Source organism: Falco peregrinus, chromosome 6 (assembly GCF_023634155.1).
Source record: "Falco peregrinus isolate bFalPer1 chromosome 6, bFalPer1.pri, whole genome shotgun sequence".
In the NCBI taxonomy this organism is placed as follows: Eukaryota; Metazoa; Chordata; class Aves; order Falconiformes; family Falconidae; genus Falco; species Falco peregrinus.
This window is the reverse complement of record NC_073726.1, coordinates 75,846,703-75,910,735: the sequence shown is the minus strand read 5'-3', so window position 1 is coordinate 75,910,735 and position 64,033 is coordinate 75,846,703. Positions and strand designations below refer to the sequence as shown.

Sequence of the window (64,033 nt, the reverse complement as noted above, 5' to 3'; positions counted from 1 at the left end):
TGTTTAGACCATTTTGTACGTCCACCCAGCATTTAAAATACACTGTACCATCTTACCTGAAAAGATGATTAAAGCCATCTTTTTGGACAACTGCTGTATTAAAAACAAATTTTCAATAGTCATTGGAAACATTTTACCACCTTCTACCCGGCTGTATATGGAAGCCTTTTAATTTCTGGTAAAGGTAGATTCTTTCACCACTTCACTGTTGGCCCTGTAAGCTGCTGATGGTCAATGTCGTCAGTGAGATACTAAACCAATCCAGCTATCTTTGGCTGCAAAGCCGGTGATTTACTTGTTTGCAGATATCTGTCACCACAGAGAAGAGGCGACAGCACTTACTCAGGCGTCGGTGCTGCCCCAGTTACACGCATGCAGAAACATATACTCTGAACAATCCTACTGAGCCGGTCCCACCATACAGAATTAGCAGGGGGATAGGTCTTACAGGGTCAGGGCCTCACGCGTGACCAGCATACAGGTGCCGCTGCTGCCAGGAGGTGCAGTACTGCTGGGGTTAGTGGGGGTGTACCAGGTACAAATCTAGCACCGCGCCTGGCAGTAGGCACACATAATAGTAATTGCATGGCTATTGTACTTGTGTTGGCTTGGGTTTTGAGTTGCAAAACTGGAATTATACATAAAACCATTAATTATCATTCCATGCTGATAAGGATATATTTAACATTATTTATGTAGTTTTGTGGTCTGACTGGAAAGCCCTCTGTAGTCTTCATGTAATTAAAAAGTAGCCACGTGATTCTTGTGTCCAAGCAACTATGTTTTATTTTTTTAACCTTTATCCCTAGTCATGCTCTTCATCTTTTAACACTACTTTCCTCTGATCTTTCTCATGTCACTGTTAATTAATTTTGTTAACTCACACTAACTATAATGTAGCTCTTCCTAGACACAATGAAATGCAGCTGAAGGAACAGGGAAATTAATTTCTATCATGGGGCTATAGGCACTTTCATTAATTGTTTATAATCTATATCACTTCATGAAGGAACATAACTGGAGAAATCAAAATGTCCTTGTTTGTTCGTTTTTAAGCACTAATATGTCTTTCAATAGCAGTGTATGTTGTACGGCAGAACACATTCATGATGAACTTAATCTAAAGACCAATGGTATCTAACAGAATCTTTTCATTAGTTTAATTGCTTTGTTTAAAGCATACTCTGAATATCTCAGGTGCATCTAAGTTATTTTCGAGCATGTTTTACAGTATAATCAGTCAGTGCTCAGTCAAAAAGTAGAAGGCTTATACATCCTTAAGTTCATTAGTGTAATGAAATTCACTACGCCTCTAAATGTCCCAGAGATACAAAAACTGCATTAATCACGCTCCCAGTTGACTGATTTTGTATGCATTCCTGATCTAAGCTCACTAGCTTAAACAATTCTCTACAAATATCACAAAACAGAATAAACATTCTGCCTTATTGGTGAGCTGTTTGTGAAAACCTAATATTTTCAATCTGACAGATAAGTGCTTATGTAAGAGATAGCTGCTACCAAGCTTGTCAGATGTCAGTAACTGTTGGAAATGCGTGGCATTTTAGTTAGGCAATCTGTCGCCTTGACTGAATGAAAAGCCGTTCCCTCTAACACTGCAAATCCAGAAAGCAGAAAAGCGTTGCTGTAGTTAAATCGCCTTGCTACTGACAGCTAGTCCTAGCATTGAAGGCAGAACTAAAATAAGCCCAGAGGCATGAGGCAGAGGTCACTTTGGCCACTGTGGGACCATTTCTGAGAAGAACGGACACAGCATTCACATTAGTCACATCTCAAAAGTTGTGTGCTTTCTGTCACACCAGGCAGGTGCTCAAAGCATGTGAGCGTGCTGAAACACACACAGCTGGATTTGTGCATGATGTCACGCCAGCTCCCTGCCCTTCCCAGGGAACTCAAACACCATAAGCACTTCTAAGAGAACCTGCAACCTGGATCATACTTGTTTATTCTTCTCCTCTGGGACTTGTCCACAAAGAGCAAGCACAGCTGTCTTAATGTAACCCTAGGAAAACCTTTCCACTTTCCATATTGCCTGTGCTGTGCCTCCAACGTTTAGCAATATTTACAATACATATGGACTGACCTCATCTCTCAGCACTACAACGAAGCTGAGTCTGGACGGATGATAAATAGATGTTCACCAGTCTGTGGCTACTAAAACATTTTTAGGCAAGAAAGGAAGTGCCTGATCACTTTCAGATGATGCTAATGCAATTTTCATGGCAGAGAATTTGGGGTGGAATGCTTTTTGTCCATACAACAGTGCATCAAAATACAAGCAATAATGTCGGATTTCTTGACATATTTTTTTTAAGCCAACTTTAACTTAAAATGAATATGCCCTTTAAATGTTATTTTGTTGGGACTTTCAGCCATTACATTCTTTGACTCTGCAAGGAAACTTTGATTAAAAGCACTCTGGGGAAGAATATATATTTATGAACTCACAAAATGCAGTTGTTCTCCACTTAGTAAACTGTGTGAAGGAAAATATTTGCAGTATCTTTGCTTTCACCAATTTCATATGAAAAATATTCATTGTTTTAATTACTTTTAAAAAGGCTAAAAATTAGTGACTCCTTTTAAATCCAATTAAATTTTGCCATAAAAGTCTGAACCTGTCTTCTGAGACTAGTTACTCGTTCAGATAACCAAATCAGCTTAAGAATGAAAGTCCAATTTTAAAACAGGTTTTAGGTGGGCAAGAATACAAATAGGCGCCTAATCCCTTTTATCCTATATGGCTTATAGTAAGAACCACATCATCAAATGTTGAAGTGTTTGAAGAGTAGGTGTCTAATCAAGGTTGGACATCTAGGCTCCCCCGGGATTGACAGTGCGGGTAAACACCTCCAAAGGTTACACAGTCCTGCCTGTTGAAGAACAGGCTGAATCAATTCCTGGAAATGTATTTTCTTGAACAACATGAGAAATTTTTGATGCACAAAGTTCTAAAATAGAAGATTAATCTTGTTTCTAATGTCTTCATGTCAAGATCTACTTCTGAAGAGCATGTTCAGGTACTCTCTGCATCTCTAGAAATTGAAATACTTGTTGTGGTTTAACCCCAGCCAGCAACCAAGCATCATGCAGCTGCTCGCTCACTCCCCCCCAGAGTGCAATGGGGGAGAGAATCAGAAGAGCAAAAGTGAAAAATACTTTTGAAAGCTTTCTGTAAGAACGAAATGTCTAGTTCTCGTTGTGAGGTTCAATTATTCCCCGAGAACATTGAAGTTTGAGGTGCTTCTCAAAGTTATGTCTGTGGGGCAGACGTGTTCTTGGAATTCTTTTAGCATTATTTGTTATGATTAGATCTCTTCTAGAAGTGAAATAAACCATGGACTAACTGGGAAATTGGAAAGAACTAGAGTTACTCCTCTTTGAATGTTGTCACATTGCGCTATGGCATGTAGGTCTGTCTGCAGGGGAAGGTATTACTTCAGGGAATTTTGTCATTCTCTTTAGTCAAGTCACATTAATTTCCTCCTAAACCAGTTTGTTAACAAACTTAGAATCTGAGACAAGATGAAAACAATAGAAGAGACATACCAGAGGAATCAGAAAATAAATGGTCTGCTGTTTATTGTGGGTCTAAATGTCTTTAGAAAAATGACTTAATTTGTCTCTCAAATTCAAATGCCCACTACATAAGACTTTATATTGTTCCACAAGCAGGATGTTTCATCACTGGATCAAGACACTTCTGTGTATTGCAAAAAAAATTTTAAATGATGTAAGCTTACAATAAACAGCATAAGGAAATAGAAAGACCATTTTCTTTTCAGTGTATCTTTTTCAACCCTGCCAAGGCTTCCCCAATGTAACACTTCTGTTTCCCTAAATTTTTTGAGCTCTGGCTTAAAGTTCATGTTAGTTTAGGAGGCGAAAAGAGAAACATAAAGGAAGCAGGAATTAATGTGGGGCACCCATAATGGACCTATCAGCATAGATTATGATTAATATAGATAATTATGTAGAGAAAGGTATGCTTTGCAGTTTGTATAAGGTCCTGAGAGGACTGTCACATTCTCTAGGTTTATTAAGCTTGAGAAATCTCTTCTACCTCAAAGAGACACAGAAAAATTGTCATTTAAACTACTTTCAAGGTGGAATAATATTAGGCTTTCCAACAGTGTAGCTCAAGTAACATTTAAGATTCCCCTAATTATATCTCACTGTCCTTAACACAAAGCTTGCCAAGCCTACAGGAGAAACTGTTGAATGGATGGAGAGACCCTGCCAGGGTCAGAGCAATGAATTCAGTTCCTGTATTCTCCATGCTGCTTCTTTTTTCCTTGTGGCAATACTCCAAGAGAAAAGGGAGACTTTATGTTTTGCCTATCCCTTTCAGCTTCCTCATCCTCATCATATCTTTCATCCTCATCTTCATCTTCACTGTGGTGAGGGCTGGAATGTTGAGAGACAGAAGGTGATGGTGGCACCGATGAAGGCCTGGGGTACCTGAAACCTTCCGTCTGGCAAAGAGAGAAGCAAGTTGTATGTATTATTGCGGTTCTCCTCAATTGGTTGTATACAGCAATGTAAGGCTATCAACACTTCAAAGGAAACCAACAGTGGGATGTAAGCTAGACCTGTTCTGCACTCTAAAATTAAACTCTCCTGAACCCAGATCCCCTCAGTCCTTCTCTGCCAGTAAGTACACACTTATATGGCAGTGATCTTTAGTCTCTGCCATAAACAATATGCTGCCCTTCCAGCACTGCCTTTTGTAAAATATATTTATTGAGCCTTAAAACTGCTGACACAACACAAAATCCTTCTGTATTCTGTACTCAGAATATGCTTATTGAAATACAGAGGTTTTCTAGTTATAACGTCAGTGTCTAAAAACCAGAAGCAAGCAAGGGGGTTTGGTCTGAGCATCCTTATCTCCTCCTTATTTAAAAATAAATAAGTTGCTCTCTGGAGGTGTCTGGAGGTTTGGTTTCAACTAACATTGCTCTTACATTGGATATGAGCAGCCTCCCTTCTCAAATTGGTGCTAATATAAACTATGCAAGAACTGTTTAAAGGTGTGCCTTTCAACTGAACCCTTGCAGTTCCAGCCATAGCCTCATCCTCACATACCATGTTTAGATGAAGGCAATACATTGCCTTGCTTTCCCTAGAACATCCTTTTCTCAGGTCCCATTCGATTTGGTTTGTGCAGAACGTCTCCATGGCATTTATCAGAAGCAGAATTAGAAGCTTCCACTCTTCTAACAGGAATTTCAAGGGCCAGTTCCTCAGCTGGTCTAAAGTGCCATAGTTCCACCCAGGCCACTCTAAGTCACCTGAAGAACTGTTCCTGCATTGCACCCGGTACCCCTGGTGTTTGCATCTAATACCATTACAGCTCCTGAGTGGGGCTAGGGTTTACAAATTGTTGAGCTTGTAACTGTAAGTTCCTACTTCCCTTCAGTTAAAAGAAAACTTGCTGTCTTTTCTCTCTTTCTGAGACAGACAAACAGACATTCTCTCTCTCTCTCCCCCCCTCCCTCTCTCCCCCTCCCTCCTCTTCCACCCCACACGCCCCCACCTCCCCCTCCATACAGTAGCTAAAATGCAGATGAACTCATCTCCAAAATTCGACTGTACCTTTGGTGGAGCACTTGGTTCCATCTCAAATTTATCTGGGAATGTTCTGCTGAGGGCCAAGTGTCTGGCATGCATGTAATACTGCAACATAAAACAGAAGCCTTTACAAGTCAAGTAAGTCTTGGGTAGATTTAAGAAAGAAAAAAAAAAAAGAACATAAAATTAGTATCTTCTAAAAGATGACGCTGAACAAAAGCTAAACATGTTTTCAGTTAAGCATCCAATTGATATCACTGCTTGTAACACACACATTGCAGTGAAGTAGCGCACCATTCATGTTAGATTCATACTGAAGCAGAGTCTGGAACAGAAGCTGAATAAGGTTTCTGTAAGACTAAGATGTATTAAGATGGAAGCCAGCACTTGTCTCAGTCTGTGTTGCTCTTACTAAGAGGCAGGTATTCTTTATCTCTCAAGATAGAATTGGCTCTTTTTTAACGAGGAAAATGTACACCTTTCAGTGTGCATGTGAAATAACACACATAAACTTTGGACTCATCCTTGCATAGGAAGCATGTGTAACAGTTACAGAGAAGTAATATTTATGAGTTTACTGAAGCCTGGTATTTAAGGATTTGGCAAAAATATTTACGGATCCACTATATTCATGAGTCTGCATCACATGCGTGGAAAAAGCAGCTTGTCGTGTCAGGGTCTTTTGCTGTGTTGGGAACTGTATAAACAGAAAGGTTCACACACAGGTATCAGGGCAGGACAAGGTCCAAAATAGCTACAAAACTGATACACGTGCATCCACTTCTTTGCTCCTGTGGACCTGAGAATACTGCCTTGCAATTGGCTTCTTAGTAGACAGTACTGCAGTTTTTTCTATGTCAAATTAAAAATACTGGTTTGCCTTTAAGGCACAGAGGTACTTTAGAAGTGTTGAGGACCCACAAGGCCAGGGAGCATTTTAGGAAGAACAGGTAGGATTTTTGAAAGAGTCCAGATGACTTTGGAGCACAAATTGTACTTAGTGTAGGGTTGCCAGCGTTGTCAGAGACACAAGCTTTTCACATTGTCTTCAGCACCGGGAGCACAAAGACCTCAATGTGACTGGCTTCTGCTCTAACCTATTCAGTTAAATCACGTCTCTCCTTACCACTGGAGAATGGAAGCATTACACTGAAACATAAGGGCAGGCTTTGCCTTTTCAGAACAATGATGTCTCCTTGCATTGTAGCATGATGCCGAAGACTGCTAGAGAGATCTATGTGTCTGTGTCTGGAATTTTTAATACTTCTGTTACATAGTTTCACACACCCTGCCTAAGTATCTCCAGTCCAACAGATCTGAGAGCCTCTCAGTTCGGTTTCTTTGGATGATCCTCTGGCGACGGGACTGCTGACAAAACCCATACAGGAACTGAGTCAGCTGGTTGCATGATTCATCAGGTGAGCGGAACCTTCTGTCAACTATGTAGATGCCTGAAGGACACAAAAAAAGGCAAAGATGAGTAAAACTGAAAATGGTATCTGACCTCTTACATTTCCATCCTACTTTCTGTCACATAGTCTTACAAACATTACATGTATTATATGTTCTTTTTAGTGTTAGAAGACAGTTATATCTGGAATATTCCTCAACATTCTGATGGAATGAAAACCTGCAGAGAAATGTGTATTTTTTATTTTAATTTTCTTTACTTTTCAGGATTAAATTCAGCAAATTATTCAAAATTTGGAATCTTTGTTGTTGTTGTGTAACTATAGAATCATAGAATCATTTAGGTTGGAAAAGACCTTTGAGATTATTAATCCAACCATTAACCCAGGACTGCCAAGTCCATCACTATGTCCAAAAGGATTCAAGAGTTTCTGGATAAAGACATATCATTTTTATCTCCCATGATTACTGACTGCTTAAAAAACCAACTAGTGCTTTCATAGTTTGCAATAGAATTTATAAATGTAGATGGTCAGAATTAGCTTGTAAAGGGGAGGTTGTATTTTCTGTAGAAATATAAGTGTTTCCATAGAGATAGCTATCTTGTATACATTAGTCAATATACAATCCTGGCAGAGAGAGCGCCAAGGTAAAATTTGCCTCTATGTAGTTTGTGGAGACCAATACTTTATTCTTGCACCTTCTTTACACCAGTGTGTTGGGAAGAATAAGGCAGTAGACCTCAGCTATCTTAATGGACAAGACAGACACAAAACTACCTTAACTGAAGTGCTTGTTGTCCCCTAGGAAATGTACAGCAATTTATGTCAACGCTCACATCTATGTTTTGGCAGAGAAGAGCAGGTGAGCTATACTCTTGGTCTGTGACCTTTCTGAAGGTTCTCAATGAGATATCTACCCAGGCAGGTGTAGCTATATTTTGCAACCAGCTCTACCCCTGCCCCTGGGTCAGGGCATAGTGGGTACCAGTCTGGAGCTTCCACTGCCTGATGGTGCAGACAAGCCAAGGTACTTAGAAAGAGGCCTTAGTTTGGGCACATTTTCAATATTGTCTTGAGACACCAGGAGTTGGCTACCTTCCCCCTCATCACATTCCAATCACAAACTATTTCTAAACATTTATGAACAAGTTCTTATTTGTAAGTAGATTCCTTTTATTTTCACAGGTTTATTTTTTAGACTACATGATAATTTATTCTTTGGTGTGGGCAAGTTCACTGGCCTCAAAGTCCCAGTACATCCTTCTCGGACTATTCAAAGAGAAGCAGATTTTCACTGCTTCTTTGGAAGGGCTCAGAGTGTAACCAGAGGCATTAAAGGGAAGTGCTGGGAGACTCTAGACTGGTATGAGGAGTGCTGAGTTTGGAAAGATAAGCCAGACAAAAGGTTAAAGGGAGACAAAAAATGAGAGAACCTGGAGAAAGCTTGAGCAGCTTGTTCAACATAATGAAATATTCAGAACTCTGATTATATTGCCCCAATGAACTACACTGCACTAGTTAAAGCATGAAATTGAGCAGCAACAGCATTGTTGCTGTGCTTTTTGCTTTCCCAACTCAGAGGCGGTATGTTGATAGGGTGTTAAAAATTTTACCATAAGCCGCTGGGTCAGCAACATGTTCCTGCATGAAACAGCCGAATCCAGAAAGGTTTGTGGTTACACTGGGAATGCCCATCACAGTACATTCAGCTGCCAAAAGAAACAGACAAAAAGCCTTTCAGGGCAATATGCTTTGAATAGTTTCACCTTGAGAGAAAAAACGAAAAAGAAACAGGCAGACAGAAGGTCCCATAACACTAGGGCTGCTCTGAAAATGTCAAGTGAAAACTATTACGCTTTGCTGTGGATTTGGAGAAAAAGAAGAAAGAAAGAAAAAGAAGTTTTAAAGAGAAAATTTCACATTGTTTGTAATAACATATATTTGTGACTCCCAGCAGCTAAACTGCAAATTTTCTGGGAGTCCAGTGTTGAAACAGAGAACCCAACAAATGCTCTTTAGAGGGGCACTCCAACTTTCAGATGTGTGTCGAGACTACAGAAGGTATTTTGGAGGACACAAAAACCCCAGGCACCTAGGCTTTGATCTTCATATGTATCCAAGTTCATAGTTTGCACTGATTTCATCAGGTGTTAAATGTGTTTTGTAAATCTGGCCCAAATTTTTTAAGTCAGAAACTATATGCTGTCTGTATTTTTAGAAATTTTCATTCAATTCTGTGAAATTCTCTACCACTGCATGTAGTTGTGGAAAATATCTTTGATATGGTGTTACATAATTCTATCAAACTTAATTGTTATCTGGAATTAAATCCATTGAATTATGTCAACTGGTAGCATCAGGTTTCTTGCCCTACTTTTTTCAATATGCACATTCCTCTAAATCTTCTTTTCAAATCCTTGAATCAAGTTAAGAATGAAGTCTAAAAAATGACTTTTTGTTCTAAAGCCACATAAAATCAAAAGATTACATGTTAGTATGGGAAAGGGTCCAGCGCAGGGACAAATGTGAGTAGTTGTCAGTCAGTAGATGCCATTTTATACCACCTTGCCCCCAAATTTTGCCAGCAGTAAGACCTTTGCACTGCAGAGGAAACAGAGTCAAAAGAGTTTTTTCAGCACTCCAGAAGAAACTGGCTGCAAAGCTATTCTGCATCAACAGAATGGGTATACTTCACCTAGTATTGAAAGATGAATACAGATTGCCTACCTGGAGTGTAACCCCAGGGTTCGTAGTACGATGGAAATACACCAAGGTGGCAGCCTCTAACAAAATCCTCATAGTCCAAGGGCAGCAACGGGCTTGTTGAAGAAAGAAACTCTGGATGTAGGATCACCTGGATATTCAAAACTTATATTAGAGGTGAAAGAAAACCATCTTCAATACATTTTAACTATCAATTAGCTCAAGCAATTTCTTCACTCTGGTCTTTTCCTAAGTATCTGGACAACACCTCCTTTGCCCATCTGTTACTTAATTGACTTCCCACACTGAAACATATCTTCCCTGTGTAGTCTTGTCCTGGAAACAGTACTGATAACGAACCCTTTTTCTGGACAGTTCTTGAGCTTTATCCTTGTTGATCAAGGAAGACAATGAGCACTGAGAATTATGCTTAAGGCCGTGGCATTTAGCAATACTTAATTTGATTCTCTTGGACTGTTGTGCCAAGGTACAGAGTATTGGGATGCCTTGTTCAAGAGGAGGCCTCAGGAGGATACAGCACTTCTGAGCTTCACAGCATCCAACTGAAATACAGGAATGCTTATGGTTCTTTCAAGAAGTGAAAGGATTATTAAACCAGGCATATTATAGCCCCATGGGCCTGAGCGAACCTCATCAAGTTCAACAAGGCCAAGTGCAAAGCTCTGCACCTGGGTCAGAACCTCTCCTAGTATCAATACAGGCTGAGCACAGAATGGATTGAGAACAGCCCTGAGGAGGAGGCTTTGGGATGCTGGTGGAAAAAAAGCTCAACATGGCCTGGCAATGCGCACTTGCAGCCCAGAAAGCCAACCAAATCCTGGGCTGCATCAAAAGAAGCGTGGCCAGCGGGTTGAGGGAGGTGATTCTCCCCCTCTACTCCACTCTGGTGAGATCCCACCTGCAGTGCTGTATTCACCTCTGGGGCCCCTAAGATAAAAAGGACATGGACCTCTTGGAGTGAGTCCAGAAGAGGGCCATGAAGATGATCAGAAGGCTGGAGCAGCTCCCCTATGAAGACAGGCTGAGAGAGTTGGGGTTGTTCAGCCTAGAGAAAAGAAAGCTTCAGGGAGACCTTACAGCAGTCTTCCAGGTTCTAAACAAGGCCTACAGGAAAACTGGAGATGGACTTTTTACAAGGACCTGTAGTGACAGGACAAGGGGTAATGGTTTTAAGCTGGAAGAGTGTAGATTTAGATTAGATATTAAGAAGAAATTCTTTACTGTGAGGGTGGTGAAGCACTATAACACGTTGCCCAGAGAAGCTGTGGATGCCCCATCCCTGGAAGTGTTCAAGGCCAGGCTGGATGGGGCTCCGAGTGACCTGGTCTAGTGGAAGGTGTCCCTGCCCATGGCAGGGGGTTGGAACTAGGTGATCTTTAAGGTCCCTTCCAACCCAAGCCATTCTGATTCTATGATCCTCTGCCTAGGCTAACTAACCTTGCTGGAAGACAAAGCTTATTGGGCTAATGTCCTGCTTTCAGGACCCAGGCTAGTTTATCTGCACGTCTCTGCAGGGCTTGAGGTCACTGACTTACATTCCTCTACTAAGGAGAGAAATGCCTTGTACATGCTGTCCAGTCAGTTTTGGGAGGGAGAAGCATGAGGAAAGGGTTTAACCTTCTCTGGGCTTTTTCCCCACATAAACCTACTGCAGCCATTATTCCATGTCAAGGATATGCTTTTATCCTTTCTTAATAATATAGTCATGCTACTCACTTGAGTAAATCAACACATGAATGCATTCAACCAGTAAGTGGTCTGTAAACTCATTATGCAAGCTTATTTGACTCCAGTGAATCAAATAAGATTTTCCATTGGCATTGCTGAGGCTGTTTTTCACATGCCAACGGTGTCTGAATGGATATAGCATACATCTCTCAAAATTGCTTTCCATTTGAAGTTTACAGAAATTTTGTCCATGACATTCAGCTCATTTAGTATTAAGCCTGTTCATGCAGGAGGTATTTTTCCAGTGGTAATGACAGGTTTGTACAAACTTGACATATACGTAGCCAATCAAGTCTACTGAGAAGCAGGAAGAAGTGTGTGCAGTGTTTATATGCTATCTGCTTTCTCATGAATTCAAGCAGTTAGTTCTGAAGACTTTTTCATTACATTTATATACAGTGCATCCTTCCACCCTACTTTTGTTACATCAAGTTTATTATTACCATATAATGCTCTCAGAGCTCATTGGAGACCCACACTTGGCAGAGAATGCGTTAAGCCAGGAAGAAGCAACTAGGAAGTTGAGGAAAATGTCTACTCAGTTATTGCCATGGGTTTAAAAACCGAAACACTGGGAACAAATGATATGTCATTGTAAGAGATACTATGGATCTGACGTTAAAAATGTTTGGAACAGAAAAAAATGCAATTTTAGGTTCTACTTTGAATAGATAGATGATGAGATAGTCATAGTTAGCGAAGAGAATGTCGGACATTCCCAGACCAAAACAGACTTTGGCACACTTATGAAAGCAGGAGATGATAATTTCTGTTGTCGGGCAAGATAGACATGGAAGTCAGGAAAGGATTTATTTACATGCATCGAGCTTCAACAGTTATGTAAACAAGACCACAGCAGGAATGGGAAGTATTTCTGCTCAGGAACAAAGCCCTGGTTACCTTCTACAGCAAACACTAAGCGTCAGGGTGCTGTTCTTAAGAGACAAACCAATACTCCAGAAATGTCTGTGCTCGAACTCTGACCTCCAGTTTTAAGCAAATGAATCTATTACAGAGTTTTACATCTGGGTGTAAATGACGTGTGGCACTTTCTGAATTTCAGGAGTAGTAGCTCCTCATTCAGTACAGGAGGCAGCAATGAAAACAAATCCCTAACATCAGATTTCTAATTTGGTTAAACGTCAACTGAGGATATCTGTGAAGTGACTACTTGTTATTCCTGGAAACTAAGGAAGCGGGAGGTCTATCAGTATACTACATTAGTAAAATACTTCCTTATCAAGAAGTTGACTGCATTCCCCATGATAATGATCCAGAGTGAGACTGTTTAAAGAAATTCCATTTTATATCTAAAATGAAAATGACAGAACGTACCTTTACTCTGTCTGTCCGGTTATTGAAAAGGCCAATGCGTCGGATGGTGTTGAGGATTGGATCATTGCCATCGTCAATCATGTTGTGGGTGGTCACTGGGGGCAGACAGTGTCGCTAAAGAGAGAAAAGACAATCCAGAAGCCAGACAAAACCATTGCAAAAAAGTCCTGTTACCATTTTCCAAAGTTAGTGGAAGACAGCAGGAGATTTTGTTATCAATGCAAATAGGTTTTTACCCTTTCAATTTAAGGTAAGAAGAAAGTTGCAATCATATAATATTGTCTTCTGTATAACCAAGGCCATAAACGAGACCATAAAATCTGTCACAGGACTTGTTTCACTTACCTCAAAATACATGTATTTGTACTACCTTTTAGAAAGGTCTACCATTTAATTTTAAAGGTTTTTAGACAATACATTATGTCTCTTAAGAGATTGGGTTTGCGTATCTAATAAAAATGGAAGAATCCAGGCTTCAGGAACAATGCAAAGTTCACACTTAATGAAGAAGAAAAGAATTAGGAATTTTGGTGTCCTGCATGTAACTGGAGGAATATTCGTGAATTCCTCAGAAGAATTAGTTTGGGTTGTACTCTCATTAGAAACAGTCACAGGTGATCTTTAAATGCTACTGATGAGAAGCATATTTGCTGAAAACTTCATTTCAATGCATGCATATTGCTATCTGTCATACACAATCCTTGTACACAGTCATGTTTATCATTTATACTAGATATTTGTGTAAACAATAAATTTTCTGACCTGAGTTGAAAAGATGGCTCTTTTCATAATGGTCATATCATCTCGGTCAAGAATCTTGTTCAGGTCTGGAATTTCTCCTCTGTGGAGGCAACACAGAACCTATTTTACCAAATAGCTGTATAAAGAAAATTAAGAAACAGCAAACAAGGTCTGATCTGAGGCCTGCTGATGTCAACATGAATCTTTCCTTTGTTTCATGAGCCTTCTATATTCCCTACATTTTGTTCTCCCATACACTTGCCGACTTTCCAATCAGCTTCCAAAAAAGCTAAAGAATTCTTTTTTTCTATTTGTCAGCCATAGCTTGGTTTTGCTGAAGTTCCAGTCATCTAATCTGTGCTTTGGGTCATTCACTTCCAACTGTCTTTAGAAAGGACATGACTAAGCCACTAATACTTATTTCTCTCATGTTTTTTTTAGGCTGACCCAGCTTGTTTTTGACAGCGAGTAAGCCTTTGTATTACTTAGACATCCTCAATGTCTCTTAAGACTCTTTCCACAATGGGGTGTTAATATTTTTAAATTTTTCTCCTTCGATTTGCCTGTTGATCAAGTAACCTGTATATGGAACAGAGGGTTCCATTACCTTCTCCTGTGCCCTTCCTATAAATGCCAAATTTTGTACAAAAAGAGTAGAATCACAGAATTACCACGGGTAAGAGAGCTGAATACATAGATCTGCAAGGTAGAGCAAGTAACTTATGTACTCACTTTAGCAGGGCATTGTAGAGTTTCTTTCCAAACTTTTCTTTCACAGATTGTGCAGTGTCCCTAGGAAAATAAATAAATATATGTATAAAATAGGAGAATCCAGGACAAGGATAGAATAAAAGAGATTCCTGCTGTTGGAAATTAAATTAAATTGTGCTTTCACATATACTGATGGAACCAAGAACGTAGAAGCAGATAGAGGTCTGGTTGTCAAAGCTCTTTTATCCAGCCAGCAGCCATACCGACAGATTTCCGCACAACTGAGGATTTGACCTGCATCCAAAGATGAATACACTGTGAAAACCAGGAGCAGACCTCACTAGCGATTACTTCTAATATTTTGCTCTGATAAGTAGACCACACTTTCATCTCAGCTATGGAAAAAGAGAGCATATATATGACTCTACACAGAGAAACATGATCATTAACACTGGACACTAATGAAGACAGATAGGTCTCCAATTTAACTTGACCTGGTAGAAAGATGTAAGATCAATGAGTTAAACAAATGGCGATTTTAAAGCAAGCTTCTCCATTCACTTCCTGCCCTATTTCCTAACTCAAAGATTTTTGAAAACAAGTGTTAGATTAAAGGTAGTTTACTATAAACTAGTTTGCAAACCAAAAAACAATTCCTGGAAAGCTCAGACAATGTTTTAAGCTAATAATAAAGCCTGTGCCAGACAAATGTTATATTTTAGCAACAAAAAACTCCAGTGAACAACTGCTCTAAATTCCAAGTGTCATTTAAATTATCCTGCCCCTAGCTGAACTAACTTGAAAGTACAGTTGGAAGTGCTGCTGCCAATAGCAAGTGAATGCCCACTTTGTGGAAATTTTTCTGCCTTTAGGATTTCTAAGAATTATACTTTGAGCTAAGACAAAACTTGTTAAATGAAATCCTAAAATTTACCAAGCTGAGAATCCTCATACCTAATTTTAGTTCTTCTCTCCTAAACATCAAACCAAATGGATCCAAAACCCAGCAAGCTAGTCCCTTCATGACTGTATTTTCACAGATTTGTTCCATGCACAATATCCAAAATTTAACCCAGATAGGATAGACTCTTTCAAAAGCAGAAGAAAGAAGGGATTTTATATCCCAGATCAACCATCATCTATTATCTTGTAAGTGCCAACCTCTTCTTGTATTCAGTTTCTGTGGCATCTTTAAATTATGTAATACTGATACCAGGTGGTTTTATCCAGAAGCTCCAGATTATGACCATGATAATGCTACATATAATGATGCAGAGGGTATTTTGCTTTTCACAGAACACAGTGAGAAGAATAGCTGTAAGTAGCAGTTTTTGCATGATTTCACATCTTTAGGTTTACCTTTACTGTTACTATTATGCCCGTATTATTGAGTACCAGACAAATAACCATGTAGTAGAGATGCAACAGGAAAAAAAAACAACTTTGCAATTTCATTTAATTTAAACTTTCCTAATATCCATATATCATTTATTTAATATATAACTGTTGTATTATATTCAAACATTACATACGTTATATCAAAGACAAAGCAGAAGCCAAAAGCACTTGTTACAAGCATGGCTGTTTCTCACTGCACTCATGGTTTTACTTTCTCATTAAAAACTCTGGCTATGTTACCCTGCTTTAGCCATCTACCGTTTAAGCCAGTTGCACAGATCCTCCACACATCTGCAGAGGGTGACAGTCCATTTCAGAGGATGATTCCCTTCTCTCATCTTAGACACTTGCTGAAGTGCTATAGGATGAAGCATCATTTGGAGTGAACCATCACTCTCCACTGGCAGTGAAGGCAGCTGAGATGCATTATTTTTAGGAAGCCAGAGTTGGACAATTAATTCCAGCCTCAACATTTGTGGTACCTGTTTCCAGAGTGGTAACCAGGTAGAATGTTTCCTGTAAGTCCCAAGAAATGTTGTGTGATGACTCCAGAGATAATCTAGAGAGTAGATATATTTCTCACATCTGTCTTCTTTTCCAGATACGTCAAAGCTAAATGATTTCAATGATCCTTGTTAAACTATTTCTGTCACTGGTTTTGTGCAGGTTTAGTATCCGTTAATCAAAGACTTCAACTTGATTACTGATATCCAGAAACTGAGCCAGAGATCATCTGCTGGAGGCAGTTAATGAGATAACAAGAAAAATAGTATCCTTGTCTTACACAGTGCCTTTCATCTACAGATCTCTAAGTCGTTTAGATTTCTATCATTTTATAAATATAGAACTGGCAGCAGAAAGGTTAAGCACAGTGAGACACAGGCATAAAAGCAGAAACTAGGTCTTGTGGGTTTTAGTCCCTTAGCTTAAAGGCCAGCTTCCTTACTTCTGCAGCAGAATTTAACCACCCGAGCCACATGATAAGGTGCACTTTTCCATTTCCCTGCTTAGAAAATTAATGTGTAAATACATTAAATGAAATGGAATTTTTCACTGTTTTTAAACAAAATTCATCATTGATAACCCGCCACTGGTTCTGTTTATGAATTTGAACCTTCAATTTTGCAATTTCTCTCAGTTCAGAAATACCTCACAACGTGTGTCTTTTCCCATGTAGAATCACATAGCAGTTAAAGTGAGGTAACGGTTAAGTCTGCCCCTGCTTTGCTTTTCTGTTTGGGAAGTTGTAAAATGAAAACTGTTAAATTGAGAAGGGCTGTGACAATTTTCTCTTTACAGCTCTAAGTTTCACTGCTTGGACATGGCCATCACTTATTGTAGGCTATATAGAAAATTACAGACAATTGTTATTAACTGTTATTCTGCTGGATTAGACAGTAAAATTTCCATATTTCTAAATAAAAAGGATGTGTAATTAATTTCTGTTTCCCACCGGTGGCAGGGAAGCTCATGCTGATAAATTAGTAGGCAGTCCTTATTTTGTGTGAGCTCAATGGTATGTCCAAGGGAGTACCAGAAACAGGCAGAAGACATCCAGAACACTGGATTTTCTAGAATCTTTCTCTCTGCAAAACAAGTACTATTTGCTAACTTGTTACAAAGAATGGCAAGGCAAGTTTACTAAAAATAACCTAGGATAAAAAAGATAAATATTTGCCCTTATTTATCATTCCCATCTCTTTCATCCCTACAAATACATTCTAGTTACCCACAATCCTCAATTTTAGCAGAGCAAAAAGCAAGAGCATTATTCTTCGTCAGAAACTTTTGCATGTCTCCTCAATCCACTGTACAAGACCCTCAGTGAGAATGGCAATTACCAGAGCTGCTTCCGCACCGCTTGTCCTTTCAGGGTTTCCACATTGAAATTGTTTGTCTTTGCTGGCATGATGAAGAACACAACAACTGTAACATCAGTCTTATGAACCTACATGGACACAAGATGCAGAAAGGTGAAAAAAAAAATCCCACTACAAGGTATCACAGCCAACTTCAAGAATTAGCCACAGGAAAAGCCAATGCACTTTGATGAATTGTCCAGGAAGGCTCTGATCTTCTACCTCTCCTTTTAGCTATGTAGTTTTTGCCAAGTCAGACATATAGCTAAGGATAGATACAGGTAAACAGATGTCACCCAATGCCAGTTTGGGCTGTAGAGATCTTCCTGACTTCTCACTGTTTAGAGGCCATGGCTTAGGATGTGAACGTAAACTGCAAAAAATAAAAATCCTACACATTTTCTCACCTGACACAAACTATGTTGGCTCAACAGAGTAAGCAATTAGTTTACTAGCCGAGGTATGCCCAGCATGGGGTGAGGGATTCCCTACAGCTGCAAGCTGAGCTACTTTCCGTAGCAACAGTGCCCCAAATCTATGGGCCGAAAGGGGCATGATAGCAACTGCTATCTAACTGAAACCCAGCAAAGAATCTGCCAGACACACTAAAACCTACAGGTAACTTCTTGCTCATCTCTCATATCCAACTACTGCAAAGGCAAAAAGGATAAGCTGTAAAATCTGACCCTTTACTTATAGATGGTTTCACTTGCTGGTTTCTCCTGTGCACTAACAAGTTCTGAATGCCAGGTCCATGAGGGATTCCTCACATGGAGCAGAATGAGGTTGTATTCCTGTCAACAGCTATTTAAAGAAAAGCCAAGAGTGAACTCTCTTCAGGGCTGTAAAAATTAATTTACCTTGAATTGCCTCCATTCTAAACTTTAGACACACAAACATGCTATTAGTATCCATGATCTCAGACTGAGGTACAGGGAAATGTATAAAATAATCTATGGGACATATCTATCACTGTAAGGTTCTTCCCTTTTCTCTCTTCAAGGCAGGTACAAGGTCTATCATGCTATGATCTCAACATGTATTAACAATCTGTCCCAACATTCACATTTTATTTCCAAGACATTAGTAAGGTTTTTAAGTAGAAAAGGAAAAGAACTCGATAAAATAAAATGATTCCATCCAATGCTATGCATTTTTTATGTTCAGGCACACCACTGGGACTTGTTTAAGAAGCACCATCATTCGCAAATTCACAAATAATGCAGGCATTTTGCTGTTCCCCATGGAATTACCTCTTGAAATATTTACCGAGCAAGTGTTCTTTGAAAAGCTATTCGGGTGCTGGCATGCATATTAGAACAATAACTCAATAAAGCCAGGCTCAGCTTATGGAAGAAGCAAGTGCCAGTATCTGGTTCTAGAGAACTCTGGAAAACTAGCCTGTTTCTTTTGACATCAGCCTAGCTTGTCATTGATGTCATATAAACCATCAGATAAAATCAGAGATTGCTGCAATTGTTGCTTAAGCAATTCTTTCCCTCTTACCACATAAGACCTTCCGCATTATCAGCATTCATAGTTAACAGCCATGTTAAATACCACTACCAGGTAGCTGATGTTGCACAGCATTGCCAAACAACAAAAGTCAGTTGTCTGGCAAAGTTGTAGAAGAAAAACTTAAGTTATGTGAGGCAACCTGTTGTGTCAGTGAATGGATTAATTATTTCCAGAAAGTCCACAGGCTCTAACGCTGTATTAATAGAAGGTGGCAGTAGAACAAGTGCACGTAGGGCCTTGAAAATCAATATTTTTTAGCCCAGCTAGCAATACAGCATCAAGATTTTAATCCAGGTTTTCCATATCATTGAAATGATAGAGTACAAAAGAGAGAGTCTGGGACAACAGATAATTGATTCTTGCTAGATGACTGAAAGTTATTAGCATGATTTTTATTTTAAATGTATCAGTCTTTGGGATACATCTGGAGACATTTTCAACAATCTCATTTGTAGGTGGCAAGTGCTTTGCTCTTTGCTTATGACAAGGCCCAGGTCTTATCTTCATTAAAGTATTCCACAAAGGCATATAGAAACATTGCACTCATTTTTTCACCTGAGGCAACAGAAGCAGGAGTGACTTCCCCATGCTTATTCTTCAGGCCACTGCCACACTGTGAATCTTGATGCAAGATTCCCATCCAATGTGATAATAGTACTCAAAGATGTAAAAGATCATGGTCAGGTCCTAATGAATTAAGCAGTTTCCTTAAAAAGGTATTTTTTAATTGCATCATTAAAGGATTATTTCTATTTGCCTTCTAATATGTAAACTTTCAGGGTAAATTCTTGAATCATATTTTCAGTGTTTTTCTCTAAAAAACAAGGAAGTAACCATGGATTAACTTCTTTGACTATGTAATCAATTATTTTTAAGCAGCCTGAGATCATTGTATACTCAAATGATTCAGCGAGAGCGCTTTATGAGAACTCTGAATATCCTCTAATTATTTTCCTATAAACCAGAGTATGACATAGAAATCCTTGCAGGTGACTTCCATTTGAGCATAAGCTCTATGTTATCTACATTTGAAGAAGCTTTCTTACCCTCAGCAAAAAGTTTAATCTTGATAAGGCTTCTAGAAACATATCAGCTCCTTTGTTGGAAAATTCGTATCTCCCAGCAATGAAGAAAAATAAGGTCTTCTCAAGACTGAAGTCAAGGTGGCTGAAACCAAGCAAACAGAAACAAGCACGAAGTATTTCTTAAAATATAATCAAACAAAACACGCAACAGATTTCTATTCTGGAGGAACTTATTATTCCAAGAAAATAATGGAAGGGAGGCTTTTTTGCTTTCTTTAAATTTAGTTAACTATCTTAATCTGATAAACTGCATCTTGGGTAAAAAATGAAAAAGAATCAAGATCTTCTGCCTGGTCCCACAATCTGTTAAGCAGAGTTAGAACTGGTGTCTAAAATTCCTTTAGCTTCTGACTAAAACATCCCAGACAGATATTTGAATACATTGGTAACATTTCACCTTCTCTGTGAAGTACTTGTTAGTCTTCCTGCTTTGGTTCTTGCTTTAAATAGCATTGGACAACCATTGCTAATTTTTGAAAAGTAAAAGCATACCCATAGAAATGACCTCGAATGAACTCTTGGATCCTAGCCTTGTACATGGAATGCAAATTCTGAAACTCATGCATTGCTGAAAATTTCTTAATGTTCAAGCCATTTGGGGTGACAACATCTGGAAAAGCAGAGAAAAGGCAGAGGTAGATATCTTCAGAGTCAGAGAAATCTTTAAGGCAAGAACCAATGTGTCTTTCAGTTGTCAGTATATGAAGAGTTTATGTACTCATCACTCACGATAGGGAACAGCACTGTCTTAACACAATGGTCTTCCCCAGCTTGCTCCACAAAGCCATTGTATGTGGCACTCCACCCTCTATAGTGTTGAAGTGGCTTGGTACCATTTTGACCTGTACTCAAGCATAGACCCTACTGGACAGTGAGGTCTCCACATGCCCTTCCGTCCCATCAAGACTTAAGTAATGTCTCCATTTAGCCATACTTTTTTTTTTTTTTCCCCTCAGTATGTCCCTTACCTCTTTTATTCTTGATACCACTGTTGCCTGCTTTGTCACTACAGATTGAAAACTCTTGAAAGCAGAAACTGTGCTGTACTATGCACTTGTTTACAGCATGGCACAAGAGAAGTCTGTTCTGTTAAAACTTCTGAGGATTTACCAGAAAAGGGAGAATATAAGAAACAGTTTTTAAAAGACCTTTCAGTAGTTTGTTGGATTTCCGCTAAAAATAACCACAGAATAGTATGCTTTACACTTTTATGGCTACTCTCCTCAAAGATTCCAAAGCATTTTACAATTAAAATTTGTTCATTTCCAGTATCTTCTAAGGTAGAGTCGCAGGATATACACAGAAGATAGACATAGTATGTTCCAGCCAACACTGAAATTCAGTCTCTCTTCACCTTTCTGGTAGAGCACAGCACCTATGTAAAGGCTTGCCCTAAACTGAGTTGAAGTAAAAGGAAAGAAACCTGTTTTGAGTTGGCTTGTGGAAGTCATGTATGGAAACAAAAGCGGAGGCCAGTTCCCCAACAGATGTATTTCATAGTAACACAACTGACTTAAACAGACCCATACTAATTTGTGACACCAGAGATTCTTTAAATACAAAGAAACTTCAAAGCAGCAAGGAGCGCTAATTATTAGAGGATACACTGGTGCCAATTTATGCTTATTCTCTTGGCAAGTGTCATTAGGTGTCTAGTAATCGTTAACTGTGTTTAAAAGTTCTATGCATCATCCAAAGGACCTTCAGTAAGATCTAATTCCCTGCCACACATGGTTCACACAAACAAAACAGTATCTCCTTTGATCTCAGTGCCCATGGTTAACTCCCCACACACATCAGGGTTACTGATGGGAGTACAGTCTCTTCCTTGCCAGCGATACAGGACTTGAATGTTAGTTCTACTGTGGTTTTTCAGTCAAGGATGCCTGACATTCAGGGTTTCTTGTCCCTTCTCCCAAAAGCAAAGGTTTGCATGTCTAGCATTAAGCATCAGACTTGATAAAAAAACTGTCTCTTATTTCTGGAGATACAGAGATGTCTTTAAAACATCTATGGTTCCTTTGGCCGACTACTGTCGTGGTTTAACCCTGGCTGGCAACCAAGCCCCACACAGCCACTTTCTCACTCCCTTCTCACACAGAGGGACGGGAAGAAGAATCAGAAAGGAATGTAAAACTCAAGGGTTGAGATAAGAACAATTTAATAGATAAAGCAAAAGCCGTGCGTGCAAGCAAAGCAAAACAAGGGATTAATTCACTACTTCCCACCGGCAGGCAGGTGTTCGGCCATCCCCAGGAAAGCCAGGCTCCATCATGGGTAGAGGTTACTCGGGAAGACAAATGCCATAATGTTGGATGTCTCCCCCTTCCTTCTTCTTCCCCCAGCTTATATACCCAGCATGATGTCCTATGGTATGGAATATCCCTTTGGCCAGCTTGGGTCACCTGTCCTGGCTGTGTCCCCTTCCAATTTCCCGTGCCCCTCCAGCCCTCTTGCTGGCAGGGCCTGAGAAAACAAAAATTCCTTGACTTAGTATAAATATCACCCAACAGCCAAAAACATCCATGTCCTATCAACAATATTCTCACACCAAATCCAAAACGCAGCACTACAGCAGCTACTAAGAATAAAATTATCCCAGCTGAAACCAGGACAATTACATATCAGGATGATCTTAAAAGTAGTACAATCGGTTCTCCATATGCTGTCCTGTACATGTGCCTGACATTTTTCATGCAAATGCCACAGCCATTTCTAATGACCTCCTTGAAATTTACAGTCTGCTTTAGCAGTGTATGTATTCCCCTGCCAGGTAAGAGATCCCCGATTAATATTTATCTTGTAAAGTGCTTTTAGATTTTCGAGGTTAAACAGCAGTAGATAAAAAGAATACATTTATTAGTAACCATGAAATACCAAAAATTTCAATTGACCTGTCTTGAAGTACACACTTGAAACTAAAGACCAGCCTTTACCAGAAAATCAGAAATCTTTACTTGAGAGGTACTTCAGATTTGGTTCTCAATGGCAAGAAAGGAGAACTGAATTCCTGTCTTCTGCTACATAGCCCTAGGACCAGCTCTGCACAAAGACCTATGTGACCTCATGTGAGTGGGGGATCACCAGAGCAGAAACATCCTCCATTTCTCTTTGTCTTTACCAAAAACATACCTTCTCCTTCCTCTGACCTGCTTCTTGTTCAGCATGGAAGAATCGGCTCATGCAGGACATAGCTTTGAGACTGCAACCATTTAAAGTTCTTCCTAATAAAGTAAGAAGCCCTGACTGGGTATTTCTGGCCAGTTTCCATCCACTCTTTCAGATGTATTTATCAGGGAGTTTTGGACACTCATCATCATCATCAGCCTGTATATAACCTACTCCCATATTCTTTGATTCAACAGCAGCGTCTTTTACCCTTTCATCAGGATTGGGGCTCGATTCATCTCTTATTTAAGCCTTTGAGATACCGAACAGATGTGGTGGTCCAAAGCATCCAGTTTACTATTTCTGCTCAACATACAATAATATTTTGAATATGAGCGATGCAATGTGCCCTTGCCCCAGGGAAGAAGTAAAGGAAGAGAGCTTTGCTCCTATTTTAAGGGGTTTGATTTTTTTGTTGTTTAATGAACGAATGGCATTTGTGTTTTAAAACTGACCAAAGTAGGTCAAATCAGAATGCTTTGACTTCCATATTTATAGGAAAGAAATTTGCATTAATTTGTGTAATGATAGCACAGTATGATGTTTTCTGTTGATAAATCACTAAGATTCAGGGTTGACTCATACTTTTCCAGTTTGCTTCTATCATCTTGATCAAATATATACAGATACAAAGTCTAGATCTAGGTCTTAAACAATACTTCAGTCTCTTCAAATTTTGATTCAAAGTCTTCTCTACTACTACTGAGAAATACGTTTCATATATGAATGAAAATATTAGAAATCCCATAATATCAGTTTTCACATCACAGGAATATAATTTATGATCACTGACAGAATATTGCATGATATGTCAAAGAAAACAGGTTCAGCATTAGATACTTAAGCTTTTGATAAATATGGTTTGATAAATTATTGATCAAATAACAGCAGCAAGTGAAATCAGTATAATGCAAGCAGTCATTCTGCCAAGTTTAGACTGGTAAACTGGTCTTTGTCCTGGTGCAAAATCTTTCTATGCAGTCATGTCGAATGAATTTTAAAGAGTCTTTTCCAAATGATGAGATTTATAATTTGAATTATAATCCAAGTATAATCCAAGTTTAATAATGAGAAAACAGAGACTGCACTACTTACTACATTTCCTCAGTTACTAGTTAACAACTCTGTTACAAAGTTTACTTCTGTGTATATATATATATATTACTTCAGTTTACATCTGAATAAATTCAAATGTAAATTAAAGTTAATTGTGCCAATTCAACATCCCCCTTTTAAAAGTTTATTTTCAAAGCAGGTCAAGAAGTGTACACATTCTTTCAATATTCACATTCCTTTGCAGAATTCAAGCTTAATGATCTACTGAAGGATCGCTGACCTTTCTGAACAGCCAATGTCTAAGTTGGTTTCACAACTTCAGAAAGAATAGATAGTATGAGAATAGACTCCTACACAGTTTATTTGTGGGCTAAGATTCAAAGAAACTATTACTTATTCCCATCAGAACATATTTTCACTCCTAAGTGTCTCCTAGGATTTGGGGTATCAGTTTCTATGGATTTTTTTCCTAGCTCTGTCAACATGAAGCATGATATGTATCACAAACTTTTAAATCCAAACATTAAATATATTTACTTGGTTTCTTTAAAGTTGCAAGAATAATAAAAAAAAGCTCAAGCCTGTGAATCTCTGCATGGAATTCCCTTCAGCTTCAACTGAAATTCTATCTGTGAGCAGTCCACAGCTTTTCTCTCCCAAATTAAACTGGATCCAGACCCATTTCAGTTTCCTAAAATGCCAAAACATAAACTAAGATTTTCAAGAGTAGCTGTTGTGGGCAGAAACTTCATGCCAATATAAAACAGCTTCAAAACTCTGGTTTTCAGAGGTCAAGTGCTCTGCACTTTGTAAAAAACAAGGCCTTTCAGAGATATCCCAGATTAGATGAGTGAACACTTAAACTACTTCTAAGAGATAGCTGTCATGTTTAACATAAAAAGGAAAAAAATCTAAGTTCATCATCCTATTAACAGTTAGTCAGGAATGAGTCAAAGGATCCAATGGGGAACTCTCTTATCCTGATGCATGAACCATGATTTGAGTTGAAGTACTGAAGTTTAACAAGGATAACTGCCCCAAAGTATTATTAGCATTGTGATTTACCTTAAAAAAAAACTACAAAGAATAAGCAAACAAAAAAACCCCAAAGTCATTTGAGCATTATTATACCTAAAATAACCAACTAAGATGTGTACATACCTGCTAAACAGTCTCAAAACTTTTGTGCATTTTTGCCCCCATGATGCTTACCTGCAGATGGAGTATTTTCGCTTGTCCTTATAAAGCACTGTGCTGATTTAAAAAGAACTTCAATAACGTATCACACGGGGATCATGACCTTATTCAAATGCCATGCATGGAACAACAAGATTTGTTGCTAAGTTCCATATTTTATGAGACTAATGCAAAGGGAAAAATCAGACAAACTGTTGGGCACATATCTTGACTATTTTTTCAAATGGCACTGGTTGGTCTAATAGAAAATATATCTGTCTATGCAACTTATCATGGTTAGGTCCTAAGATCACGATGACCACAACCACACTGCTACTCCTAATTGTGAGAGATATAGTGAAACAAACCGTATTGATTTACAGCTTGTTTTTTGCCTTCTCATTTCTTTTTAAGAGATTAAATATTAAGAAAGCATTAGCACTGGAAAGTAAAACTCATCTAACATTCTGTTTTGCATATGAAACTTCTTGCTACATTTCTAAACGAATCTATCACTCACCTCTAGCAAAGCAACAAATCTTACACCATAAAAGCTGATGAAGTGTATTACAAAGGTTCCAGCTTCTGCTTTCATCAGTTGACCAGACTATAACACCATCACTGGAAACCCTGCTACTGACAAAACTCCTGAAGCTGAGATGTCCTGGCAAAGAAAGCCTAACATCCGTGGAGTTAAACTAAGGCTCTCCTGAAATGGTACTGAAAACAGTTAAGAAATGGTGCCAAACTTGATTTCTCCTGGAATACATATACTACTAGTTTCAAGTGATACTATCTGCACTTTGGAAAATTTGTTATTGTCTGTAGTGTAGCCAGACATACCTATGTATGTACCCTTGCTCTTCATGTTTGTATACCTTTCTCTGTTATTCTCATTCAGTCTAAGGAGATGTAGGAACTCAGAGAAAATATAAGAAAATAAATCAGGTCTTACCAGGATTTCTTTTAAGCATATGTTCTGCTTCCACAGCTGTTATCTGTGAGACTGTGGTGAACACATGGGCACAATGTACAGAGGCCCGTTCCATACAGTACCGATGGTAAATCTGTCTCTCTCCTGCTTCCTTGTCAATGTCAAACTGTTAAATAATAAAACAAACAAACACACCTGTGTGATATGCTTATCAGACTTACCACCACAAAGAAGGTCTGTTGCATTAAGCTTGATTTCCCCAGGGAATAAGAATCATGTGATTATGCTGCTGTTTTGTCTTTCTAGTTTTTGAACCATTTTATCAGCCTCAAAGAGTTTGAAGGGGCAAGAGATATCTCAGTTCCTGCATGTTTGTGAAAAAATGGCAGTTCTGCAGTGGAAGGAGATCTAGATTAATGATCCCATGAAAGGTAAGGATCTATGCTATTTGACCTGCTGGCTGGCAATACGTCATGCTGCGTCTTGCCTGGGCTTGTTGGAAAACTAGAGAGCAGGGAAGTTGCTGGTAACTGAAGGTATAGGGGAAAAAAGGAAAAATGAATGGGGATAGGAAAGAACCTGGGGACTGGGTAGAATGGTGGGAATCATGGGTAGGTAAGAGAGAAATGAAGTTGTGGTGGGGAGGTGGGATGTAAGGACTCAGTCACAAATCCTGACGGAACAAAGAAAAATAGAAAATGAGAAATTTTCTGATATTTAGTGATATTCTTCCTCTAGCTCCACCATTTTTTTGCTGTTCCTTTTACTTCAATTTGAACTCCATTAATTTCTAGAAGAAGGTGTAAGTTGAGCTGCTAGGTAAGACTACCTCAAATACCAACATACTTCTAAATCACTCTTAATCCTTGCAGCTACCCTTTTTTTTTTTAACTGAGCTTGTGCTATCCTGATGGGAAGAAAATGCACTACACCTATTGAGCCCATGCTTAAAAGTTCGAACATCCACTAATGAAGTCCACTGAAAAAATCACTAAAGTGTAGTCTAAGAAAGAATAATGTCTATGGGATGTCAGTGATTACATTTAAATTACCATCCTCTCAGCTTTACATGATGTTTCACCTCTGGGAACAGAAATGCTGACCTCCTAAGGTCAACAGCATAGGCACCAAATAGACCGTGTGAGTTACATGGAGAATGACAGTGACTCTCAACGAGCTCTGTCATTATCACTGCCTAATGCTAGATGCACAGTCTGATTTTGATTGCATTTGAGCCTGTAACCCCATTGACCATAACAGATTTAACCATTATTATAAGTTTTGCAGACAGCACTTTCTATAGTTAGGACTATCTGACCTTTGCCACAGCTAGTTGCCTTTAGTACTTTAGAACTTAGTCAGAAGTAAAGCTATTTAGACTGACTTTTCATGCCAAGCCCATGTTTAATGTTAGTATAAAACATATTTTAAGAAATTTCAGCAAATGTAAACCATTTCAGGGAACAAGATTTAATCAAATATTTTTTTTACCTACATAAGTGTGTGTGTATGTATATATATCTTACAACCATTTTGCTAAGAAACTAAAGTACTTCTATCCACTGAGCACTCTAATTTTACAGTGGTGCTACACTGTTGGTGGGAAAGTGGCTCCCACTATATTCATTGAAAATGCTACCCTAACGCGACCAAAAAATGAGTCTTGAAAAATCTCAGCTGAAAAGTTCTAGAGAAACTCGATGCTTTCTTTTGGTACTGATGATCCTGTATGTCAAGAGTTTTAAAGCTTGCCAAAGAGATGTTTAGAAAAGCTAGGAAATATTTTTTACCACATAATATGCCAATCATTGTGATACCATTTTTCAGTTATATCATCATATGTCATATTTTATGCATTCCCCATGTGAACCTTGGTGCATAAATGCAACCATGTCAAAGATCTTTTCTCTAGAACATACAACTTGTTTGTCACAGACGTTGAACGGTAGAAAAAGCAAAGGGCAGGAGGGTAGAGGAAGAAGAAAATAAAGGTGCAATAATTTGACTCAGAGTTCCACAGATCTCTAGCATAATGCTTCGCTTACTCTAAACCGATTCACATGCAGTTCTTAGCTGCGTGTTCCTCCTTTAATGGGAGAGTACCTTAATATCTTTGAATCTGATCTGTTGAAGTGTTGAGCATTCACATTTACATCTGAAATCCACTGGAGTACTTTGCACTGCTAACTCTGATAAAAACTCCCCTAAAAAAATGCTCATGATATATCTAACTCCCTTCATATAAGTGTGGTGAACTAATTAACTAATGTTTCATAGATACCACTGACGAATACTGCAAAACAGCTGTAAAGAAAATCACAGATATGATCTTCAGAGCAGAAATCTTAATTACATATTGTAAACAGGGTAGGAAGACACATATCGAACAATAACAAAACCAAAAATCATGATTGTTCAACCATTCTATGCACCAAAGATATAAAATGGAACAGGTCTTTAGCATGCTGGGCAAACACACAAATGGATGAAGTACCACTGCACAGTCAAAACTATGCAATTTTTTTCAAATACATCTGACTGTTAAAAATAATGTTTAAATTGCAAACAGCAATCTTGATGAATTGTAAATAAAAACAGCAGGCCAAATTTTAAAAGCTTTTTGTTCTCTTTTCCCTTTCTTACCAAGAAAGAGATCTTTACAAAATGTTATTAAAAACTAGATTTGGGGTATGTTCATTAACTGTAGATCGACACTCCCTGGGAGAAAGGTTCATAATAGGACTGTTCAAAGCATTATGGCTTATTTCTTCCTAGTTTTTTTTTTTTTTGATTGCATGAAGGCATTTTTCACATTTAACACATACACATATTGATGTTTACTTCTTCATTGTTATTAATTTTTTCATCTTCTGGAAACGGGGAAGATTTTATTTTGCACATGCTTGCATGACTTCTGGCGCACTTTTTCAAAGGTACACAATTCCATGTCTGTTAGTAAGTATAAACCAAGGTCACAGACTTCTCACATTTCATTTGCTCTCGCTCTCCAGCAATTTCCTCCACCAATTGGTAAAGGAAGATCCTGACCTTTGACGTCACTTAGTGTGGAGTAAGAACCCTCATTGTGCACTTCTGAGCAGGCCAGATGAGTGACTTCAGAAAATAAGCCTTAAACAAGTTGAAGGGCAGGTTAAATGGAACTTAATTAATGAGACTGTGCAGGAGACAAAATTAGTCCACACAGTGCTGCGCAAAGACAGCTGAGCTTGCTCCGACAGCATTGGCTCCAGAATTAGAAGCAACATGGGGCCTGGCACTGTATTGAGCCAATATGCTGCAATGAAGCAGAACACCAGTGCAGTTTGCTCTTCACCCCCAAGCCAATGTTTCTGCTCAGCAATCAGCTCTGCAGTCTGAATGCTTGACTGCTCTAGATCAGGCACCTGTGAACTATGTTCCACAGGACTCACGTTCAGCAAGAGCAAAGCCAAACCTCTGTGAAGTGCGTCATGCTAACTTTTGTTTGTTTGCTGTTATCAGCAAATGGGAACAGTAGCAAAGCCACAAATCAAAGCTGCGCTCAGGGGAAAAAAACAGTTTAAGTCAGATTAACTGTTTATAGAATCATTGAGTTTGGAAAAGACCCTTAAGATCATTGAGTCCAGCTGTTTCTTCCCTCAATGACTTTAAAAGACTAACAACTTCAATATCCATTTCCCTGTGAATATTCCACTGCTGTTCCCAGTGAGAATCCCCTCCTACTCTGACTTAGAGACCAAGCAGATTATAAGAATTTATATGATGGCAAGGATTATAGGGAAAAATGTCTCCCTTATAAGGCCGCTCTAGTTTCAAAGCAAACCAGGAAGACGTTCTGCAGGCATAATGCTTTGGAGTAAAACTTGCATTTACTGCAATGCAATTCTGAGGAAATTTCAGCTTATTTCTGTCCTTTTTATGGATCCATTTGAAGAGTATAACATGTCTTAAAATTTGTCACATTAGGGGGCACAGTAGGTAATCACTGAGCCTCCCAGCATGATATTCTGTTTAACACCACTAAGATGATCTTGGAATGCAAAAAGAACACAAAGGAGCTGTGGGATACTGGTGTTACATTTCTCTTGGAAACAGAGAACAGTCACTGAAGTAATGAATCCAAATCAGACGTTCCTACTTCAAAATGACAGACAAATTGCAAACTATTTACAACAGAACAAGAAGAATCATTTGGGAGTGGAAAAAAAAGAGGAAAGACTATACTAACTATGCAAGTACTTTTCTGAAAGACAGAAAAATTACTTGTCAGAGTCTGCACACATGCTCTAGATACCGATACTAAACTATGCTTTCATAAGGAAAAAAAAAAAAAAAAAAAGATGATGAAAGCCAATGGAAGTTAAACCAAGAAAAATTCAAACCAGAATTACAGTATGTAGTTCGATAATGAATAACTGCAACACCTCTGCATAAATAACATAGAATCCCTTCACCATCTGAACCCTACCTCAAGGGTCAATGTTTTTGTAAGTAGTTTGTATCTCAAATAAAAGGTATAGGTTTGATGCATAGCTTTGCCATGCCAAAAAGGAACAAAATTTACACTTCCTGGCTTAAGTCAGATTTCCATTAGCTGCTCTACTAACAAAGCGGATCAGCTTTGCATAACAGTGAGCTCAGTGACAGTCTTGACAATACTGTACTAAGTGGAACGAGAGCTTGTGCTCCTATATTGTCAACATAAAAGCTCTTGACTGTTCATTTTCATTGGGATTTTTAGCACTTTTCATTTTAGACTTCTTGTGATAGAATTCTCCACCACTTTGCAGACTGGATTCAGCTGCGCTTGTATGAACAGAATGTAAAATGTTGCTAGGTCTAAATAAAAGAGTTACACATTGGCAGAGCAACCTTATATAAGGAAAAAGGCAATAAAGAATGAAACTAATATTTTTTCTTCTCTTTAGAGCATTTTTTCCATTATAAATCCATGATTTTTCCATTATAACTCAGTGATTTTTAAGTAATAAGTATCAGAGGTTGAAACCTAAAAACTTCTTCATTATGCCAGTTCCACAAAAGCATTTCAGATTGTCACCTCTCAGAGGAAATTCCAGATTAGATCATTTGCCAAAAAGGCTGTTCCAAATACAGCTTTCTATTCACCTATGAACTAGCCTGGACCATCAGCGTGTCTCAGTCAATTTATGAAAGGTGTTGGTCTATTTAAAACCCTAGAGGGATGAAATGAAACAAAAAAAAAACCCCAACTTACAAAAGTAGAATAAAATTAAAAGAAAACAACCCCACCTAAATAAGTCAGTCCTCTTAAACAATTGGGAAAGGAATAAAAGTTTAACATTCTTGATCTTCAGCTGAGAAGTCAGTTCTTCCTGAAGAGAAAAAGGTTCCACAAGCTCAGAACTTTTTTCACAGACCTTCCTGTCTTCTGGATTAGCTGCTTCGGTTCAGTTTATCTTGGCAACAAATACAACCTGACTGTCACTGCTGCAAAAGCTACAGTGGACATGGGGACAATGGGGGAAAAATGCATTGCTGGTTGGACTATTTAGTTCTATAAAACTTCTTCGACTTCGTTAGGTATTAAGCTCATAACATACTCTGCTTGTTATTGAAATTAGGGCATTGACATTGGAAGAGTTCAACCCAGTAAGCCAGGGTTAGCAGTCCCTGACCCAGCCGTTTACCCGGAGTTCTTCAAATGCTTAAAAGTAGATAAAACTATCACACACTGCCTGTTACCATGCAAGTCACTTTCTGTTTTGTTCTTTTTTTTTTTCCTCCCTTCCTTCCTCCAGTATCAGAGTGAATTAAATGTGAATTGAAGAACTAAAACACACACTGAACAGCTGTTACATGGTTATGGCCACAGGGTTCCTTAGCTCAGACATAGCTCATCTGTTGTTTGCTACATGCTGCTGAGGACACAGCAGTGTTACCTCTGGCACTCACTGTGCTCCTGTGCACACTGTTAAGGGTTTAACACCCAGGTTTCCACTGGAGCAAGAGGCAGCTAAATTTCTCCTGAGTTAAGGCTGTAAGAATATAGTAATTGTATAATCTCATATGCTGTATAAGAACCAAGATCCTGTCTCTGATCGAGGCAAAGAGCAGATGGCTCAGGAGGAGGTCAGGAATCAGAGAGTATTACAGTCTTACATCCATAGTGCACCCTCCTATCTTCCAGCAACCTACAGCTCAAATCTGCTAGGTTGATTAGCTTTTCAGTCCCCCAGAAAATTTCCTCTTAGAGCTTACAGGCTGACACATGCCCTCAGCTCATGAAACAAAGACTTTTGGTAGCCTACAGTTAAGGCCTCTATGTGATTTAGGGAGTCTGTAAAGAATCATGCATCACACTGTGGCAACCCTTCACTAAGTCATTCTTACCTTTTCCCCAAAAGACTAGTAAGGCTGAAGGTCAAGTTTTCATGGGTCCAGTGTTTATGAGGCCTATCAGAAGACCACGTGGAACCTTCCCTTCCAGTTTTACCACCTGACAGGGGCTGGTGACATTGTTCACAGAAGTGCTAGCAAAACTATCAGCCACCCTGCTCTGCACAGCCCTTTGCCTGATCATTGATACTGACCTTCACTCCAAATAGGTTTGGATTTGGGTCAAAGTATTCTCTGGTGTAAAGCTACTGACCTCGTTGGCTTACTTCAGAGAATACATTTGTACCCTCTATACTTGTGCCAATTGGCACCTATTGAGCTTTGCTAGGAAGGTGAATTAAAGTGGCATTTCCAACTTGGAATCCAGAGAAAGAAAGAAAATCTCAGTATTCCTTTATATTTTTTAAAGGGATCTTTCAACTCATTTTGTATCTTCTGATCCTGCTTATCTACAGTAGTGATTTGACACCGAAGTGGAAGAGTGTCACACCGTGTGGCCAGCAGGTACACATGGATGCACATGTGTGTGCAGAGCAGGCAGGGCTGACGGACAGTGGAGGACCTGAGAGCGTGCTAGCGTCGGGGCTAACAGGAAACATTATAGGGAGGAACAACGCACTGGTCACACACCCCCAGGGCACTATGAAGGAGAAAAAGGACTGTGAAGATGCCAGGTAAATATCTTATCAGTCATCAAACAATCATGTTGTGGCTTTGCCTGTGGATCCCGTTGTTAAAACCTTCAACATCACAGGAAAGCACCTGGCCTCAGAGAGCTGAGTAGAGCTCTCTCTAGCAGGTGTTCTAAGCCAGCTTTTTGTGGACTGTGTTGGGGGCTAGAAAAGAGAACATGAGGTTTCCTCTTCTCTGTAGGAGCTGTACATGCCCAATTGCCTCTAAGCACAATTAGGCCATACCCTTTCCTTTTGCACTGCAACCATTTTTCTGTGATATCTGGCACAGCACATAACTACAGTTGCATCTTTCCCACCTATCTCAGCTGCTGTGCTTAAAGCTGGTGGAAATTGTGTTCTAACCATAAAATCAGGATCAGGACAGAACTTGAAGTCAATTACTATTACGCTTTAAAGGACGAAAAATATGCAATAGCACTGCAACAGGGAAATTAGCTATTGTACTTTGGGGTGGGAGGTGATGACATGCCCTAAAAACATATTGTCTCATCCAGAGACTAAACATTAGGAAGCCCTGGAGAATCTTCTTCACTGGAAAAACTGGTTGTTTGACCTGAATAGTTTACTACTAGAAGACAGCAATGAGAATAGCCTCTGAAGTCTTAGCTATATGTATAATTACTGTACTCTACATCAACCTTTCATGTTTCTCAACTGACTTTTGGGCCAAGTTGAACTTTTTAGAGCCAAAAGGAGCCTCATTAAGGTATCTGGTCTCTTTACTAAAAGTTAACTTTGTCAGGAAGAGCTTTAGTACCCTGTAAGTACATCAAACAGTAGTATAACAGCTTGGCATCCTTTCCTCTATTAGCACTTCTAAATGTCAATCTCTCCCCAGGGGGCATAAAGCATTATGGTCTAGAAATCCATAAGTTTCCTCCCTTATTTACACCACTTCATTATTATACTTACAACTAATAAATGTTTCATTTCAAATATTAGAATAAAATCTGAATATAATTTTCTGTATTTGTGACATAGCTGATAGGTACCAATATGACTTGTGAAGCTTTGCAGAAGGATGGACAGTACCTGATCACATGAAGTTGGCCGTGTCATGTATGAACAGTAAAAATTATATTAATAATATGACTAGATTATAAATATATTAAAAAATCTGTACATCTGCTCTGATTTAAGATCATTAATTTTTCTTTTGAGTACACAAACAAGGGTGAGGCCCCCAAAGTTACGAAGAGAAGAAAAAGTTGCGTTTTATAAAAGCAGACTATTTTGCCTGACTGCTTAGATCACCAAATAAACCAAAATACCAAACAAACCAAAATTTTTTAGAATGTCCTTTAAAAAAGGAAGGCAAGGCTTTGACACAGTATTTTTAACATCAGTTTGTAAAACAGTCAACATCCTTTTTTGTTTTTTAAACTCTAATTTCTTATTCTAAATGCCCTCCCCAGCCCTTTTTTTTTTTTTTTTTTTCAACTATAGCCTCCCTACTAGCAAATTACATCTAAGGCGGCAAGGGCAAATAAAGTTACTGCTGAAAAGTCCCCACTTTCTCAAGTGTGAAACCTGAAACCATATGGTTTCAGTTCTTTCAATCTAGATCTCTCCAGAGAAAAACAATTTAATGTGACTTTAAAGCTAGACTTTGCATATATACACATAAGATTAATATGGGGAGAGTAGGAATGTCCAGATTTCTAGACTGCATGACTGGGTTATTCATGCTGCCTCATTAATGCACCTAACAAACATACCTAAATTAGGAGACTAGTTTTCCTGGGTGATAGATGAGGACAGATCTTTCAGATGGCAATTTGAGGATGCTTGCCTTACACTGCCCTCTTCACAATCAGTGTAACTCCACTGATGATACAGGGAGCCTAGGAGAAATAGCCACCTATTATTACCACAATTATCTCATATTGGGCAGAGAGAATTCCCCCTAAACACTACCATGTGCAACCTTTACGCATACGAGTAAATGAGGAGAGGCAGTCTTTTACTGTTAGTGTGTTCAGTAGATTCAGTAGTTGCTTTTGGTGGGAAAGAAAAAAAAAAAAGTGGAGTAAGATGACTTAGGAGTAAGAATGACTCTTTCCTTGAAGTACAAGGGAATGGCAATCTATTCTTTGCTTTTGAATAAGGCCAGTAACACACTTCTACTTGGGCCTTAGCTTTGGATGACACTGTTCCACAGTGTGTCAAGCTTCAAACATCCAACTGAAAATTGCCAACAATTTTCTTCACTGATTTTAGCCAAGGAAATGCATGGACAGTGAACAAGGCAATTATTTTAGCCTTTTAACTACCTGTACCCTCAGTAAGTGCTGGAATGCAAAAAGGTCTTGAACTCAGTTTGTCTGTAACTATACTAGAAATCCCAGATCATGTAACGTACCTCTGCTGAAAGCAGGGCTAAAGACATCTGGGCCCTTGAAACGCTGGTTTCTGTTATGCTTGGAGTGGAAAGAGAACAATGAAAACCAAAACCACTAGACAGTTTACAAAAATTCCAAGAAACAGATGTAGGTTGTTTGAACCCAGAAAATACTTCCTACATCTGCCAGTTAGAAATTAAGCCTAAACCAAAAAGCTTGAAAGTAAAAGGACTTATGACTTGCAATAATTAGGTACTAAGCTGGGGAAAGAAGAAAAAAATAAATGGAATTCCAGGGTAATTTCAGCAAGAGAAGGGCTGCTGGCTATGTTTCCTGCTTCCTTTCATTAAGAAAGAGAGCTGTGAGGCTGCACCTGAAGTGTCAGATGATGACTACAGCTGAACAGGTTTTACATGCACTGGTTACTCACACTGCTAACAGTAACTCCCAAACCATAGCAATCAACTCAAGCAATAAATGCCTTTCCTGAACACAAAGGGGAAGAGTCTCAAGGACACTTGACTTGCAGTGATACATGGGGCCCATAACTCTCCCCTTGCTTTTGAAAATATGTCTGAAACCTTTGAAAAGAAGGTTAATATTCTCTGTTGGCAAGCCTGTACTGCTGAAATATTACTCCATATATCAGTGGATTGGACTAAGACGCTGATTTGACTGGAGGCTGAATTAATTTCAGTACTCTGCAGTGCAAACCTGGTAAATCAAAGTTCATTGAAGGTAGCGCAAGTATTCTAGACTTCACTGAGCTTTAAGACCTGCCAGATGACACAAAGGTACTCATACCTAGGCACCTCATGGTCTTACAAACACTGTTGCTTCTGCTCTGGAACCGACAACCTATCACTCAGCTGTGGGTCAATCATAAGCAATCACACAGAAATAAGAAAATACAATATAAGGTGTAGCACAGTAAACAGAAAAGGACCCAGGAGCTAATTAGCTGAAAAAAAAGGAAGAATGAGGAAAACATCTCTTACCTGGTCAAGATTGTTGTAAAAATCTATACTGGCTGCACACAGGTATCTCCCAAGCAGAGTTGCATGGGTAGTAAAAATTGTGGCAACAGGAAGTTTCTGAGATCGAGACAGTATTAAACCCACTCCTGCCTGCCACTCATGGAAGTGGGCAATTACATTGGGTTTGTCAGCAAACTGACAGGAAAGCTGAAATTAGAAAGAACATACATGAAACACATTATCCTGCCCATTGTTCCAGCCCCAGAAACCTCTTTTTTCCATGCCTTCTTCTGTGTGCTTGCTCTCTTTCATATGACAAAGCAGTGCAGTGTTTTAAGTGGTCGTGTGTCTCGATTCCCATCAGCCCTAATCCTTAGGCCAAGAATCACATGTACTTACTGGTGCCTCAGTACAGTATCCTTCCTAGAGTGTTGGGGAGCTCTGGCAAGCAGTCACCCTTTTTTGTTTTAACTTACTCTTTTGCTCTTGAAAGTCTTGTTTGGATAAGAAAATCATGAGCACCTATGACAGATTATTCTACAGATTAACTCTCCCCTCTTCAGGTGGGCTGTGGAAGTGTGACGTGTGAAGTTGCAGTACTGTAATTCTGTCTATGTTCCCTGTACAAGGTAATAGCTAATCACTGAGATATGGCTTGACTGGCTTCAAGGACAGTTTGTGAGTGTGACAACTTTACTACCAACTACTCAACTAGAGAAGAAAAAAGGAATTTCAGATCCTACTTGTAAAGAGCATCTGGGGATGGATGTTGAGAAGAAACAGAGGGGGAAGTGACAATAAAGACACAGCACATTTCATATAGGACAACCGCTGCCATCATTGTCATGTCCCACCCCCCCACTCCCCTATTTTCCTGGAAAAAAACATAGTTAAATGACCACTTGAATCTTAAGTTTTTAACACAAATTTGATCTACATCAGGTATCAACTTCCTTAAAATCATAGTTTTCGAACTGGAGAACAAGAATCATATCCCAAAGCTTTTTTTGCCCTGCTAACAAGGCTGAGGTTTGAAAATATCTAGATTTAAAAACTTTACCTCTTTTAAAAACCAGGCTGTTAACGATCCAAATATCACAGCATCATTGGCTTCTTGGTCATGAAAAGGGATCCCTATGTTGCTGACATCCCAAAATTCACCTTTCCACCTGTCCAGATTCCAAGCTGCTGCTCCTATATCGAACAGTAAGACATATGGGCTGCCCTCTATCAGCCATCTTCCAAAATAGACCTATGGGAAAAAGGCAAGGATATAAGCAGAAAATGTTAAAGTGAATGTCAAGGCCAGTTAGCACAAATATTTTCATCCATCAAATCTTAAGTATTTTACATAAGGAATATGTGAACATAGTCTTACATACTGAGGATTTGTGGTTTTCCTTGCAAAATACATGGAGTAATACTGGATCAAAGGCAAGGGCAAAAGGAAACTACAGTCTTTAGGAACATTTTGCTTTTACGACTTTCGTTTTAGATTTTCATTGCAGTGTTAACTTTCTTCATGAAAAATAGCATAGGAAGACTACACTTGGTTGAATAATGAAGTCATGTTCTTATTGAAGTATCTATGCCACTTTTGTTCTTATTAAATTACTTTCTTCCAGTCAGATTTGTCACCAGTTTTCTCCCATTTACACAAGATTACTGCTGACAGATTTTGTAGGACTGGTGCTTGTGACCTGTACCTACCATGACATTTCCTCATTCTGCCCAAGCAGCACAGTTGATGCACTTTGGCAGAGTAGAAAGAACAATCTGAAGGTGCAATAACAATTAAAACCACATCAGCCTAAACATACAGCTTTCCTGCTTTATCTGCATCAGTATAGTTAAACACCTTTTAGAGTATTTAGAACTTTAATTATATAACCTACCTTGCCAGCCTGCTCAACCAGGAGAGGAGGCTGAACTGTCATAAAGCAACACAATGCAAGTGGGCCCACTCTACAGATTGTACCAGTCTGCACAGTCAAATTATTTCACATTAATTCTACCATCAAAATGACTGTAGCAGCAGAGACATATTAACTGGCAAGAAGAAGGTACTATAAGGAAGCTAGTGCAGTTTACACCCCACGTGGAGGAATCTTTTTATGCCATTGTTCAATCTCTCTTCATTCACCAGCCCCTGAGACCTCAGGGGTTAAACCCAGCCCTTACACTAGAATGGGCTGAATAGAGCTCAGGTCTCAAAAACAATGAGATGAAAGCTCCAAGATCTGTTTGCACAAAAAATACCTGATGTAACAAAGACAGGTGCGTAAAGGAGGATCAGCTCCTTATGTACTCATTTCAGGTTATCCAGGTTTCTTATTCAGGAAAATAAGGTTAAAAAGCAGGGAGTTTGTGTGAATGCAGACTTCATCTAGATAGGGAGTCAGGTTTCAGGCAGAAATACCCCTGCCATGAGAAGTTTGGAAGGTTCCTAGGTCCCCTAGTGTAAAGGGATCCATTGTGATGCATAAGCAAAATCCAGACATAAATGTTAATAGGATAAGCACTGGAAACTAGAGCATCGTTATTAGAGATCAAAGCTATACTTGACGTACCTGGGACAGATTTACTGCTATATATGAATGCTCCAACAGCACAATGCACATGTTAGGCTGGCAGAGCTGGCTGATTAAATTGAATATATTGCTGGAACAGCATGAAGTGTATATATAGCATTGCAATTAATCTGCCCCACAAGTCTTTAGCTGTTTTCCATACAAAGGAGTATTGCACAGCTTGCAGACATCTCTTTGTAAGCAACAGGCAACATGGAAAACTTGATCAATCACTTACAAAAATCTGATTAGAAATATGAAATGGAAGTTAGATTAGACCTTTTAGTTTGAACCTCAACCTGAACAATGCAAGCATCACATAACGTTAGTGCCCCCAGCAGACACTTTCCAAAGCTGTGGCACATAGATATTTGACAATATACTTCTACATAAGAGGCAATAGGGCATTAGATCTCACTAACAGCAGAACTGCTGTTGCGAAGCGACATAACACATTGCCAGTGCCACAGCTAGTGGCAGTCCAAGAACTTTATGAATTTCTACATTAAAGTGTGTCATGCCCCTCAGCAACAGAACCTTGTAAGAATGCTTCCTTGCTGCTGCCTCTCGATGCATTTCACATCTGTTAGGCACACACTTTAAGCAGACAATTTTTCCACCTGCAAACAGCATCTCTGAGAGACTCAGTGCTGAATCAGAGTGAAGGTTAGTTCTAGATGTCTGATGAGGACTTTCAAGAAAGGAGGTCAGATTTAACACGTGTTATCTTCCACCCATTTTCAGGTAATCAATTGTCCTCCAGGTTGCAGCTGCTTGCAGCTTAGTAGCTTGCCCATCAGTACAGCAGATTCTATTCCTTGCAGCAGATCACCTTTATAGGAAGAAGTTTATTTCTAGTTTATTGTTGGAGAAACCGAGTAGCAGAAAAGCTATGAGGTTTGACTAACATCACGCAGAAAACACAGCTTAAAAAGTGAGTAGGAAACACAGACTAACATCACGCAGAAAACACAGCTTAAAAAGTGAGTAGGAAACACAGATGAATTCACTCCTTGTGCTATGGTTTAATATCTCTTCCCAGGGAACAGGCAGCTAGTCTCATTGATCTGAGGAAGCAGATTCTTTGTCAGTTGGGTGCTTTTTCTTAATTCCACCTGTGATTTGTCCCTTTCTAGCTTTCAACTGAATGTAATGTAACAAGAAAAATTGTGAGCTAGTGGAAAACTGTTCTCTCTCTAGCACAAGAACACCAAATGTAAGGGTTCAGTCAAAGTAAGGTCATATATCTACTGAAATCTCACTGTATTTAGAGACCAGATAAATCAGTCATTAATCCAATTAGGCAGACTTGCAGATAAATGACTGTTAAAACCTGTAATTGGATAAACTGCTTCTTCCTCAAAAATAACCTTTAATGAATTGACTCTGCTGTTCTAACAGTGGATTCTGAGCCCTTCCCATTGTGACATTGACCAGGACTGCTGTGTCAAGTGGAACAGCAAGAGCATTAACCAAAACTGTAATCCCCTCAGAGTCAGCTTAGTTGCCCTGGGAAGCAGTAGAACATCTGATTTACCTGATACCCTTGGCTTTTCATGGTGTCCATTGCCTTCTTAACTGCCAGGTGTGGAGGCTCACATGCTTCCACCTGAGTCTTCACATTGTGCTCAAAATAGGGACCAACCAGAAAATAGTTTTCACCCCATTCATCTGCTGTAGTTTTAGCTTTTGTCTGGATCACAGTGTAAATGCCTCCCACTGCAAAAGAAGATCACAAAGAACAAAAAGTAGAAAGCCGCACAGGCACAAAGCTCTGGAGTAAGCTCCAACCCACCTGTGGATCAGATACACCTCTAGTTAAATCACTTCACATAATCAGATTTTAAGTGAAACCCAGACTCTATCAGATAAATAGAAGTTCAGTCTCTCAAATGGAATCAGAGCTTCATGGTTCAATTGAGAAGTATGCACTGATGGCAGACTGTGTAATTCTTAAATGACAAATTAACGCTTTGCTTACTCCTGGGTGACTGCTTCCCTGAATTTCTCCTCTATTCTCAAATGGGCCCTTTCTATCCTTTACTGTTACTTTTATCTAGTCTGTGATTTTTTAAATTTTCTTTTAGGTATTCCAAGTTACACCACAAATGTTCAACAACTGTATTATTTTATTCTTATGTTATTCCTCTCTTTTTTGATTGCGAAAACTTTACACTCAGATTGCGGGATTCAAATCCTGGGGCTCATGCTTCCACTCTGCCATGCCTAATCTTGATTCTACTGCAACCCAAGCAAGACTTCTGCTTTTTTATTGCAGCAGTTATAATTTTCAAACATAGTTTCTGTGATGTGGAAATACATGTAGTGAGAACTGAGCTGGCACTTCCAGTTTGTTTTACACAAATCACTGAGAGAAGTTGAGGGGCTTATGGATTTCATTGACTATTGACTATAAAAAAATACTCTCAAAGCAAAAGGTGTCATGTTCCATTACCATACTGAAGAGTTGTTAAAGTTGGAATGAATGTAACCGACACTGCCAATATAAATGTCTGCAGCACCTTCCACCAAAATACTCTCCATTTTAAAAATAAAAGCAATATTAAAACGTATAAGGGAATGCAACAACATCCCCTGACAAGTCAATAGAGATCTATCTAGTCTTACACATGGTATGCAAGATTTACTTAGCTGCTCTTCCTCACAGTTTTCCATAGCCAGCCCTGTAATTCATGCACTGGCAGGGCAACCTTGCAACCCTGCTTTGCCACAGGACCCATGGTACTAGCCAGTAGGCATTCCACCACCACAAATTCAGAAAATTGTGCATCCTTGAATCCAGCAAGTGGAAGGGAAGGCAAGGGAAGAGAAAATCAGAGGTTAGGTAGCTGCTGTACATCAGAGACTAGTATAGCTCCAGTGATTTTAAAGCATGGTAAGATAAATGAAGCTCAACAGGTTCAAGCAAACAACAACAAAAAATAAAATAATAGGAAGGGAATTAGTGTTCCTACACAAAAATTTCATCCTCTGCTGAATTTGGTAATAGTCCAGCCAAGAAGGCTGTGCTAATTACATAAGCATCAGCACTGAATGTTGCCAGTGATCGACAGCAGGTACTCCAGACTTACTTTTTTAAAGGTACTAGGGTATCCAGAAGTGCCAATGCACTACATCCAATTACATATGGCAAGAATCTTGAGAAGTTATCTGAGTCTCCTTAAAAAAATCTACCACAAATGACCGCTATTTACAATAGAGTAGCTGAAGTTGCTCAGCACTTTGGGACATTAGTTCCCCGATTAATTAAAGTGTATCACCTGACAACGATAAAAAGCCGCCTACCAAGCCTAGTATCTTGCATCCCTGAGAAACTGAACAACAGACCTATGTTTTTAATTCTGTTCCTAGAAAAGAAATTATGCACTTAAAATCCTTTTGTCTAGAAATATCTCATTTGTTTGGGATGTTGCGAGGATCCCTAGCCCTACTATTTTTATGTCAAGATGTCTCAGGATTCTAGGTATTTTTTAAAGAAAACCAAATGCAATTCCAATCTACCAGCTTGCTAAATAGAATTATTACAATAAATTATTACCCTACGCAGTAATTCACGACCTAAGGAGACAAGAATCTTACAGATATATGATCCTAAATCAAGCTCATAGGTGAAGAGTTTCACATCATGTGGACATGGAAATGCAGAAGGAATTTTATGCATAGGACTATTCTCCACTTCATTAAGACCAGAAAGCCAAGAACTTATAGTCATCGTACTCTTCCATGCCTGCTCTGGACAGGGATTTAGAGAAGCGACACTATTATGTTCCCTTCAAGTCTGTCTGCTCACAAGCTGAGAAAGACTACTTTAATAGCTTGGATTCAGATAAACATAATTTTAATGATATGAGACCAATCAGAATGTTCAACCCATAAAGTGGTACAGTTACAATGACACGTCTGTTCTTATGGAGTGGTAAATACATTGTACGAGTGTAAGGCACTTCAACATGGATAAACTTGGAACTTGATAGAAATCTTAGTCATTAAACTAGCTGGTTTTAATTGGCAGAAATACAGAGCTTACAATAAGGGAGGATTTTTGTGCAAAGCAGCCTGGTGACCCAGGGAGAAAAGAAAATATGTATTTGCAAGATGAACAATACTAAATAACGTGATAAAGCTGTATATGAGTGGTGCAAAGCTCTTTCCCCACTATCACAAGCATGGAGATCAGCCTCTTTTATAACGCAAGGCATTCAACATTGGAATCGGCAAGGTAGCAGAGTTTCCACAGCTATTTAATTTTAAGAGTAATAAGAAAGCTGCAGCTCAGAAGCTGAGTAAAGCCTGGACCTTCCTTTCGTACAGCCCACAGCTGAGTTTCTTTTCACAAGGTTTTGCTTAGGATCACTGTGTGTCCTGAAGCATGCCCTACCAAAGACGTATGGAAGGCCTGTTCTAAGGGAAAGAGTAGAGACCATGCTGTGCTCTGCCATCATAATCTGTTGCACAGCAAGGTAAAATCATTTCAGTGCACTGATTTGCCCAAAATGCAGTGAAAAGCACTTTCACAAGACAGTGAGAAGACAAAACCAAAAAAGAGTGTGTTTTACAGACTGTGAAAACTCTTCAGAAGATAACTGTGATAAAAGCTCTGGGTTACCAGGTCCCAAAACTTGCTTTTGTCTTCTCTGTTACTGTGGAAATATGACTCACAAAGCACGTCTGTGCATAAGCTTTAATTGACAGGGGAGGGAAACTGCAAGTGAAACTATGTATGTGGGAAGTGTTGGGCATAACTTAAAAAAAGACATCTTGAGAAGAACAGAGCGATGTCTAGAATAATGCATTGACTTTTGAAATTACACTTTTCCACAGCAAATTCAAGAATCACATTATATATCATTAAGATATATCTTATTTGTCTGCTCAGTTACTTCGAATATTCCCAGACAATGCTTGTGCCAATAAGCAATGCATTACATATCCTACTGGGTAACAGAGTAAGTGTTTGCGTATTTACTTGGAGCCTAACAGAATTCTCAAATTACTTGCAGCAATTTGGTAAACCTTATTCTTCTCTACTATGATGGTTTAAGGTCATATTATAAACAGAAAACCTTTCCAAACAACAGGGAAGTACCAAAACACCACGATGTCGCAAGCTTCTGTATGCTGCCTCTGAAGTTTTGTACTTTGAAACAGGTTTTAAAACAAACAATAAAAGGCAAAATGAGAAATAGATGCAGAATCAGGAGAGATTAGATCCAGAGAATTGGTTTGGATCATCACAAACATGGAGACTTAGCAGTAAAATGTGGATGCAGGGCTAGTTTAGTGTTCTGATCTCCATTAAAATGCTTTATTCAAATATTTTAAGTTTTAATAATTTTTAAATGTCCTTGAAAGGAAAATATTTCTGTTATTTCTTTCTAAAATTTCTTTTTAACTTTTTTGCTAAAATAAAGGAAATAAATTTGGAAAGGAAATAAACAAATCTTTTCCCCCATTTATTTCCTTTCCATTCTACCTCTTTTTCCAGGGAAAAATAAACTGGCATGCAAAGCAGAAGTAAAATGTTTGGGAAAGAAGGATTTTGTTCATTTAAGAGAAGTCTGACTGTTTTTTTTAGTGACCTCTAAAAACCAGAAGAAGAAAACAATATATTTTCCCAGAAAATATTTCATAGTGTTATTTTTTAAAGTTTGAATGTTTTCATATACATTAATACCTTCGGAAAAATTCATAGTAGTGGTATCTGCATCACTCTGGCCATCATCTTTCCTCATTTCAAGTCCTGGTGGATTATTTCTTTTATATATTTAAAATCCAAAAAGCAATTAGAGCCTTGCAGGGTAGACAACAGTACTATTTAAATCAAAAGTCTACGAGTCAAGGAGAGTCTCCTGATATATCACTACCAAGGACAACATTAGGTAGAAGCAGAGATCTAACTATGCAACTGGAGATCTTTGTGCAAGAAGTAATACGTAGATGTGCTCTTTCTGCTGCAAGCTGGTGTATGGAAAGATGCATCACCAACGCTTTTTGTCACCTGGTGAGGAAGGGCCTGCAACTTCCAGGGTTATCTAGGAATTGCTCTGACACACACACAAAAAAAAAAAAAAAAAAAAAATCTTCTGGAGCTGCAATCCTTTGAGCAAGGAATTGCCAAAATTTCTCAAAACTGCAAGAGATATCCACCATTCATTTTACTTGCTCTGCCACTCACCCCACATTACAGAAGGGCAGAGGGAAGGAACAGCAGAAACTAAAAAGGAAGGAGAGATAGGAAGCAAAGCTATGGAGGCGAGACAGAGGTAAGTGGAGACTGTCAATGATTGCCAAGTCCTTCCCCGCATACCTTTGCTACACAGCGAGAGGATCGGGGTTCTCCCAGAGCTCTTCAGCATCTTTGCCACAGCCTGACCGGGGCCACTCTGAGGGCACTAAAGCCTTCCTGAAGCCCATGGCTGCCATGGCATCCAAGACAACAGCAGGACCCAAAGTCACTTCACTGCCACAGTTACTAGTTACATCAACTATCCTTTCACCCCTTCCCCTCAGAATGTGTCTCTGATCTATAGAGATGGATAAAATTGGGCTTGAACTTACTTTTTTCTAATGTTAAGTTGGAACTTTATTTATTTATTTATTGATTGATTGATTGCCTGTTGAGATATCTGGGGATGGTTTATAGAATAAGGTTGTAAAATGTGTAAGGTGAAAAAAACCCAGCATCTTCAGCTAGCAGATGTTTTTCATGTATTTTTTGGCCACATTTGTGGCCAGGACTTAGCAGATAGTTCTCTAAATTCTGTGAAATTCTGGCATTCCAAACATTCTGAAATAATGCTGAAACACTGAAATTTGTGACAGATGTCCGCAATACAGAAGCTATTTCTGTGTCCATCAGTCCCAGTGCACAAGATTTCCTTTGAGATTGATTTGATGTTGATATATCACCCCACTCTAGAAATGCACAGAGCTTTGATGCTGTGCTTATGCCAAGTTTATGCCAGCAGATCCCCACTCCCCAAAGTGTGTTAGTTCAGGTGTGTCACAGATTACAGCATTCACCTTCTCCTAAGGAGCTTTCACCATGGAAAGACATTTAATACAGAGGAGGTAAAATGCTGGTCCTACTGACTTCAGTGGACTTAGGATTTAATTGCCAAAAGTCCATATTTTCACCAGAGAAACTGTACATAGAGCTCTGATCCAGGGAGAGCTGAACCAAGGTTTGTTTTTAGCAGAGTCTTTGTTCCAACAGGGATGGGAAAATCTATTTAGGATTCATCTACCAGTGACTCTTGAGCTAATCTGTTCATAGCTGAACGATGATACAAGCTGGCTGTTTGCCCAGCATTTTTAAGTGTTCTATTTTCTATCTAAAAGCTGTTAGTAGTACAGCAAGAGATGCTAATCTAAATATTACTGGAATGTTTAAAGACTTCTTTAGAGAGCACAGACCAGATCTTGAACATTCTCAGCCTTTCTTATTAAAGTATCGGAAAACCCACTAAACTAGTTGACTGTTACTCTAACTTATAGAATTAGACTTCTTCCCCCTACCCAGATTGAATACTTCAGCTTTCAGTAGGAAAACATTTAAAAGATGTTAAAGAGGATGGAGCCATTTTTACCGTGGAAAATGTCCAGGATTGCTGCCATTACTCCTGCAATGGCTTTTAGCTGCTCCTGTTGATAATTTCCATCTGTGGAGTTTCAGACACAACATCTTCATAGCTTGTAGCCACTTGGTTTATGCTCCTGTCCTTAAAGTTTTTATTGGTCTTCATGTTATGTAGGAAGGAAAACCAGTCATCTTTTTCGATGTGCACAAAGATATGACCAGATCTGTCTGTACTGGAGCATGGTGACCAAGAGAGAAGGGGAAGTGTAAAAAAATGCTGAGCTTCTCCATGATTACCAGCAGGTAATGTGGCACTGCAGTGCACTGAGGCCCTTACCTGTCTGCTTTTTTTCCCCCCCTTCTGCCACAGAAACACAGTAGATCCACTTCACAGTACAGGTCTTGCCCATCAGTGAAAAGCCAAATAATGAAAAGAAAATCTTGCAAAAGAAACTACACTTTTCTTATTTCTTTTGCAGGGGCCTTTCAGTTGGGGGAAGGGGGAGGGACACTGGCAAGTGAGCCTTTTTATTTCTCATTCTTTACTTCAGCTACCTTATATTTGCTTGCTCCAGACAGAGAAGATGAGAAGGAAGAGTAACTGAGATGCTGGTGCTTTCCAACACATATGTGAGGTTGCCACCTTGCACAGGCAACAGCCAGGACAGATATAAAAAGGAAGCATGGAGAAGCAAAAAGCTCTGCCTTGTTAGAGCATGTGTTAAATGATCTAGACTTACAGAAGAAAAGAAAGAGAGAAAAAAAAAAAAGAAAAAAAGACACCTTCACTGTGCTAGCTGCTGAGAAAGAAGTTATAAGGCTCTGGAAATAATAGATACTTGTAAGTCTCTGAGCACTAAATTCATTCAACTGACTTGTCCTTCCCTACAGCTGCATCTCATGGCTCAGTACCAACCAGCACCATCAGGGAAATCCCAGTAAATGCTTGCTGCCAATGGGCAGCCTGACACATGAAGACCCTCTCACACTATGTCATTAGATGCGCTCCAATTTGCAGGACCCCTTCATCATCCTCAGGTTCTGAAGGAGAATATATTTAAGAGGTTCAGGAAACAGCTCAGCACCTGTAAAGGACACTGTTTACAGGTGTGGGAATAGCTAGCCATCTGTGAGCTCTGATAGCACATTCTTCACATGAAAGATTATGTTCAGCCTTGTCATCACTGCCACAGAGAAACAGAGAAACCACTGAGAAGCAGCACTGGTCAGTGAGGAAACGTACCCATAACCAGGCAGCTAGTGATACGCACAAAGTTAACACGAAGGCTTAAACTCTCTCCTGTAGGCAGTGGCAGCTTTTACACCACTTCAGCAGTGCAAACCCACTTCATGCTGAACTACTCTGACACATCTTTGTATTGCCAAAAAGGAAGAAAGAAACCTTCACCTCAAATGCTCAAAATAAGCATTGCCAGTGTTTATTGCCTGACAAGCTAATCTTTCCCTCTATATTAGAAACGTATACAACAACATTAAAACTAAAACACATAGCAGTACTGAATCTGTGTGGGGTCAAACTACTTAGCTGAATAAACAGTTCTTCCTTCTGCTAAAGGAAGCAGGAAACATACAGTGCAAGCTATAATTTCCTAAGCCTATGCATCTTCTGTGATGACTCTCCCTGTATTTTGTTGGCTATTCTTTCTTAAGAAACACAGTGCCCTAATTTCTTCCAAGAACTGTTTATAAAAGTTAGGTCACCAGGGAACAGTATCTTACCATGTGACTTAGACATTCAATTGCCTGGAAGAAATAGAAAAAAAACCTTCAGTATCAAGAATTTACCAGCAAAATAAGCTGAAATAGGCTTATTAAAGAGTTTTTGCACAGATATTTCCAATCAAGGTTGGTTAACAGAGATCTGGTTCTAATGCAGAAATTGTTTGCCATGGCTAATTCAGTCAGCCCCATTTAAATATATGGGTTTGCTAAATGGTGTAATTAACAGCACCTCTTATTTTTAAACGAACTGAACAATTATTCACTCTCATAAATATTAATTCTCTCATAAAATGTGAGAATAATAAATTTTAGCTGTATCGGTCAATTTGGCTTTACTGAAATCAGCAAGAGCTATATGGATGATTAAATTACTCACTGCACTTTGTACATACACAGAAAGACAGATAAATCTAAATTGTTGTACTTTTTCTTAAACATACTGTGTAATATCTGCAACCAGTGGGTCCAAATGACTCAGAAAATATGCATGTACGAGTCCGGGGATGTTAGTGAGAACACCTGAGTTTCCTAGGTGTCTGCTGCCATCTGCTTGCCAGTGCTTTCCTTATGCAGTCTACAAAAGTAGATGCTGCACGCTCCACGTTTTGACAGTAGTAAATTAACTCAAAAAGCTTGACTGAAACTACTGAAAAATAAGCCCACAGGGCTTCGAAGTGCAAAAGCTTCTCTGTACTACCTCTGGGTATTGATACTCCTCACCACCATCAAGAGAGCAATGAAAAATTGCACTGCAGTGCAGATTAAATACCAGAAGCTATTACAGAATAGTAATTCCAGTTTCACGATGGGTATGAACCCTAGCACTGTCTGTTCCTCTCACACACATTTCCCCTTTAGAGTTAAAATCTTAACAGATTACAGATCCCCTCTCCTGACTAATCTCTATTTATCTGCCAGGACAATAAGACACGAGGTCAATCATTTACTCATACTAACTCACTTTCGTGGCAAAAACGGAGCCTGCTCCCCCTTGGTGAACTACACCTAGCTGAGAGAGGATGATTTGATGAGTGAATTAGAAATGGAGGCAGAAAGATCTTTGCATAACGAGCAGTGTGCACTTTGCCTGACAAGCTGCGTGCAGCGAACAAATTTTCAATCTGTACACATGCACAAAGCATGGAGTCCCTGCCTGGCACCACCTGTGTTTGCAAAGACCAGTCCAAAAGGGTTTCAGCTGGCATAAAGACTGCTGGTCATTGACATTTATTTTGTGTTCAGTGGCTTCAATGCAGCTATGTTTATTTATACCTATTTCAAATTTGGCCTCTTCTCCACACTGCTTTAGCAGGCTCGAGGAGACTGCTAAACTACTCTGAATCTGACGATGTCTGTTTTACAAGTCACTTTCATATATTACACTCCCGAGTGAATCTGCATGGAAGGTAAAATATAAATACGTACAAAGCAACATCTATATATGCATACATCTGCATACTCAAGCATAACACTCAAATGTTTGTTTAAACAACTATCGCTGGCGGTGAAACATGTAAAGACACACAGATGTCCTGACTCATCCCACATAAGCACAGGCAAATGCAGCCCAGACGTAGCATGCACAATTACACACGATGCCACATGCACTCGTTCCATTAAAACAGTTCTGCAGCCCACTTTTCCCCAATCGCCCCTTAATGCCTTTCTTGTCCGAGCCCTTCATGCCTCCCTCCACTCCTATGAAACCAGCGATACTAACTTCTAAGAGTGTTGTACATACCTTTGTTGGTAACTTCCCAAGAAACTTCAAAGAGCAACAAGTGCTCCACTGGTAGGTCTTCATCCTCCCACTGAGGAAGCCCATTAAGAGAATTCATGGACAGTGATCTAGCCAGTGGCATTTTCTTCAGCCCTCGAGTGCTCACCACGCAGACCACAACAGTCAGCAAATGTCCACTTAACGTAGCAGTTCTCTGCAGTTCTGGTTAGAGCAGTCTGCGGGTGTGCCAGGCTCCGAGGAGAAAATTATTCAGATAGCTGGGAGCTAATGGGTTTAAACTGTCTGACCACCAGCATTAAATTGGCTCAGTGAAATCCTCAGGGCTTGGGAAGCAGCTGCTGGTAGAGGTAAGAATTTAAGACTAACCTGAGAAAGGTCTTGACTGTTTTGGGGCCAGGATTCTTTCTTTTTCTTCTCTTAGAGGGAGGTAAAAAAATAGTTTTGAGCTCCTCAGCCACAGCATTCAGTATCTACCACCTCAGGGACAACTGAAGCTTGACAGTTGTAAATTCAGCACTGCCCTGAGCAAACTCCAGCAGGGAGGACACTTTTGAGTTCACCACCTGATTTGAGTCCGGCCCCTGGGTCCTCCCCTTGAGATACACCCTCCCATTAACACCCATGGATGTTCTTTTATCTGCTAGCCACTTAACCAGCTGGATTAGTAGACTTGTTCTCTGTGATGTCTCTTAGATTACTTACCAGGTTAAATGCTGTTACCTACTCTTGCTCAGTTTATTGGTCTGTAAGCACTAGTTTACTTCACACCCTTCCTCCACAAGCAGCTCCAGCTGTGCTCCCAGGGCTCTGCCGCAAGCTATTGCCTTCATTCTGCTCCCAAGCAGCCCTGCAGCCCTTAGAGCTTTTACAGAGCGACAAAGGCTCTATCCCTACTTTGGCATGCACTTCGACCCTCCTTGCAGTCCTGGTCTCTGCTTTTCCACCTGTTTTCTCTTTTTCTATGCTGCAGCTCTTTTATGGCCTCTGGGATCATGTCTTCTGCCCAGGGAAACTAGCGAGTAGTAAGTCAGGGAACAGTATGCCCCTGCCTTGCTCCAGCACAGAGCTGGGATGCTGCAGGGGTACACACACATGTGCAGGCATGTTGATCCCTGACTTGCAGCCTGAGACCCTCAAAGCTCCACAGAGCAGCTGCCTGCTTGGAAGATGCTTATGTGCTTACAGGTCTGGCTGAGAAGCCAGCACTTCTGGGACAGCTGTGTAAATTGAACCCGATTCTGAACTTAGAGCACAACCTGCCAAAAATCCACAGTTCAGCAGTGAGCAAAGGTCCAGGTGAGGTTCAGGGTGTCTCTGGCACTGTGGAGAATAATGTTGCACCAGCAGGCATGGACTACATAGCATCAGAGAGGAAAAGGCTCTGAGCTCAAGAAGTCCAAGGCAGTTGGTTTAGAAGACAGGCAGCCCAGCTGCATGGAAGTCTCTTAGACATAACATAATACAGCTGAGCCTACCTTAATAGCTAACTATCCCCAAAAAGGCTTGCTTTTCTACTTACACTTCCCATGCCCTTTCTAGGGCAGTGTTCTGCTGGTTGACTGGATGCCAAGTAAAAATGAATTCCAAATCAAATACAAGAATAAATGCAGTTTATTATATTACAATACAGTAAAGGAAAATAGCATGCAATACGATAAAAGGAAACAGTACTAGTTATTATGCACAATATGATAGAAGAGCAATACGAGCAAAACAAATCATTACTGCAAAGCTTTACAGAGACTAAGAAAGGGATGTGGCAACAGTTACCACCTTAACATCATCCAGGCTCACACTTTGGCTGGGAAGCCCCATTGCGGCAGGCACCAGGAGTCTCTCAGTAACTGGGAAAATTCCTACGTGGTGTGTCCACCCATAGGTGAGGCTTCTGACCCAGTCCTACAGCTTGCCTACCTTTGTACTCAGTGAAAAACAAAAAGAGTTTCCATACCTAGTGTATGCAAACTTTTAAGTTTATGCTAAGTGCAGGTGTGCACTATCTCATGATTCATAAGATTCACACACACCAGGGACGGTGGTCAGATGCCTGAGTGTGGTGGAGTTACCGTCATGACACAGCTGCACACAATATTTATTGTCTGGATGTTCCTGCTCATATCTTGCTTGTTCAGGGGGCTCAGGCCAGTCACTACCTGCTCATTAAAGTTGTCCTTGAGCTCCCTGAGCTCCCTGTCCAAGTTAAACAATTCCTAATTAAAGACAGACTTTTTCACCAGCAGTAATCAATTTAATACATTTTCACCACAGGCAATCAGGCCTATCCCTGAGCTGGTGGATACGGCTCATCGAACGAACTTAAGGATGCAGAAAAACTTTTGCCAAGTTAGGAGCCAGGGCTGTCTCGGCAAAGACCTGGCAGGAGGGGATGGATATCCGGCTGGGAGCTGGGGGAGTTGGGAAAGGCGAGAGCAAACAGTGCCTTGCCTTTCCCACCAGCGGAGACCTGGCCGTGCCCTGCTGCTGCATGTGCATGGGGGAGAGGTTTCCCTTTCCCTTCCAGGTTAACTGGGAGGCATTACAGCCTGCCCAGGGAAGGATTCAGGCTTTTACTGGCTGGGTGTCTTTTTGTCTCAAAGGTTCGAGTTGCCCTGCCTACTAGTTTGTTTTCAAGTAGCAGTGGCTTTTACTGGCTGGAGTAGGTAGGAAACCAGATCACGCTCTAAGTTAAAAATCGTGTTACTTAAAATTAAAAACGGCAATATTTTAAGGCTTACGTCATTTCTGAACCATCAAATTGCACATTTTCACACTTTTCCCTGAAAACCCTAAGGGTGAGGCTGGAAGCCGCCAGCCTCACAAAGGCCCTCTCAGGTGAGGAGGGGAGAGGGTAAGAAGCAAGCAGCCCACAAGCCCGTCCCAACCCCCCCAGGCTTTCGTGAGCCCTGTGTCCACGCACACACTGCAAACCCCGGCATTTTTAACCGAGACAGCGGCAGTGAGCCCTGGCCGCCTCGCTCAGCGCGCCCTGCGGGCCGAGCCCCAGAGGGCAGCGGCGGCCGCCGCTTCCCGCCCCCCCCGGCCCTCAGCCCGGGCCCCTCTGCTGCCACTGCGCCCGCGGGCCGGCAGGGGGCGCCGCCTAACGGCTGCTATCTCAGGCCACGCCGTGCGCTCTGCCCCTGCGGCTACCGGCGCGGCGGCAGGCGGGGCGGGGGTGTCATGGCGGCGCTGCCGGTGGGGTGGCCGGGGGTGGGAGGCGGTACCTATGAACTTCTCATTACCGGTAACTAGCGTGAGCTGCGGCCGCCCAGAGGGAAACCAGCCGGGTTTGGAGGTGTATGGGCCCCGTCGTCACTGCTGGCTGGGTACCGCTGCCCTCTGCAGGCCACAGGGCCTCGTTCAAAAGGCCCGCCCTGGTCACCTCTCCAGGGGGGACAGCAAACCTCTGGCCGTGATGCCGGATAAATAGTGGCACTGGTTCACTGACATACCGCTGTCCCTCAGCATTCAAAAGCCTGAAAAAACAGGCAAATAATTTCAGAACAATAAAGTTGTAACAATAACATTTTTAAGCCTTTTATATAGTCTGTGGTTTTCAGGTTCTTGGTCGTCACGTTATTTCAGCTTTTGTTCATAATACTGATATGGAGAAATAGTGCAAAACAGGGACAATAAACATCGATTGTGATTGTATATGTCTGCTCAAGGAGTGTAAGTGGTTGGTCACATAACCATATAGTTTTAAGGAAATACTTACTCTTCTTCCTCTAACAAAGGGGCTATTTATAAAAAGGATGAGAAACATTCCAATGTTATCTAGAGATCTCCTCGCTAAAGAAAACCAGATGATCGACAAGGACATGAATTAGCTGCAAACTTGCAAGACCACCACATTCCAGGCAAAGGACTGATAAGCTAATTAACATACGAAGCGAGAGTAGGTGGGTTTAGGTAACGAATATGTATAAGTGTTAATTGAATATTCATTTGTTTTATTGTATAAATATGAGATGGTTCATCACTTCGGACATGCACGCTTGTGGTGGAGCGATCCCCCGTGCATCTGCGTGCAAGAAACATACCTACTTTATAACTTTCGAGTTATAGAGTTTAATTCTGTACGTCAATATGAGAATACTTCTTTTACTTTTTGAATTTGACAAAAGACAATATAACCCCTTAAACCTTGGAGAATTTTGAAGGAATTGTCAGATACTGCAGATAATTTCACAAGCACAGGCAATGCCATCATCGGCTGAACCAGGGCAACCCGTGTAATTCATCTTTCACAGGCGGGAATAATACTCATGGGCTTTTTTAAATGTTCCTGATCTGATAAAAAGTTATGGCACTATGAACATTAGTATTCCTTCATATCCTGAGCACATTTCACTTTATCCAATCTGTATGTCTTAAAGAAGGGTTTTTTTCACACAGTCCCATCCCGGATTCCTACTTTTTTCTTATTAGTGAGGGAAAAGCGTATGAAGTGCCGTGGAAATGTTAGATACAACAGACAGTCCAAAAACTCTCATCCCTGCAAATGCTTTTAATTGCTAGACAGCAAAAGGCGCTATTCATCATATTTATGGCCTGCCAGGATTAAGTGTGGGATCTCTCTGATGCACCTGGAGTTATCTATGTTTACTGCCAAACAAGAGGTCATGCGTGTAGCTTTGCACCTACAGCAACACGAGCTCTCCAGGAGAAAAGCTATATTCTGACACTAAGAATGGGCAAACGTAGCGCACGCAGCGGAGGGGCAGTCACCAAGAGCAGAAAGGAACACAAGGGCAGCCACTAGCTATCCTCCCTGTGAAGTGCACTGAGGCGCAAGCCGTGAAAGGGATGCTGCTCTGCTGACACTAGAACAATGTGTCATTTTCGTCATAGAGAGGGAAAGGCTGTGACTACGACTATACAGTTTGTTCCTTTTTAGCAAAACATAGGACAGCTGCTGAAGTAGGAAGATGGAAACCTACCCAAAGGAGTGGTTTTTAAAATATAACATTGATTAAAGTACTGTCCAGAAATCTGGAAACTGGTTTTGAGTCTGGCCTAGTTCTCATATTGTTCTTATCACGAAAGTATACCAATGCTCTCTCGTAATACATTATTCATTGTGTCTCAATTCTGCCAGACATCATTTGCTATCTCACCAAATTCCTTTTCAGCTCACAGAAGTGGAATAATTTTGCTTGCAAGGATACTGGGCAGTAAGAAGGTTAAGTCTGCAGTCTTTGAAGAGAAATCATACAAAGTGCATATTGTTTTTCCCAGATTTCCTACAGTTCTCTGGAGATAGCAATGCAGGGACAGAGCTGTGAATTCTGCCCTACCTAAAACTCTTTCTGTAACCGTTACCTCCTAGGATGTTGTCTTCTCTGCATGCTTTGATCCAACTCCTTCTATTTGGGTAGAGCAGTTTTCTGCAAAAACTAACTCAGCACATCACCTCAGGCAGTGAGTCATGGATGTTGTCTTCACAGCCTCTCCAGAAGAACTGCTTCAGAAAATTTTTTTTTTGTTGGAAAATCTCCTTCCAGCCTCCCTGGCTGCAAGAGAGAAAGTGTGTGATAGGGGAAGAAACACATATGGGAGTTTATAATGAGATAACTGTCTAGGTCTGGCTTGTTCTAAACATAACTCAGGTTTCAAGGTTTTCCTACGTCAACTGTAGGGAAAAAATAAGACATAGATGTTAAAAATGCTTAAACACATTGTGTCAAATTTTACAGGAGGAAGCTACGACAGTTTGTAGCAATTACTGATGTACACACAGTGTACTTCAGAAATAGAGCAGTAGGTGGCATGATGGTATTAACGTGAGTTCTCCAGTGTCTGTAATGTTTGACCAAAAGCTATTTTATCCCTCTCACAAAATCCTGGTTCATGACAAACTTTAGTTTTGTGAAGCCCTTGGAAACAGAATCACAACACAACCAGCAAAATGGGGGATCTCCATCTGGAAGAAAAGCTCTTGCCTCAGGCTGAGAGACGCAGGAAAGAGAGGAAAAGAAGAGCAAAGACAGGATCCTTAATAAAATGAGCTCTTACTACTCAGCAGTGTGGGCTGCCAAGGCTAGAACAACCCTTAAGAAAACTTAAGGAAATTAAAGATAGAGGCTGAGCTTTATTTTGTACCCCTACAAGTAATATCCACTCTTCTAAAGGGACACATTACAGACATTCTTTTGCTGAGGATGATGTTGACTTTAAAAAAGCAGTATGATAACATTTTTTTTTTCACCCCAGGTTTTTGTTCCCATCTTTCTTTTCCCCTTTTGAACTTCATTGTGGTATTTCCTGTCTTCAATTACCTAACTTGTAAAGGTGTTCCTTTGATGTCCATGTGATGTAGGTGTCTTTTTGACCCCACTGGAAGGCCTCACTGTTTAGTACCTTTGCAATTTAGGTGTACTGATGAACCTCCGTAGAAATATTTTCGAAAAAAACTCAGATTTTTACTTAGTTCAAAAAAATTTCTTTTCCGGACTTTTAAAGTAGATATGTCTATTTTCTGTGATTTAGTGTTGTGTTATACAACCACAGTAAGACATCAGCTGCACTTGTTTTTAACCCTTCTAAAGAGAAAAGAGTAAAGTCTTACTATATTTTGCATCAGAATCTAGGTTTTATGATCAGGCTTCTTAGCTCTGCTGTCCACCTGCCAAGCTGTCATGTGGTCTGAAACCCAATGGTAGAGCTGGATTATGACGGACAGACTTTCCTTAATAAGTAAGAATTAAGAAATGCAGGAGTGTACAGGCATGCATAAGACTGCTTGAGATGTTGAGGGTCTTTAGTTACCCTTAAAGCATTTGGCATTCAGTATGATCAAACTCTAGTCAAATTTGTTGTAAAAGTGTGTGGAAAAAATTCCTGGGAGCCTTACATCCAGTCCTAGTAGCTGATAAAATTAGAACCTGTTCTGAGGAGGTGGGGGACACGTCTGCTAGCTCAGCCACCCTTCCGCCTTTCTGCAGTTGAGACACAGCTATGATTTTGCTCCATTCAATACCCATGGTAAATCGCTTATTCAAGGGAGCTCTGGAAGAACCTGTTGGTGGGGATGTACACTCCCCCATTAATTAGTTTATCAGCCTGATCTTACATTTCTAATACTGTAGGCCAGAAAATCATGTATTATTAAGCACTTGGTAGAAGACTGGAGCCTCAAACTCAGCCTCAGACCCCTGCATTCTAGAGTAAATAGTTGGAGGATAGTCCCAAACTGGTAGAGATTTCCTCAGTCCCGGAATCCCAAACATATTAAGGATAGTGGTATATGGTTATAAGCCCCTTAAAGCCACAGACTGATAGTCATCAGCTTGTATCAACACCACAAACCATTTTGTATGTATCTGTTAAATACTAACCAAAAATACCCAGGTCTTCATGGCATTTAGGCTGCTGTGAAAGGAATAATCTAGTTTTAGAGAGAAATGCCTGTTCAAAACTGTAATTACTGATGAGAGGATAATACCAAGTGCACAGCACAACAAAGAGCTAAATCATTTTATTTTCCTACCACAGCAGAATAACTACGAAAGTCAAAGGGATTCATGCTTCAGAACAGCATGCGAATGCCTAGGAGTGTTGCTGACTGCTCTTCTTGCAATGGCTGCCATCTTTAGGCTATCATCAGAGTCTTAGCTATTGGGGAATCAGACCCCATCAACAAGACTGTTCCTTTTTGCTGCCATTTATCTGTGTACAGTGTGAGCTCTCCTCCGCTGCTAGCTTTGCTGTGCAGACGTCATGAGAAGTGAGGCTGCCTGAGCAGTCAGCTGCGGGTTCCCCAGGATTGTTAACAGCATGCCAGAAAGCTGTCAGAGGGCAAAGCTGTTTGCAGAGAGAAAAACGTAGAGAACAGCTCATTTTCTAGCTACGTTGGTCACTCAGGGTCATCGCAGAGTTTAGGGAAGATCGGGGAGTTGGTCAGAAATGCTCTAGGGACAGCCCTAATTGCCTGCCTGAACTCAACAAGTTCAGATCCTTCCAGCTGTGAAGTGACAGCCTTCACCCCCGCTTTGTGCCAGTCCAAAAAATGCTCCAAATCTCACATGAGTGGAGGATTGTTCCTTCCAATTAGAAGAGGGCTGTACAGTGACCCTGTAGAATGGCCTGTAGGGAGAAGAGGCTATGAAACCTTTTAATTTTGGGGCGTGATGTGATACAACAGACTTTTCTTCATAACATCTGGTATATGTTTTGTCCCAAATAGGTATGGAGTGTGTGGATGCCAGGACATGCCAAATGAGACATTCATATCAGGTGGCCTGAGAGGCTGATGTTCCCAGCTCTGCAGAGGATTGTGGCCTCTGCTGCTTCACCCAGGAGAGTGAGAATGAGTTAGCCATCCTGCAGATACCAACTTGCTAGGGGCAAGTTAAACATTAATCCTTTTGGATTTGGATTTGCAAAAGAATGCTAGGGTAGCTTGGCCACTAAGCTAGATCCTGCAACTTGGATAAGCATCAGAATGCTACCATCCTATTTAAAGTTTAAAATATATGCTGCAACTGCCAAGTATCCCTCTGAGGGACAGGACTATTAAATGCATAAAAACTCTACCAAAATTTATGTATGCCATTTTCCCATGTGAGTAGAGATTTGGGGATGTTCCCTTTTTAAGTCACCTCACCCCAGGCACCTGAAGTGATCTCTCCACAAAGGATGGATGTACAAACCACGTTCCCTTTCTGTATCTCCAGTCAGGCACTAGGCATTAGACACTGAAAAAAACCCACTAGTTCTTTTGGGAAATAAATGGATAGGCACATGCAAACAAAATTTCTAAGAAACACCAAGATTTTCTGTGTGATGTCTGATATGGCTGTAAATTGTAAAACTAGAATCTAAGACTAATACACTGTCTTTTCTACTGTACAGTGCCATGCCTGCACCTGTAATTCACACTCATGTACAAAGACACACTTTCATAGATATACACACACATATTTGCTTTGATATGTATTTGTTTACTGTGGTCAGCACACTGTATTATATTTAGCATGGGGATTTGTCAGTGTGTTGGTGTAACTTGTGGTATTTTCTGCTTAAATGCAAGTGGTAATCACAGAGAGACTGAAGCCTCCTTTGCCCCATGTTCTGGGAGTTTCCTTTTTCTCCCAGTTGCTTTTCTCATAATAATTGTTCATCCTTTCTGTTACTTCAGATGGGACTCTTTTAGGTTGTTTGTTGATTATTTTTTTTTTTTGTTAGAAATGTTAAAACACTCAGGCTAGGTATGAATTCTTATTATCTTCTGTGACCTTGGAGGAACTGTTATCAGGGCTGGCAGCTCAGCTTCACAGAGCTTATCTGCATCTTCTCAAGTAGCCTGGACTGCGTAATTTTACTTCTCTGGCTGCAAACAAAGGTTTCTATACTTTGAAAGACCATGCTGCAAACTCAAAGGTGTAGTGCTGAAAGAGGCATTTCCATTGATTCAGCTATGTAGTATAGCAAGGACTTTCAGTATAGTAAGGATTTATTAAGGGTTTATGTTTTATTCTTTATTAAAACAGGTTACCCCATGATCAGCATTAAGATTGAAATTTAACATGTTGAAATTTAACCCCATTCAACAAACCACTTAAGCATAAATCCTACTCAGTGGAATATAGGCACTTGATCTAAGGTGACCCTGGTCTTAACTTCCTTTCTGTCTGTTTGAGAACCACTCTACTAACTATGAATGCCCCTGAGGCATGGCGAAAGAGATGTTTCTGTTTATTCTCCTTCTGACTTTTATCTTTAAAAAAAAACCAACAAAACTGCACCATTCAGAATCAGCCCAGTACAGAAGTAATTGAAAAAATATTTCCTTCCACTGCACAACAGTGTGCTACGGGAAAAACAAACTCAGCAAAATGAACAGGTCAACAAATATGCATCTAGACGATCTTCAGTCTGAGAGTATCAGGGACTACTCTATTGCCATGTGTGGGTGGGAAAATGAGTTTGATGGGATTCTTAGGCATGGTAATCATGCCTGATTCCCCGTGACACTGGGAGAGTATTCTGGTACCTACTGCTGGTGGAAACTGATGATGAACAGAAACTTTGGAAATCATTCCATTACTGTCTTATTGTCTGAAACACAGAATTAGCAGCACAGAGAAAACTGTATCTCAAGCAAAATGTCTTTTTTCTTCCCTTTGCATTTTCATTTAGCACATCTCACAGAGCAAGAACTATGAATATTCCCTTCCAGAAATAAGTGCTGGTAGGAATCCATCTTCATGCTATTTTGACAAATTTTCTGGATTCTTTTTCCTCAGATACTGAATAAGCAAACATGTCTAAATAATGCTGAAGAGCTATTAAAGAGGAGAACATAAGGGAGAAAATATTTACTCAGAAATCTTACTTTGCATAGCCACTGCCTGAGCCAGACTGTGCTTTGTTGCTTATGATTCCAGGTAAATTATTCATTTCAAACACCAAGCAAATCCAGCCCTCCTGAGTCTGACTGCTCTAACAGATTAATCTAAGTTAATTATTTGCATGATTCCTTTGCTTGCACAGAATAACTCACATAGCAATGGTATCCAAGGAACCGTTTATAAAAACGTAGTACATCACAGTGATTGGTGTGGATTTTTGGAAGACTGACTACTGTATTGTCTGAAAAGCTTTGAAAGTTTTGGATTCACAGACATGAATTAGAGAACTGTTCACAGAAGAAATGCCCAAAATTAGACATTGCCCTGGGAGGCCATTACACTATAGCGTTGTGTTAGTCTGGAGCACAATATAGGGATCTGACTCTTGAAATGTTTTTGGGCTCCTGGTCACAGTGACATCAGTGAGAGCTCAGCATCTACATTCCCCTGAGAATTTGTGGCTTAATTGTTCTGATTTTTATCTGTAAATTGAGGAAAACAGCATTTCTTTGCAGCACAAGGCTGACATGGTGTGTGTAAACACAATGGTAACAGGAACTCTGTGAGCAACAAAGATACAAATCACTTACCATACGACACAGTTCTCAGTTGGCTGGTATGAAAATCGTGTAAGCACTACTAGTTCAGCAAAACACATATATAAAACATTTCCATCACTCTATGCCTACATGGTCTTTTCAACACTATTTCACTGTTTAAAACTGCCTTCAGTTCCCTGCCTCATTTTTATCCTTTGACTACTAAAACAGAAGCTGATTTAACACTACATCTGAGCCCAGAACAAGCCCACCTCTTGCTTGGGTGATGGCTGATACCATTAACAGCACTGTTTAACTAAGCTTGCAGACAGTTGCTCTGCAGACTAATAACAAAGCAAAGGATGCTACACATTCATCTCAGTGTTCTGGATCTGCAGGTGGAAAACTCAAGCTCTCTTTCCTTCACATACATTTCTTCGGAAAGCTACAATACAAATACAGAGCTAATAGCATATATCCAAGGCTCAGCGTAACTCAGAGGACTTTGTTTTGGTCCTCTGGCACAATGATGCCAGTAGTATCCCTCCTGTCTCTGTTGTCTATCAGTATCTGCTTGTCTTTTGTCTGACATTTGCAGGGTAGTCTGACTTTCCATTCTATAGCCAGTATCTATATACCCACAACTGCAAGGGGGTCTAGGTCCTTATAGCTGTTAAAATAACATTACGGGTCTTACCTCATGTGAGTTGAGCAGTTGTCCTCAGTGTTTTCTGAAGTGTTCTGCTGTGCTGCTACTTACTGGTTGTACTACTGTGTCCAACAGCACCACAATGTTTCTGTTACACCAAGGAGTGACAAAGGTACTTCTTGATACACAGGAATGTGGTTAAAAACCTGTACTGCCTTTCATGGGATAAAACAAGAACAAAGTTCACGTATCAATGGGCTGTATAAACAAAGCATATACAAGATAAACATGTCTATTATGTTCAGAAAAAAACCCACGGGTATCTTTTAAAGTACTACAGCAATATAGTTATTAAGGAATTTATGTAGCTGGTATAAGACTGTACCATGGATAGACTCCAAATAACAGAAAATGATACACTGGTGTTGTGTAAACATACACAGGGACACTATTCTACAGCCATGCAACTGCAATGAAGTTAAGATACAAGATTGTGTGAGAAGGCTCCTCATAAAAAATTACAATATAATTAACGTACTTGCATAGGTCTTACAAACCTTAGTGAATGCAAAAAATAAACTGAAGAGTCTATTTATAAGAATCTCAAAATCCTCTAGCCTTAGATATACTCATTCCTATTCAACAACTTTGAACCAATCCCCCATAACACCCATCAGGCCACTTCATTGGTGTTTGGATTTCTTGGATTTTCCTTCATGACTGCATCTCCCCAAAAGCAGTAGTTGGCACAGTGAGGCTGCTGATGTGCTAAGAAAAGCATTCATCATGCAAATTAATGTTCTTTCCTTATTCCTTCAGTTACATGCTTCATCTGTATTTACTCTTTTTTGTAACAGACCACACTTTTTTTAATAGAGATTGTCATTAGCTCTCTGGTTGCTTAATATCTAGGCATAAAAGATTCTTGTACTGTTAAGTCTATGATCATTAATAAAAACCATCCCTCTGTGGACTCAGAAGGGACTGAAGTAGTTGACATACAGTAGGTGACAGTAGCGTCCCAGCTCCAGCACTGAATACCATGTTCCTCTCAAAACGTCCTACTTTGGGTCTCAGGTTACTGACTACAGAACAAGGTATGACCCTACAATTTAATAGGTGAGGATGCAAACTGGGACAAAACTCAGTTTTATTGTAGCTGACAGATCTTTAAAAAAGACCCAAGATTCACTATCAGAAGGGAAAAGGGCCCACTCCCTCTCTTCTAAGACAACTGATGCCTCTTGATGCACATCAGTCCCAAGAATCCTGCAAGATCACATCCTAGAACACAGCTGTGAACTCTTTTGCTAACCGAGAACAGTTTAAGAACGAAGCCAGAAAAGAACTGTGCAAGGTAGCCAGCTATGTGTGCTCAGGTAAAAGTTGCTCATGGGTACATCCCACAGAGAGCAGCAGTTTATGCCATCTTCCTCATGACAGCTGACGATGAACAGTTCTTAGCAGGATCTTAAGCTAACCCATCCAGGTGTGGAAAGCCTTCCAGTAAGATCTCCACACAGTGTTATGAAAGCAGACTATAATTTTCCCTCTCCTACCAGAAGTCTAGCATTTAACCTGAAAATAAAAACATTAAGGTTTCCCTGGGAGACCTTTTGCAAATAAGGCTGTCACCAGCATCTATTTCACCGACTACATGATACTTATGAAGTCACAGGAGTTACCTTGCAATATGACAAGACTTGCTTGATCTCTTTCAAAAGGAGCTACAAAATTAAGCTACTTGCTTGTGAAAGTGTTTTAGCCCACTACTCAAGCATTTTAATGGAGCTAGAAAAGGCCTTTAAATTACTCCAACTTAGTCTCAGACCATTTGTTATGAAATAATTGCAGGCCCTTGAATTATGATACAAGATAGATTGATTTAAGACTCTTTGTCCTTTGGACATCTAGGTTGAGCAGTTCTAAGCATGCCAAGCAAATAGTGGTTATTTTATAGTCACTATCTACTCCATAATTTTAAGGATTTAAGGAATTAAATTTTAG

General features: G+C 39.9%; 2 protein-coding genes across 4 annotated transcripts in view; one reads left to right on the top strand and one right to left on the bottom strand.

Moving 5' to 3' along the window:
* Window positions 1-760, top strand: part of SPX (spexin hormone) — a 7,188-nt gene extending 6,428 nt beyond the window's left edge. The window contains exon 6 of the mRNA XM_013301306.3: window positions 1-760. This exon is cut by the window's left edge and continues 248 nt beyond it. The gene's annotated coding sequence lies outside the window, so the exon portion shown is untranslated.
* A 2,818-nt stretch (window positions 761-3,578) lies between these two features.
* GYS2 (glycogen synthase 2) lies at window positions 3,579-51,029 on the bottom strand. 3 transcript variants are annotated; one of them, XM_027790457.2, is made up of 16 exons: window positions 50,853-51,029; window positions 40,940-41,121; window positions 37,893-38,084; window positions 36,854-37,039; window positions 26,462-26,606; window positions 20,599-20,716; window positions 20,068-20,188; window positions 17,486-17,592; window positions 14,268-14,327; window positions 13,557-13,635; window positions 12,795-12,908; window positions 9,735-9,861; window positions 8,621-8,716; window positions 6,883-7,046; window positions 5,620-5,700; window positions 3,579-4,496 (listed from the first exon to the last, which is right to left on the bottom strand). In XM_027790457.2, exons 1-16 carry the CDS (start codon window positions 50,947-50,949, stop codon window positions 4,281-4,283), a joined length of 2,085 nt encoding a protein of 694 aa, XP_027646258.2. In that variant the 5' UTR covers window positions 50,950-51,029; the 3' UTR covers window positions 3,579-4,280. The 3 variants fall into 3 exon arrangements, with proteins under 3 accessions (XP_027646258.2, XP_005240168.1, XP_027646259.1); XM_005240111.3 differs by having other exon boundaries at window positions 50,487-50,969; XM_027790458.2 differs by lacking the exon at window positions 50,853-51,029 and adding an exon at window positions 47,013-47,181.
* Between the last annotated feature and the right edge of the window lie 13,004 nt (window positions 51,030-64,033).

What these genes read in the sequence shown, in the direction of transcription:
- GYS2 (XM_005240111.3), bottom strand. Translation starts at nt 50,607, where the DNA reads ATGCCACTGGCTAGATCACTGTCCATGAATTCTCTTAATGGGCTTCCT. An exon ending in TTGGGAAGTTACCAACAAAG is followed by an intron (nt 41,122 to 50,486) that starts GTATGTACAACA and finishes CTTCTTTTGCAG; the next exon opens with TGGGAGGCATTTACACTGTG. An exon ending in CTCTACAATGCCCTGCTAAA is followed by an intron (nt 13,636 to 14,267) that starts GTGAGTACATAA and finishes TTGCCTCCACAG; the next exon opens with AGGAGAAATTCCAGACCTGA.